Source organism: Coenobita brevimanus, chromosome 84 (genome assembly GCF_032717465.1).
Source record: "Coenobita brevimanus isolate Jiangsu-jjx chromosome 84, ASM3271746v2, whole genome shotgun sequence".
Taxonomy (NCBI): Eukaryota; Metazoa; Arthropoda; class Malacostraca; order Decapoda; family Coenobitidae; genus Coenobita; species Coenobita brevimanus.
In genome coordinates, this window is record NC_137037.1 from 33,128,412 (window position 1) to 33,200,500 (window position 72,089).

Sequence of the window (72,089 nt, forward strand, 5' to 3'; positions counted from 1 at the left end):
TTCACCTTTAGATTCCGTTTCTTATACACTGTCCCAAACTCATCCACCAAGCCTTGCAGCTCCCCTTCGTCTTCACTCAACAACAGTATCATCTGCAAACAACAGTACAGGGAGTTTCCAAACACTACCCTCTCTCACCAGGACCACTCCAACATCCCCTACCCTTCCTTGTACCTCTTTTATTACCTCATCCATGTACAGATTGAACAACCATTGAGACATGACACATCTCTGTTTCAACCCAACCTTCAAAGAGAAATATTCACTCAGTTCATCATCCACACGCACTGCAGCCTTAGCACAATCATACATACTCTTCACAGCATTCAACAACTTCACGTCTATTCCATATATTCTTAATACTTTCCACAATCCTTGTCTATCGACCCTGTCATATGCTTTCTCCAAATCCATGAAAGCCGCATACAGTTTCTTTCCCTTCTCTACAAACTTTTCCACTAAAGATCTAAGAATGAATATCTGATCTACACAACCTCTTCCCTTCCTAAAGCCTCCCTGTTCTTCTCCAACTAATTCCTCTGCGATTTCTCTAACTCTGTCAATAAGTATCCTACCATACACTTTTCCTATTATACTAAGAAGACAAATGCCCTTTTTCCTTTGTACAAGGGAATAATTATACCTGACTTCCAATCCTCCGGGACTTTACCTTCCTCCCAGGCCAATCTGTACATCTTCCACATCCATTCTACTACTATCTCTCCCCCATGTTTCAGCATTTCACCATGCACTTCATCAATTCCTGGGGCTGTCCCCAATTTAACTTTCTTCATTGCTTCTACATCTTCTATCCTACTGATTTCTTCCTGTCTTCTCACCTCCCTCCTTCTCCCAGCCATTCCCCCGCCACTTATACTCGCATTACTTCCATCCTCTATGTTCAACAATTCCTTAAAGTGTTCTCTCCATCTGCTCACTTTTTCTCCCTTTTCCACTAGTAATCTACCATTTTTATCTTTCACTCCCCTGCTAACTTCACTTCCACCCTGTCTTACTCTCTTCACTTCTTTCCAGAACATTTTCTTACAGTCCCTCCACTTTACACTCAAATTCCTTCCAAATTCCTCATCCACTCACTTCTTACTCTCTCTTACTAATCTTTTCACCTCCCTCTTTCTTTCTACACATAACTCTCTCTTCAGCCCCTCAACTTCTTCCACGCCCTTTCTCATCCATTCATTGTCTGCTTTCTTCTTATGTGCCACAGCCTGTCTCACCTCTTCATTCCACCACGCTGTTCCTTGCACCCGCCCCCGTCTTCTCTTCATCTCACACACCACATCTATTCAAATTAACTGTTCAAATTACATCATTGTATAAATACATCTGCCTGATATACTCTGTATAATAATCATATATTTTTTTTAATAGGAGCATTTTGGTAAACATAATACCGTAGTAACCATGGTATTTCTATACTTTATTTTTAATTGCATCCATTTCTCACTCTTTCCCCATATTCAAAATGTAAAATTGTCAATAACACTACCAACTCGCTGTATACACCTTCCACTCTGTATTTAGCTGATGTAATAATTTGATTTAACTTTCCTCTCTCACCATTTATACCTTAGATACTGTGAGCACATTCATTTCCATTTACTTTCACCAGGATAACTTTACTTGCATTAGAAACTATAAACAATATTATAATTCCAAATCATATATCAATTACTTATTATACACATATGCCTGTATTTACATGTATTGTATCATCCATTATTGTTCATGATATTCTGTAATAGATTCTGATTAGGGGCCCTAATTACATCGCTTTCCTGTTACTTTCTATCATTGCCTTGCCCAGTTATCTTCCGCCCTTTGATGTAGCTGGGCTTCTCATCTACATTATTCTCATCTATATATCTCATTGCGTCAGGACACAAATTTTAATCAGCCAGGAAAAATTGTTATGGAATATTCAGAACTTTCTCAACTTGGAAACTAGATTGATGTCAGTGCCCTGTGTAAGTATACTGGTGTACGTGACACAAATCGCTTACTCATGTCGCGACACTACCTCTGGAAATGATGACTTAGCGTCTAATAGTTTCGGCTCACACGAGCGGCCAGCCGTTTGGGCAGTTCAATAAACACTACGTCACCATTGAGGATCATTAGAATAATATTCTATAGATTTGCTTCTGTGATTTGTTTTTAGCCTAACGCTGCCTCGAGGCCCACGTGCATGAGCAATGCATGCTATTTACTGGCGAAATAACCATTTAATAAGCAAAACAGGTCTTATGCCTATAAAATGGTGGAGTGGTCCAAAAAATCCAATTTCCACTTTGACATATTCCCGCGACTATGCCTCTTATAGTTGACATTTTCCAGTGACTAATGCCCATCAGACAGTGACCATCAGACTTAGACCAAATCTGTTTGAAGAAGTTAGGATAAGTAATGGACAAAAGGACTAGATTTTGAAAAAAATAAAATAAAAGTTAAAGTGTGAGGTAACAAAACAAGGTCGAAGTTCGCCTGTGTGTGCCTTTGTGTGAAGCAGATATATAACTTTTGCAACACTGATATAAACTGAACCAACTTTGTCAAAAGAATGAGATTCAGCGAAGGAGTTGACCCACTTTTAAAATTATGACTGGCCAGAGATTACTGTTACATGGCAAGGACAACATACAGCGTTTATATTAGTACTAGATGAAGCTTGGTGCAAATTTTCAGGGTAAGGCATGGATAAAAGGCTTCTACTAAGAAAGCAATCAGGCAAAGTTCAAGGTTACAAGGCAATGTTAATTTTTTTTTTTTTTTATGCGAGGAAGAAGGAACCAAAGGCCATGAGCCCGCAGTAACAGTTCCCTCCAAGAGAAAAACAAAATACAATATAGAGCCAAATTCAAGATCCGATCATTTTGAGATGCCTGGACACATTGCGTTTGAAAGACTGGAGATCATAGGCAGCAGGAAATACAGACAGAGGGAGACAGTTCCAGAGCTGACCTGTTGCATAAATGAAAGACCGGGAGTAACGGTTTACTCTTGCATTAGAGAGTTTGACAGAAAAGGGATAAGAGTTTGCTGCCAGACGGGTGCTACGCGCCCGTCGTAGAGGTGGAGGAATGCAAGCAGACAGTTCAGAGGAGCAGTGACCATTAAAGTAGCGATAGAAAAGAGATAAAGATGCAACAGTGCCGCGAAGAGACAGAGGTTGAAGGGAGTCAGTAAGAGGAGGAGAGTTAATGAGACGAAAAGCCTTTGACTCCACCCTATTGAGAAGAGCTGTATGTGGGGAGCCTTCCCACACATGAGAGTTGTACTCCACACAGGGGCGGATAAAACCCCTGTATAGAGTCAACAATTGTGCAGGGGTAAAGAAAGAGCGGAGTCGGCTTAGCACACCCAATCTCTTGGAAGCAGATTTACAAGAGATGTAATATGATCTTTCCAAGATAAGTCCTGAGTAATTGAAACCCCAAGCATGTTCAAGGATGATGCAGGATTAAGCTGAATATTATTAAACATTAGTGGGTATACCTGTGGAAGATTTTGTCGGGTTGATAGGTGTAAGAACTGAGTCTTAGATGCATTAAAGACAATCATATTATTTTTACCCCAGTCAGAGATACGAGCCAAGTCAGTCATTAGGTGTGCCATAGCCTCATCCCTTGTTTGTTGAAGTAACTGTTGACATGGGCGTTGTGGGAACCGAATGGAAAGGTGAAGGGTGGAGTCATCAGCGTATGAGTGGATAGGGTTAGATGTACAGCTTAGAAGATCATTGATGAATAAAAGGAAGAGAGTTGGTGATAGGACAGAGCCCTGAGGAACACCACTGTTGATAGATCTAGGAGAAGAACGATGGCCGTCTACAACAGCGGCTATAGAACGACCAGAAAGGAAGCTAGCGATGAAGGCACAGATAGAAGGATAGAAACCATAGGAGGGCAGTTTGGAAATTAAAGATTTATGCCAGACTCGATCGAAAGCCTTTGAGATGTCAAGTGCAATGGCAAAGCTTTCGCCAAAGTTCCGAAAGGAGGATGACCAGGAGTCTGAAAGGTAGGAGAGAAGATCGCCAGTGGAGCGTCCCTGACGGAACCCATACTGACGATCGGAAAGAAGGTTGTGATAGGAAAGATGCCTTAAAATTTTTCTATTAAGAATTGACTCGAAAACTTTTGAAATACAGGACGTTGAAGCAATTGGACGATAGTTGGAGGGTTGGGAGTGGTCACCCTTCTTTGGGACTGGCTGAGTGAGAGCAAACTTCCAGCAATAAGGAAAGGTACAAGTTGACAGTAACTCAAATGTTTTAGATCTGAGTTAGACATAACCTGGTGGAACGAAAAGTGAGAACAATAAGTAACAATCCAAGGCCACCAGGAAAGATTAACGCAGACAGATTTGATGTGATATGAACGAACTTTGGTAAAAGAGTTGAAGATTAGGCAACAAGGAAGTGATTCGGAATTAAGAACAGTCATTAGGAGGTCATGATCACAGAGGAAAGCGAAATATCAGTCGCTTGAATGAACTGCAGGTCACGGGTGTTGGACTCGCCGAGTGCTTGTTCTTATTACCTTTCACTCTTACACCAGCGGCAGAACATGGTCGCATTTGCCTCTGCGGTCTTTGCTAGTAGTGTCTGAGACTAACGACTTTAACAGATATTATTTATAATGAACTGAAATTATGGATACAACCGAGCTTATGACTATAAACACTTTTTTTTTTTTTTTAATACCAGAAATACTGGATGATGACCTATTTATGATTCTGAGGAAAGACTTACAGTGCAGCAGCTCCAAAGTGTTTATGAAAATGTAGAAGCAACTGAAAAAGTCTCAACTTATTCAATGCAGTCACTCAGCTCATAAAGTACTTGCATTTTTTTTAATTTCGTTCAGTTAATGAATAATAATTTCTAACTTTGTGATGGTATTTTGAGTTTTGTTTAACCCGCCCCATCCCGTCAACATATGGGTACATTGCAACATTTTGCATTTGCCAGTCCCGGTGACGTACTGGTACGTCGTGCAATTGCAAGGTCCCTAATTTGCACAATTTTCAATTTTTACGCTTTTTTTTTGTATGTATACACGGGACACCTTTCTCTATTCCTCTACAAGATGCCAAGCAGGGACAATGCCTTACACTGCATAACTTCCCCCCTCCCCCACTCATGCCATTGTCTCAGCAATTCACCTGTTACCAGTGACCTGGCCAGTAAAGATTCAGGGCCAGAGTGATTCCCCAATCGATGACAATGTGGAGGAGAATGCTTATAATGCCTATATTACTGTTTGAAAACCAATATACTCTCGTACTACATACAAATTCGTACCAAGTAAATAAATAAATACCGTTTATGAGTGGTGTGAAATAGTTACCCTCCCACAGAACTAGTTTTCTTTGGTGCCAGCCTGTTAGAAAACCCAGTCAGGTAAGGAGGTACTGGTACCTGGATCGAGTATTTTAAACCTCAGGTGAGCGATTTCTCTATGAATTTTCGATGTTTCTCACCAAAAGCGGAGGTTTTAGTCAAAATTTTTTTTTTCGAAAATACCTTGGGATTGGGGGGTGTCAGAGGTGCGAAATAGCTTGGGACGTGACTCTTCAAAAATGCCTAGGCATAATTCTGAGCTCTCTTCAGCGGCACCTATTGTGTATCTCAGATTTGGAACATTAATACTCTGTTTCTTAGAGATAGACAGAGATGGAAATATATCTATATCTGTCTATCTATCTATCCATATATATATATATATATATATATATATATATATATATATATATATATATATATATAAATCATCATCATCATCAACCATTGCAAGTCCACCAGTAAACAAAGACTGTCACCATTCTCCACGAATTACTTGACTGAGGTAATCTCTGCCATGTTTTTCTTGCACATTTCTCATCTCATTTCTCCATCTGTTTGCCCTTTTTCTGCTACCCTTACTATCTCTTGGAGCTCACTCAGTCAGCCTCATGCTCCATCAGATATGCCATATTCTCGCTACAGGACCTGTCCACCTATTTATGATTCTGAGGAAAGACTTACAGTGCAGCAGCTCCAAAGTGTTTATGAAAATGTAGAAGCAACTGAAAAAGTCTCGAATTTTTCCCTGCAGTTACTCAGCTCACAAAGTACTTGCATTTTTTTTTTTTTAATGACGTTCAGTTAATGAATAATAGTTTCTTACTTTGTGATGGTATTTTGAGTTTTTTTTAATAACTCTTCAAAAATGCCTAGGCATAATTCTGATCTTTCTTCAATGGCACCTATTGTGTATCTCAGATTTGGAACATTAATACTCTGTTTCTTAGAGACAGACAAATAGAGATGGAAATATATCTATATCTGTCTGTCTATCTATCCGTATATATATATATATATATATATATATATATATATATATATATATATATATATATATATATATATATATATATATATATATAGATATATAAATTTATATATATTTATTATCATCATCATCAACCACTGCAAGTCCACCAGTAAACAAAGACTGTCACCATTCTCCACAAATTACTTGACTGAGATCATCTCTGCCATGTTTTCCTTGCAAACTTCTCCATCTTATTTCTCCATCTGTCTGCCCTTTTTCTGTTACCCTTACTATCTTTTGGAGCTCACTCAGTCAGCCTCTTGCTATATCAGATATGCCATAATCTTGCTACAGGACCTGTCCACCTCCATTTCTTTTCTGTTATGCTTCTATAATGTCTTCTGCTTTCACACCCAAGTTGATCTTTTCGTGTCTCTTAAAGGTATTCCCAACACTGATCTTTCCATTGCCCTTTGAAAATGGATTAGTTGATTTTCTATCGATTTTGTCAGTTTCCAGGCCTCACAACAGTACATCATAGCAGGAATTATACATTTCTTCAGTACTTCTTGTTTCATACATATTCGCATACAGACGGCCTTCGGCAGCCAAGGGTGGAGGCTTCCTTTGGTGGCCTCCGCTTAAAGTCGTCAATTCCTATTTTTAGTCAATAGGTAACAGAAATTTTAATTACCCATGCCGTGAGCGAGACGGAGCTAGGAGTTTTCCCTTATTACTATCCTGTTGGGACATCCATTGAGAAGAGAGAGAGAGAAAGAGAGAGAGAGAGAGAGAAAGAGAGAGAGAGAGAGAGAGAGAGAGAGAGAGAGAGAGAGAGAGAGAGAGAGAGAGAGGCATGATAGTAGTGTTTGCTGTTATACTATCTTATACTATAACATCATAGTATACGATTTTAGGAGTATTAGGAGAGTAGAAGGAGATGTGAGAAAGTGATAGTACAACAAACACGCCACTCTTCTCTCTTCTGTCATCCTGGTAATTTCAATGCCGAACCAAGGACAATTCAATCCCCTCCAGTAAAGGAAATACTAATTGTGAAGCAAAGGGACAGAATGAGTCATAACTCGGAAACTGGTGGCCCAGTTGGACTGGAAATTGTTTACGTTTAAGCATTTTAATGGTACTTTACTCTAACAAAAATTGCGCTACGTTGCGCAGTTTTTGTTGTGTTGCGGTAACAAACAAACAAAAATACAGAAACCAGATCATTACTGATTGGCAAGCTGCTTTTAGTAGGTCTCTATCGAAAACTTTTCATCCAATTGTCTATCTATCTATCTATCTATCTATTGCCAGACGCCTCAATCCCGTTTGGGGTGGCCACAAACAAATCGCCTCCAAGTCGCCCTGTCCCCCGCCATTTCACTCCCCTGCTCCCAACTCACACCCCGCTCTCTCATATACCTCTCCACCCCATCTCTCCATCTCATCCTCGGCTTCCCCCTCCCTCTTTCCCCCTCCACCTCACTCACATACACTCTCTTCGTCAGTCTTTCACCCTCCATCGTCTCCACATGGCCAAACCACCTCAGTGTGTTCCTCATAACGCTTCCTATCACATCCACATCAACACCACAACGCTCCTTTATATCCTCATTCGTCAGCCTGTCTCTCCATGTGACTCCACAGGCTCCTCTTAAATAACTCATTTCCACGGCTCTCACTCTTGACTTGTGTCCTTCCAACAACGTCCAAGCTTCACTTCCGTACGTTAGAGTTGGTATCACAATACTGTCATGTAGTAACTTTTTCACTTCCATGCTCACTTCCCTGTTTCTTATCACTGCTTTCAAAGAACCAGCAACATTTCTTCCCTGCTGTACCCTTTCAAGCACTTCACCCTCCAAACCTCCATCTTTACTCATCACACTACCCAAGTACTTAAACATACTCACATTTTCCAATTCCTCACCATCCAACCTCGCTGTACATTCACTGACTTCACCTCTCTCAAAGACCATCACTTTACTCTTCCCTACATTCACCTTTAGATTCCGTTTCTTACACATTCTCTCAAACTCATCCACCAAGCCTTGCAGCTCCCCTTCGTCTTCACTCAACAACACAGTATCATCTGCAAACAACAGTGCAGGGAGTTTCCAAACACTATCCTCTCTCACCGGGGCCACTCCAACATCCACTACCCTACCTTGTACCTCTTTTATTACCCCATCCATGTACAGATTGAACAACCATTGAGACATGACACATCCCTGTTTCAACCCAACTTTCAAAGAGAAAAATTCAATTAGTTCACCATCCACACACACTGCAGCCTTCGCACCATCGTACATACTCTTCACAGCATTCAACAACTTCCCATCTACTCCATATATTCTTAACACTTTCCACAATCCTAGTCTATGCACCCTGTCATATGCTTTCTCCAAATCCATGAAAGCCGCATACAACTTCTTTCCCTTCTCTAGAAACTTTTCCACTAAAGATCTGAGAATGAATATCTGATCTACACAACCTCTTCCCTTCCTAAAGCCTCCCTGTTCTTCTCCAACTAATTTCTCTGTTCTTTCTCTAACTCTGTCAATAAGTATCCTACCATACACTTTTCCTATTATACTAAGAAGACAAATGCCCCTATGATTACCACACACTTCTTTTTCCCCTTTTCCTTTGTACAAGGGAATAATTATACCTGACTTCCAATCCTCCGGGACTCTACCTTCCTCCCAGGCCAATCTGCACATCTTCCACATCCATTCTACTACTATCTCTCCCCCATGCTTCAGCATTTCACCACACACTCCATCAATTCCTGGGGCTTTCCCTGATTTAACTTTCTTCATTGCTTCCACAACTTCTATCCTACTGATTTCTTCCTGTCCTCTCACCTCCCTCCTTCTCCCAGCCATTCCCCAGCCACTTATACTCGCATTACTTCCATCCTCTACGTTCAACAATTCCTTAAAGTGTTCTCTCCATCTGCTCACTTTTTCTCCCTTCTCCACTAGTAATCTACCATTTTTATCTTTCACTCCCCTGCTAACTTCACTTCCACCCTGTCTTACTCTTTTCACCTCTTTCCAGAACATTTTCTTACAGTCCCTCCACTTTACACTCAAATTCCTTCCAAATTCCTCATCCATTCTCTTCTTACTCTCTTTTACTAATCTTTTCACCTCTCTCTTTCTTTCTACATATAACTCTCTCTTCCGCCTCTCAACTTCTTCCACGCCCCTATTTCTCATCCATTCATTGTATGCTTTCTTCTTTTGTGCCACAGCCCGTTTCACCTCTTCAGTCCACCACGCTGTTCCTTGCACCCCCCTCCGTCTTCTCTTCCTTCCACACACCACATCACATGCTGCACATATTTCTTCTGTAAATATTCTACACACACCTTCCACGTCCCCCATCTGCTCCAATTCATATTTGCCCAATCATTCCTCCACTTCTCTCTTATACTCTGCCTTTTTCTCATCCTCTTGTAACCTTTCCACTCTCCTTGCAACTACTCCTTCCTCTCGTCTTTCCCTTCTTCTATTCCTCCATCTTACTTGAACTTTAATTCTGGCCACCACCAAGTAGTGGTCAGCAAGTCCACTCCCCCAACCTCTATAAACTCTTGCATCCAATATACATCTTCGCATCCTTTCATCCACACACACATAATCAATCATTGCCTTCCTTTCACTCAGTTCACCACCCACCCTTCTCATCACTCGCCATGTATACCTGTGGATCATTTTATGCCTGAAGAGGGTATTGGCTATCACCAACCCCCTCCCAGCACAAATGTCCACTAATGCACTCCCATTCTCATCTACCTCAGCAGGCACACCCCACTCACCAACTATTCCATCCACCTTCACATTCCCAACTTTACCATTCATATCACCAATCAAAAACACTCTCTCATTCCTTCCAAACTTTTCCATGCACACTTCTACATTTGTCCAGAACTCTTCTCTCACTCTTCTAGCACGATCTTGCGTTAGCGCATACACACACACACAATCGCCCACATTTGTATTCCAACTTTCAACTTTACCCACACAATCCTTGATCCAACTGATCCATACTATCTTATGCTCCTCTTCCATCTTTTACTCACAACTATACATACTCCTTCCTTTGCCCTCTCATTCTCACCTACTCCTGCACATATACCCCATCCATACTCCCATTCTTTCACACTTTCTCCTCCCCATTTTGTTTCAGTTATTCCATATACATCCACTTTCGCATCCTCAAGCACCTGGACAATCTCTCTCTCTTTCACCTCATCATTTGCTCCCCTTTCATTCCAAGTTCCAATTGCAATGTCCTTTGTCCGGTCCTTGGTCGTCAACGTTTGGTCAGTCCTTGTCCGAGGCTTCTTGTTTGTTTTTTTAGTTAGTTGTTTTCCGGGGAGGGGCACTAACCCTCCGCCAACCCTTTTAGTCGCCTTTTACAACAAGCAGGGATACTGGGGGAGTATTCTTGAAAAAAAAACCCTACCCCCAGGGGGTACTTTGCTCTAACAAAAATTGCGCTACGTTGCGCAGTTTTTGTTGTGTTGCGGTAACAAACAAACAAAAATACAGAAATCGGATCATTACTGATTGGCAAGCTGCTTTTAGTAGGTCTCTATCGAAAACTTTTCATCCAATTGTAATGCGTCTTTTTATTTCTCTATTATGGTCTTTCGATAATTTTAGAATTTTTCCCAAATAATTGTACTCCTCGACCTCCTCAAGAATTTCCTTTCTTGTTCTCTTGATGCTCATTGGTTTATTTGGATTAAACATTGGTGTTACTAGTGATAGTGTTTGGAAACTCCCTGTACTGTTGTTTGCAGATGATACTGTGTTGTTGAGTGAAGACGAAGGGGAGCTGCAAGGCTTGGTGGATGACTTTGAGAGAGTGTGTAAGAAACAGAATCTAAAGGTGAATGTAGGGAAGAGTAAAGTGATGGTCTTTGAGAGACGTGAAGTTAGTGAATGTACAGCGAGGTTGGATGGTGAGGAATTGGAAAATGTGAGTACGTTTAAGTATTTGGGTAGTGTGATGAGTAAGGATGGAGGTTTGGAGGGTGAAGTGCTTGAAAGGGTACAGCAGGGAAGAAAGGTTGCTGGTTCTTTCAAAACAGTGATAAGAAACAGGGAAGTGAGCATGGAAGTGAAAAAGTTACTACATGACAGTATTGTGATACCAACTCTAACGTACGGAAGTGAAGCTTGGACATTGTTGGAAGGACTCAAGTCAAGAGTGAGAGCAGTGGAAATGAGTTATTTAAGAGGAGCCTGTGGAGTCACGTGGAGAGACAGGCTGACGAATGAGGATATGAAGGAGCGTTGTGGTGTGGATGTGGTTGTGATAGGAAGCGTTAGGAGGAACACACTGTGGTGGTTTGGCCATGTGGAGAGGATGGAGGATGAAAGACTGACGAAGAGAGTGTATGTGAGTGAGGTGGAGGGGGGAAGAGAGAGGGGGAGGCCGAGGATGAGATGGAGGGATGGGGTGGAGAGGTATATGAGAGAGGGGTGTGTGAGTTGGGAGCAGGGGAGTGAAATGGCGGAGGACAGGGCGACTTGGAGGCGATTTGTTTGTGGCCACCCCAAACGGGATTGAGGCGTCTGGCAATAGATAGATAGATAGTTACTCTGGGGCATATTTTGCCCTACTTTGAGACTTTCTCTGTTCGGGTCATTTATCATTTCTTGCAATGTCTCTGCTGTTCTGGTATTACGACAGTGTCATCTGGAAATCTTAAATGGTTTAGCTTTTCTCCATATCTGTTTACTCCTTTGTCCTAGTCTGGCTTTCTGAAAATATTTTCCAGGCATGCTGTAAATAATATTGGTGAAATTGTATCTCCCTGACGGACGCCCTTCTCAATCTTAATTTTTTCCGAATCTTTATGTAATTTAACTATAGCAGTTCCCTCTTTATATATGCTTTTGAGCACTTTTAAATTGGTGTCATTTATTTCTTCTGCTCGCAATGATTTTATAATTATTATGTGCTCCACTGAGTCGAAGGCCTTTTCATATTCAGCAAAACCTAAGAACAGTGGTTTATTATATTTTGCAGTTCTCTCAGTTAGCTGATTCACTGTGTGTAGATGAGAAATAGTCAGATATCTGCTTCGGAATCCTGCCTGTTTACGAGGATGGTTTTCTTTCTGTTCAAAAGGCCTTTGGTGAAGAGTTTGGAAATAACTGATAATCAGCTCTTTTGAGTCACCTTTTCTGTAAAGTAAAATAACTTTTGCATTACACCATGTTTTGGAAAATTTCTGATTTTTTATACACTGAGTAAATAAGTCGGAGACTCTGTTTTGTACTTTTACTCCTGCAGCCAACAGTAAATGTGCTACTGCTCCATCTTTTCGTGGGGCCATCCCTCTTTTCATAATTTTATGAGAATTGTTTACTTCGTCTGGTGTTACCTCAGGTCTTTCACTTGCGTCAGTTGAAAAGTTAGTTATTGGTACTAATGCCGTTGGTGTTTAAAGTTCTTTGTAAAATTCTTCAGCTCTCTTCACCATCTTATCTCTGAATTTAATGACTTCACAGTGTATGTCTTTCAGTGATTTAATTAGTTGATTCCTTGTGCCAATTCACTTCGGACTTGTTTCAGACATTTTTTCTTTTTTTTCATGGTTTGATTGGTCTAATCCGTGTTTCCCCTTTTTCTTCTCTCTCTCTCTCTCTCTCTCTCTCTCTCTCTCTCTCTCTCTCTCTCTCTCTCTCTTATGATCTTATTCAATTTCGCTCGTTCTATTTCATCTTTCTTTGTTTTGACTTTCATTTCACTTCTTCTTTTCATGAGGTCGGGCGTCTTTTCCGATTATTCATGTTGCTTTTGGCTCTATTAGCTTTCCCCACTACCTATGCTGATTCTCTTACCATTCTTGTTAGTCTATCATTCAACTCATCAGTGTCACACTCGGCATTATTTAGTACCTGAAATCTGTTCATTATTCCTAACTGAAAGGCTGTTTTGTTTTCCATTACATCTATTGGACATATCTTTTTATTTTTAATTATTTTTCTTTCACATCTAAATTGAATCTGGCTATGCAATCGACCCTTCCATGGTCACTTCCTATATTTACCTAGTTGATAACCGTGACACTGATGATCGTGTTATTCTTATCCGCTATAATGAAGTTGATTTCATTCTTTCTGTCTCCATATGGACTTCTCCAGGTCCATTTTCTCCCTATTCTTTTGTGAAAGAATGTGGTGGTTATTCTTATGTTATATGTTTCAGCAAAATTTACCACCATCTCCCCTCTTTCATTTCTTTCTCCAACTCTAAATTTTCCCAGACATGCTTCTCCATTTTTTGATTTCCCAACTTTTTCATTGAATTCTTCCATGAGTATGGTATATGTGGTCTTTTCCTCTTCCATAATCTGGGAGATGTCGTCATAGAATGTTTCTACTTCTTCATTTGAGCATCGAGAAGTCCGTGAATAAACTTGTATCACCTTCAGGATGTATTTTCTGCATTGTCTGATTAAAATCAATGCTGAGTTGCCAGATACACTGCTGCGTTTAACAATGTTGTGTGCAAGATATCTGCTAATTAGAAATCCTAAGCCACTAACTCTTTCATTTTGCCTTCCTCTCTAGTAAAATTGGTGGTTGCTGTCCTAGAGCTGAATTACTTTTTCTTCTTTTCTGTGGATCTCAATCAAACCTACAATATCCCAAATTATGCTTTCTAATTTAGTCATTAAGTTATAAAGTTTGTAGTTTTCTGTGGGGCTTCTTACATTGTACGTTTAGATCTTCATGGATTTCAGTTCGTTAAATGTCCTAGTCTCTACTTTGCCGAGAGAATGCCTACTCACTTTCTGTGGCACACTGCCTGTAAGCACAGGAGGCAGTACAGTTGGACCTTTAGTAGATGATGATCCAGCAGGAAAGCTCGGCAGATCATTGGCAATAGAATTCATGTTTTGCTGGGAGGATTGTGGCAAATAATCCCTGCCACATAGTTTCCGGTGAGATGAAAGTTTTGTGCCACCTTATTCAGCATATTCAGTGCAGCCCTGTATATCTAAAGGGTGTCCCATGGTAGGCACCATCTAAGACGGTACCTCGTGTATCTACAAGGCCTTCCCCTATCCACCACCCTGGGATGTGCCAGGTAGCAGTGGGATCCTGCCCCTGGATATATATATATATATATATATATATATATATATATATTACAAAGGTTGGCGCCAGCAAGGGCATGCGGCCAGAAAACTTTGCCCCCACTACCTAGTAGCGGACTTCTGGGAGGAGGCACGACAGGGGTTCCACCGGCATAGATTATGGGTCTAGGGTGAGATGGGGCTCGGGCCTGTGCTAGAGGGTACAGGGCACTGCAGTTCCCGGGCTGCCGCTTCCACCCAATAGAGAGGGGCCCGAATCTGGGAGTAGCATCTCAGGAGGCTGACCTATCAGTGGGTGTATAATGGCAAGACAGTTGCAGTGCCAAGGCGTGCTTGGAGGGTGTCCCTGCAGCTGTCCGAGGCCACTACCACAGCCACTGGTAAGCTGGTGGGCTGGTGGTCCCAGATCCATTGCCTGGACCTGGGACTGTGCAGTGAGTGGGGCCTGTTGTATGTCTACCCCCCTTTAATAATACTGACTGTGCCAAAATACAAGAATAAGTTTCAAAGCAAGCCTGAGTACAGTAAATCACCCATGTGGATGAGGGTGGGTTCATGGAATGTGGGAAGTTTGAGGGGAAGAACGAGGGAAGTCGTTGAGGCATTCGGTAGGAGGTGGATGGATGTGGCGTATTTGGAGGAAGTCCGGTCCAGGGGTGGATTAGCCAGAAAGATTGTTGGGAAGGTCTGTTACTATAAGTTGTTTTGGCAGGGGGGGACAGATGGATATGGGGGTGTTGATGTGATGGTTGCAGAGAAATGGGTGGAATATGTTATGAATGTTATGAGAGTCAGCGATAGGATATTGGTAGTGAAAATTCTGTTCGGTAGAAAGATAACTGCAATTATATCGGCATATGCTCCACAGCCAGGATTGGATGAAGTAGAGAATGATAGATTTTGGGATGATTTCACACGTGTAGTAGGTGGTATACGGGATGATGAGATAGTGGTTTTGGGAGGGGACTTAAATGGTCATATAGGTGATGCAGCACAAGATTATGAAGGAGTACATGGGGGATGTGCGCATGGTATAAGGAATGCGGAAGGGGAAAGGATACTCGAGTTTGGGGAGGCAACGGACATGATTGTGTGTAACACATATTTTAGGAAGAGAGAGAGTAAGGTAATTACGTGTGAGTCTGGGGGTAATAGCAGTCAGATAGATAATTTTCTGGTTAGGAGGGCTGATAGGAGGTTAGTGAGGGATGTTAAAGTTGCAGAAGGTAAGGAGTGTGTGCTGCAACACAAACTATTGATTTGTGATATGGTGCTTAAAGAACAAGTGATAAAAAAGAGGACTTATGTATCTAGGAGGAAAATATGGAAGCTGGAAAACCAAGTAGTAAGAGATGCCTTCTATAGCGAGATAACGAGAGTGGTGGCTGAACAGGGAGCTGTAGACAGAGGCGTCAATGTACAGTACAAAGCCCTCAAGAACAATCTTTTCAGAGTTACTGATGTACAGTAATATGCGGTTGGACAAGAGGACCACCAAGACATAAAGTAACTTGGTGGTGGGATGAGGGTGTAGAAGCTGCAGTTAAGGAGAAAAGAAGGCTTTTCCGGGAATGGAAGAAGGGTGGTAGCAAGGAGGAATACTTGGCTGCCAAGCATAGGACTAGAAGAGAGGTATACAGGGCGAAGTCTGAGTCGCAGAGACTTTTACTTGATAACCTAAATCATGGGGAAAGGAAGAATATGATATTTAAGGTGGCAAATCAGATGAAGAGGGATAATCGGGATATTGTAGGTAAGCAGTGTGTGAAGAATGATGAAGGAAGGGTAGTGGTGAACAGTGAGGATATTAAAGATGAATGGAGAGAGCATTATAACCGGTTGTTGAATGAGGAGTTTGGGACAGGGAAGGTTTGGAACCAGCAGATCCAGTGTTTGGCCCTTGGCCTTTGATTGATGCTGCTACTATGAGTGAGGCAATAGGCAGGATGCAGATGGAGGCAGCAGGTGTGTCTGGGTTGACTGCCGAAATATTGAAGGCCTCAGGAGATATAGGGGTGAGGTTTGTCACTGACCTGATAAATATGATCATTTATGAGTGTGTTGTCCCTGATGACTGGCTGAAGAGTGTAACTGTAAATGTGTATAAAGGGAAGGGTGATGCCCTGGAAAGAGGAAATTATAGAGGTATAAAGCTTTTTGATCAGAAAATGAAGGTAATGGAGACAGTTTTAGATGGTATGATTAGAGAAAGAGTGAATATTCATGAGATGCAGTTTGGGTTTATGCCAGGTAGGGGGACCACTGATGCCATATGCATTGTTCGACAGCTTCGGGAAAAGTATATTGGTAAGAAAAGGAATCTGTATTTTGTTTTTGTTGATTTGGAAAAGGCCTTTGACAGAGTCCCTAGAGAGGTGGTGAAATGGGCAATGAGAAAGCTTGCCTTGGAGGAGTGGCTGGTAAGGTGGTTATGGCTATGTATGTGGGTGCTCGCACCCAGGTAAGAGTGAATGGTGATCCGTGAACGCTGGTATGCATCAGGGGTCAGTTTTGAGTCCATGTTGTTTATCATGGTACTTGTAGCCCTCTCACGTGACTTCAGAAACGGACTTCCGTGGGAGATGTTGTATGCTGATGATTTGGTGTTGATTGCAGAGAATGAAAGGGAGGCAGAGGAAAAGTTTAGGAAGTCGAGAGATGGTGTGGGACACAAGGGCTTCAGGGTAAATGCAGATAAAACAAAAGTGATGATATCTACAGTAGGATTAGTGGTGGTACTCTCAAAGACGAGGGAGAGTGGTTATGTGCAGTTTGCCATAAGGGTTTGGGAAGTAATTCCATCTTGTGCTGTGTGTGTGATAAATGGGTGCACAAGAGATGTAGTGGTATCTGAGGTAGACTGTGACATAATGCTGATTTTATGTGCATCGTGTCGAAGAGAGCAGGTTGAGATTGTCAGGCATGAAAGGATTAAACTTGCTAATGGATCTCTTGAATAAGTGGAAGAGTTTTGTTATTTGGGAAACATGTTGTGTGCTGGAGGTGGGGCTGGAGCTAGCTCTCTGGCTAGGGTGAGAAGTGGTTGGAAGAAGTTAAGGGAGCTGTAGCCTCTCCTGACATTGAGAGGACTCTCCCTACGTGCTAAGGGGTCTTTGTATGCAGCATGTGTTAGGAGTGTAATAGTGTATGGTAGTGAGACCTGGGCAGTAAAGGAGGAGGATATTCACAGACTCAGACGTACAGTAATGACAGTGATTAGGTGGATGTATAGTGCGCCCTACATGCAATGTCTCGGGTGGCTGGGTTTACAATGGAAGAGTTGAGAGGTAGGATGAGACTGAGTGCATTGGTGTTGTGATGAGGAGAGGTAGATTGAGATGGTTTGAGCATGTGGAGAGGATGGGGGATGATAACTGGGTGAGGAAGGTGAGAAGTGTTACTATTGGGGATGGGGTTATGAGGCGTAGACCGAGAATGACATGGGATGAGGTCATTGTGACCTCAGGGTTAAAGGACTGAACAGAGATGCTGCAATAGATCGTGCAGCATGGAGAGCCGCCATTAGGTGACCAAGGCCGACGCATGCAAGCATGTTGGAGCCTTCAAAAACGAAACGAATATATATATATATATATATATATATATATATATATATATATCATCATCATCATCCAATCCTGCATTGCCCCATGAAGAGCGTAGGAGCTCGGGGCTAGGCAGTTGGTCCCAACATTTAAGATGAGAGTGACCAGCCTCACTCATCCCTGGGTGGCATTACATGAGCAATCAACCCCAACCATCCCTTGGATATAAACCATCACTGGCTCAATCCGATTGGAGCGCAATAATTACCCACTAAAGCACCAGGTGCCAAAATTTGGTTATATAGTTACCATCCAGCGTAGTAAATGGTTTCCTGGTGCACAGGAAACCATTTGGCTTGTCTCTCAGTGTAGAGTCACCCACAGGCTGAAGGAAGTGGAAAGAATGAAGGAAAGAAAGACAGAAGAGGGAGCGTAAAGTCACTCGTAGACAGAAGGACAAGGAAAGAATGAAGGAAAGAAAGACAGAAGAGAATGGAAGGAAAGAAGGATGGAGAGGAAAGGGCTGACACCCGAGAGCAACACTACATCGAGTGAGTGGATGGTGAGCGCCCCTACCTACCACAAATATATATATATATATATATATATATATATATATATATATATATATATATATATATATATTTATTTATTTAATGCAAGATAGAAGGAACCAAAGGCCAGGAGCCCACAAATCATTCCAAGAAAAAACAAAAACAATACAAAGGAGAGCCTAATTCAAGATCCGTTCCTTTCTAGATGCCTGGCCACACTGTGTGTGAAAGACTGGAGATCATAGGAAGTAGGAAATACAGACAGAGGGAGACAGTTCCAGAGCTGACCTGTTGTATAAATGAAGGACTGAGAGTAACGGTTAACTCTTGCATTAGAGAGTTGGACAGAAAAGGGATGAGAGTTTGTTGCTAGACGGGTGCTATGCACCTGTCATAGAGGTGGAGGGATCCAAGCAGTCAGTTCAGAGGAGCAGTGACTATTGAAGTAGCAATAGAAAAGAGATAAAGATGCAACAGTGCGGTGAAGAGACAGAGGTTGAAAGGAGCCAGTAATAGGAGCAGAGTTGATGAGACGAAAAGCCTTTCACTCCACCCTAATGAGAAGAGCTGTATGTGGGGAGCCTTCCCACACATGAGAGTTGTACTCTAAGCAGGGGCGAATAAAACCCGTGTATAAAGTCAACAACTGTGGAGCGGTAAAGAAGGTACGAAGTCGGTTTAGCACACCTAATCTCTTGGAAGGAGATTGTACAAGAAATACAATATGATCTTTCCAATGTAAGTCCCAAGTGAATGAAACCCCAAGTATGTTCAAGGATGATGCAGGACTGAGCTGGATATTATTAACCATAGATTAGCAAGGTCAGGATTTTTACATGAGTGGCAAGGTGGTAACTGATTTGGTACCAACTTTGGAAAATGACAATAAATATGAAAATGATAGAGATTTTAATTACAAAATTTTTTCAAGATAATGCAATGTATTTGCAAGAGTTGTAACCTAGAACTACTGAAAAACAAAGAAAAATATATTTTTTATGAAATAAATAATGGGCAACTATGTAACAGCAGTGGGGGCGTCAGACTCATCCCGGGGCATCGTTACACGTCCACCTTCGTCTCCTCCACTTCCCCCCTCCCATATTGAATGTTTCTTTGTTTACCTTCTTTTGTATAACACTGTTTTAGCTGCAAAATAACACACATAACTACATAATTATATTGACTAGTAAGCGTATGCAGCCTCGACCTCATGTGTGTGGCAAGGTGGTACTGAAATTTGGACCAAGAGGCATAAAACCAAAATTTTACGCGGGAGCAAAACCTACCCACCATGCACGACCACAGCACACCTTGAACTGAGAATACTGGGGAGAGCGGTCACAGACACCCACAGGCGTCAGCGTGGTAAAGTTGAATAGGCCTATGGAACTGACTTTGGCGCCACCTTGCTAATCTAGGGTTAAACATTAGTGGATACTCCTGTGGACGATTGTGTCGGGTTGTTAACCCCTAGGGTACCCAATTCTCCAGCCTCGACTGTCCCCCAGGACGCAAAAACAGGCCAATTTTTCGACTTCCTCAAAGGTAAAAAATTTTATGCCCGATTTATAGAGCTTGAATTTACACACCTGAAAACGCAAACTCCACCCTCCTAGACCCAATAGTTACCGAGCTATGGTCCATCAAAGTTTATAATAGTTATCCTTCGCGGCCCCAGCGAGAAAGAAAGTACGCCGCTCGCACCTGTTTTCTTCGCAACAATACATACAAAATCACCAAAATCAATTTTTTGTGCTTAGAAAAAAATAAAATAGTAACAAACCCCCTAAATAAATATGATAAATAAAAATTATCCTTCCCTCCTCTCCTCATACCTCCAATCCCCTCCCTCCCCTTCCCTTCCCTTCCCTTCCCCTCTCGTCCCCTTTGCTCTTCCCCCTTCCCTCCATGCCGAGCTGTCAAATCTAGCAAGGGAAATAGGTCATGAACCCCCCAATAAAAATATGATAAATAGTAAAAATTATCCTCCCCTTCTCTCCCCTCTTCAAACCTCCAGTCCCCTCCATCCCCTTCCGTTCCCTCCCCTCCTCTCTCCTCTCCTTCCCTCCCCTCCCCTCGCCTAACCTCCCCTTCCCCCTCCCCTCCCCTCCGAGCTGTCAAATCTAGTTTTCGTTTCGTTTCGTTTCGTTTTGAAGGCTCCAACATGCTTCCACGTGTCGGCATAAAATAAAATGTCTTTTCCAAGTGGGTTTCGACTAAAGACAGCTAAAGTAATTGTGGTGTGGATATCTGTATGCAGACACCAATAAATTACAGGTAATGATTAAAAAACACATGCCATAAAGCTTAAAAAATACGCAAAATATTCGAGGCCGGGGAGGTGCTAGGGGGTGCGGGTAGGGGGTGGGGGTGGGGGGAGCTGATAAGGCCAGGAGGGGGTGGATGGGGATTGAGGGATGGGAGGAGACCACCACAAGACACAAAGGAAGGGCCAAAGTGGAGTACAGGGACATGGAGGAAGGGTAAGGGGGAAATACCCTCCCCCCAGTTGACTGGGGAGGAGGACATGGGGGGGGATCCACATGGGAGGGGGGGATGCATGAGGAGGGGGTGGGAGGGGTTATTGTGGTGGTAAGAACGGTGGGAGGTAGGGTAGTAACAAGGTAGTGGAGTAGAAGGACGTGGCGAGAGGGAGGTGGGGGGTACACCCCCCACCGCCTGGTTACGGGCCTGGTTCCCCCCTCCGGTGTGTCCAACACCTAGTTCTGATTGGATAGAAGCCATCTACGTCACAGCTGGGGTGAAGCCAGCTGCCGCCAGTTTTTTGTGGATGTTGTACAATCGGTGTTGCTCGTCCTCTTAAGAAATTGCGCAAAAAGTCTGATCGATGAGATTAGCACTTAAGGGGTTAAGTGTAAAAACTGAGTTTTTGATGCATTAAAAACAAGATTATTTTTACCCCAGTCAGAGATACAAGCCAAGCCAGACATTAGGTGTACCATAGCCTCATCCCTTGTTTGTTGAAGTAACTGCTGAGATGGAGGTTGCAGGAACCGAATGGAAAGGTGAAGGGTGGAATCATGAGCGTACGAGTGGATAGGGTTAGATGTACAGCTTAAAAAGTCATTGATGAATAAAAAGAAGAGAGTTGGTGATAGGTCAGAGCCCTGAGGAACACCACTGTTGATAGATCTAGAACGATGGCCATCTACAACAGCGGCTATAGAACAACCAGAAAGGAAGCTATAGATGAAGGCACAGATAGAAGGATAGAAACCAAAAGAGGGCAGTTTGGAAATTAACCCCTACACCGCGGGCTTGTTTACCAATGACTTGCGTGTCCCGCGGGGTTATTTGGGCTCCGACAGACTCTCAAAAAATATTTGCCAAAAATCAGTTATTAGTCCTAGAATAATAAAATTACATATGATTATGGCACATACCTTCAGCTTTCTCCTGGAATGATTGTTGAGCCTTCGTCCGTTACCGTAGGACTTGTGGAGACCTCTGAAGTAGGGTAACGAAGTCTCCACTTTACACTTCCCGACAACCCGTAATATGCTTACCACAGCCAGATACAAACACTATAAACACTATTCTACAATTTTCAAGTAGTTTGGGATCCATACTAAAAAAAAAAACACTGTGAAAGCAATGGAAATTACGAGCGCGTCTGATCGTCGCACTGGCACTAGTTCGCTCTTGGTACTCTGTCATTTATTATTCATAAAACCCCTCACACTTTATATTTCTATTACTATATAACACTTATATATATCTACAGTCTTTATCCATAAGTTTCCTTCAGTAGTATTAGTTTATTGTCACTGTAGGGATTCAATTTCTTTCAGTAAAATACGTAGCATTCACTTTCTCGTCCTGTATACTAGCATTGAGAGTGAATGTCACTTTCATCTTCACTCTCATAACTCATAGCATTCAGACATGCTAGAGTGAAACTTTCACTTTCATTACTCCTAGGGTATATACTCGTATTCTTATAATACTACTCATATACATTTCTATTTACGTTCTCTATTTTATTTACGTTATTTACATTTCTATTTTATTTACACTGTGTTATGCACTGTCACTTGAAGTAACTTATAAAACTATTTTCCATTTTTCACGTATATTTACATTCATTACTTTCACTTGCTGTTTACACATTATTTACGCATTATTTACAATTCCACTTGCACTGTTTTACTCAATAGAAAGATCGTAGTCACTCTTTTATCAATTGTCAGCCCTTTACCTCTTTCCACACAAGGTTTAGTAGGGGGTAAAGGTCACAGGGCCCTTTGCATGGGGGTGAAAAAGTCCTTGAAGTCAGCAAGAAGAAACATACGTACCCTCACTTCGGAAGATGACAGTAAACTGATAACGGAGGGCTGGGGTGGAGGCCTACTTAGGGGATATTCAGAGCTACCAATGTTAGCTCTTGAAACAGCTATGTCTAGCACTGAAATGATTGGCAGGAAATCTAGACAATGCATTATAAATTAGGTAGTTCCAGGTGAATGTAAATCTCACTTAGGCTTCTCCCTTCCCTCCTTACATGTATATTTATTACGAAAATAGATTATACGGCATATTTCAAGGGGAAAAAATCAGCGAAAATTAGCGAACGAGTGCACGTGAGGTGTTGTCAGGTGATAATTAGCCAATTCCAGGTGTATGGCACTCTCACTTACCTTATTTCTTTCTTGTATATATTATTTGGTATAAGAATAGGACATAGGGCTTATTTCAATGGATGAAATCAGTGAAAAATTCCAGGGAAGATTTACTTAGCGTAGCACGGCCGGGGAGGCGAGAGGATAGGGTAATGGAGGGGGGGGTAGGGAGGGGAGTCAAGAACGGGGAGAAATGGCTAAATTGTCAACAATGGATGGCAGTACAGATGAGATTAGGAGTGCTGACTAGTGTTGGACATTGGCAGTACTGATAGATGATACAAGCCCCCACTTGGAAGCCCGGGTTAATTCAAAATAACACAGAATCACAAAAGCGACGCCCCGCGGTATGATCCCTTGCTCCCAAGCATCACGAAAGTGACGCCCCGCGGTTAAGGGGTTAAAGATTTATGCCAGACTCGACTGAAAGCCTTTGAGATGTCAAGTGCAATGCCAAAGCTTTTGCCAAAGTCCCAAATGGAGGATGACCAGGAGTCTGAAAGGTAGGTGAGAAGATCGCCAGTGGAGTGTCCCTGACGGAACACATACTATGATCAGAAAGAATGTTGTGACAGAAAAGGTGCTTTAAAATTTTTCTGTTAACCCTTTAACCGCGGGTGTCATTCCAGAATGACGTTGCAAAAACTGGACCAAACCGCGGGTGTCATTCTCGAATGTTTGTGAATATTTTGAATACCCCGCGTTTTTTCCGTGCTCTAATTGTTTCAAGGGAGAGTAGCTATTAAGTTCTTTCACTCCAGCCGACCCCCACCTCCCTCTTCCCCCCCCTGGGGCCCCACCTCCCACCCCCTGGGCCCCCCACCCCACCCCTGACCAAGCGCGCATCAGTATCTGTCCAGCTGTGTGAGTGACAACACATGTTGATGTGGCAGTGAAGTGCAGGCAATTACAGTGCCTTTTACCTGTCTCAGTGAACACAGAGTGAGTGTTTATCGTATGTGCAGTGTTCATATATGTTTATAGTATTATTATCAGAATGTGATTGGCATTTGGTAATGGTGTGTGAGCGAAAAATAGTGATTACAACACCGCTGATGTGGCAGTGAAGTGCAGGCAATTACAGTGCCTTTTACCTGCCTCAGTGAAAACAGAGTGGGTGTTTATCGTATGTGCAGTGTTCATATATGTTTATAGTATTATTATCAGAATGAGGTTGGCATTTGGTAATGGTGTGTGAGCGAAAAATAGTGATTACAACACCGCTGATGTGGCAGTGAAGTGCAGGTAATTACAGTGCCTTTTACCTGCCTCAGTGAACACAGAGTGGGTGTTTATCGTATGTGCAGTGTTCATATATGTTTATAGTATTATTATCAGAATGAGGTTGGCATTTGGTAATGGTGTATGAGCGAAGGTAATGATGTGTGAGCGAAAAATAGTGATTTTACACCCCTCACTTCTAACGGCACTGCCCGTCCTGTGAAAGTCAACGAAGTCATGAAACCTACATCAATGGAAAGCTGAAGGTTAGTACTTTCTAATGGTACCTTATTTTTTTCTCTAGCTTTATTCTGTGCAGAGTTATTAAGGTTAAAAGGTTTGTTTACATTTGGCTGAAACCCCCGCGGGAGAGGACAGTCAGACCAAAACAATACCCGCGGTTAAAGGGTTAAGAATTGACTAAAAAACTTTTGAGACACAGGATGTTAAAGCAATTGGATGATAGTTAGAGGGTTGGGAATGGTCACCCGTCCTTGGGACTGGCTAAATGAGAGCAAATTTCCAGCAAGAAGGAAAGGTACAAGTTGACAGACAGAGGCGGATGGCGGAAAAATTTATGGTCCCCCCCCCCCGGGGACTCTGAGGCCTGATTTACTGATGCCATTTTTCTTTTTTAAATTTTGAAAAGGAAGTGTAGTGTGTACTGTGCACGTAATTTGGTGTTGACAGCTAGAGAAACTTGTGCTGGAGAGCATGCTGGCCTACTCTCTGTGTTACTGAAGCACTGAAAAAGTTCAACAAAGGGGGATGGTCAGGAACTAGTCCCGAGGGCTAATGAAATGGGAGCTCCAGCTCTCCCTGTCATCAGCTTTCCATCCACCTTGGGAATACTGCCCAGATCGACTGGTGCTACAGTCTACTTCACATATATATATATATATATATATATATATATATATATATATACTGTGGAGAGAGAGAGAGAGAGAGAGAGAGACAGACAGACAGAGGGGGGGCAGAAAGAGAGATAGACGAAAAGAGACAGACAGACAGATAAACAAAAGATCAACAGAAAGACATTTGAGATCTCTGTGTAAATAAAAAAGGCGAATGGCATAACCGTATAGGATGAGAATCGTATTTGAGAGACAAAAAGCAAAGAGAAAATAACGTATGTGATGGCAATAAATATTAGACAGAATATCTACTGTGAAGGCAGTATGTGCAGAGAATGAGACCCATACAACAGAAAGAATGAAAGAGACATGAAAATTACATTTGGAAGGAAACACCAAGAAAGTCTCATTTTTAACCCCTCCGCCCATGATGACGTGTTTGTCGTCATATGGGTGTGGCTGCGACTATACTCGATGACACACTTGTCGTCATTTAAGCATAAAAAGCTTCATCAGAGAAAAAGCTTTTGTCCAATCGGCATCATTTTTCGAGGCATCATAGTTTCCACACTTCTCGTCAAAAGTGATGACTTAGCAACCTTGGGGCCCATGAAATGCGGCAGGCCAGACAGGTTGATTAGTACCAGGACTGTTGAGGGAGAAGGTAGTGCACAGCGGGCCCTTTAAATTGTACTCTATTTTCCCCCGTCCTGGCTGCACATCATATTCCACTATACCAATAATGTTTGCGTTTACTTTTTGTGCACTATTGTGATTAGATTGGTGTTTGCAATAGGGAACTAGGTTTTTGTGAATCATTCCTGGCCATTATCAGCCGTTGGCCCAACGAAGATTGTGCTAGGCCTACCCTGTTTTTCACCGTGTCCCAACAATTACACTCCCTCTACCCTGCACCCAATGTGAGTATTCAACCACTGAACAATAGTGACAGTGAATCAGGCGACTATAGTGTGCAATAGCTAGTGAGGAAGGACATAGTGAAACGTTGAGCAGGGAGAGGTGAGAAACTGCCTAACGACAAGGCGTTGTCTTGAATGGAATATTTGCCAAGGTGTTGATGAAGTTCTTGTTTTATGCTGATATATGGTGGATAGTGTTATTGTGCAACAGACAGGAGTCTAGTGCAACGAGTGTACATGATAAAACATTGGCTAGGGCAGGAGTCACATACGCCTTACAGCCACGGCACGTCGATGTCAGGAGGGGATAAAATAGAGGAGGGTTATAGGGATATTTGATTTTATCATATTGTTATATTTATTCTGTATGCTTTTTTTTTTGTGAAATAAAGCATGAGTGTTATAGTGATATGTTTATCGTATGCTTCTGCGGATGAACATTAACGCTGCACCATGTGCTTGTCAGAAGATATCATCGTGATACCTTATTGTAGGTATCACAGATGTGACATACAGTGCATGTTCATGTATTGTGGTGAAATATACTGTATTTCTCATAAAATGATGGATTTGGTTATGTGTAATGTGAAATAAAAGTGTGAACACTGCAGCATCTTCAGGTAAGGGGAAACATCATCTGCTACACCTTAGTGTACAGGTAATGGCCATGTACTTTTAGTGGTGTAATAATACTGTGTATCTCATATATTGATATATTTGGTTATGTTCTAGGTGAACGACAGTAAAAAACTGACAGAATTGCTCATAAGAACGAGTGCATATTGTATATCTGAGTTAGCACAAAGGTAGCGACATGCAAGGTGAGGTTAGGAGCACGTGCATTTAAATTTTATTGGGGAAATATACTGTGTATCTGATATATTGATAGATTTGGTTATTATTTGAAAAGAAAGTGAAAGACTGAACCACATGCTCATAAGAAAGAGAACGTCTCGTACACCTGAGTTAGCACAAAGGTAGCAAAATGCAATGTGAGATACATAATTGTAGATGGCATATTATACTATGTACCTCATAAAGTGAGAGATTTGATCATGCATTATGTGAAAAAAAGTAAAAGTGGACCATGTGATCGTCTGAAAATCATCATCTGCTACACCTTACCACCCAGGTAGAGGTCCCGTAATTGACACACACACACACACACACACACACACACACACACACACACACACTCACACAGTACAAAACTCCTCACCTCCCAACCGAGCTGGTCCTGCAGGAAGATCATCACCACTGGGTAAGTACATGAAAATCTTTATTTATCTACTTACCTCTATTTATGTCAGTATATTTACACATACATATATACTGTTATTTACCTCAACACAAATGACAGAGAAATAAGTACAGCTTCAGTTTCAGTTGCTAGCAACAGGTTTAGTGTTCATGTGTAGTTTCTGAGAGGACTAGAAACAAAACAGAAGTAATTATATAAAACAGTCATTGGTATAAAACCAAAGAAAGCATAGTTAGCAAGCATAAAAATGTTAGCGCTCTATGGGAATATAACATAAGTGAGCGCAGCTGATGGCAGTTCAGTGCACAGGAAAATACATCATAGTTTTTTGCATTTTTCTCGAAAACTATGAGGCCTAGGATCACCGTTTTGGCTCAAATGAAAGCCAATGAAATTCTGCATAGGATAATAAAATAAAAACATAACAGTGGCGAGAAAAGTTTTTCACTAGAGCTCCCCGAATAAAAAAATTTGTCTGTCGGAAATGGGTTTTACTTTTATGCTTATTACTCGAACATCATAACTCTTATCAAACTGGGACCTCCGGCATTCGAAAGCTAATAAAATTCTCTTTCGAATGATGGAATAACATGTAGAGATTGATCAGTAAACATTCGACTTCTGATGTTGGGAAGTGAGATCTGAGATCCCTAATGTTTATTCTGAGGGCCCTAACATATGTATAATGTATTTTTGTGTGTGCGTGTATTTTTTTTTTGCTTACTGTGTAGAACAAACATCGACTAATAGGAATATGTGGGTTTTGTGGCAAGATAATTATGTTTGGGTGGTGAAAATAAGCCAAGAATATACATTTTTGGAGTGCACAGCAACCAGGGGGGAGGGGAGAAAAGCCGATGTGTCATGGCACAGAAAACTTATTAGCTTATCTGCACAGGAAAGGGTTAAGTGCTAAATGACGCTGTCAGAAGAGATGAGGAAGAAATGGGTCATGGCAAGTGAGGACATTCTGTCTAGAAAGAAAAATTATATTCCATCAAAGATCTGAAGAGGAAAATAACGATAACAACAAAAATAATAATAATAATAATAATAATAACAGTATGATGATGAAGGAGAAGTGGAAAAAGAAAAAAAAAGAAGAAAAATCATGCTATGCAGTGAAGAAAAGCATCATTAACAATATTTCATACATAGTGGATGCATAAATAGCAGAGAGTGTTCACAGCGTTCTATTGGGTTTACAAAAATGAACTGCATTTATATTGATTAATGTTGCTGAGAGATTTGATTAGATGGAGAGATTGTAGATGTATCATAGAGAATGGCTTCCCCTCTATCACCAGTGGAGTGTAACGTGAGCTGTTGCTTAGTAAAATGGTGCATCATCAAGTAGAAGGAATAGGCAGGTCTCTCTCTTTCTCAAGTTCCCCCATTGTGTATTGTAAGCATGGTGAGTTACAGAGCATTTTTGGGTTACGGAGTTTATTGTACACAGTGATATCGAAGTGTGATTGACAGCATAATGCAGCATGACAAACTTCCTAGCTGACCACATCTTCTGCCTTCTGCCCTGGATACTCTTGGGCTCTCCCTAACCCCTTCTGACCTGAAGGGAATCTCTCCGACATTATATACAGCTCGGAGGGGATGTGCGTGTGTGATGCAGCGTCTGGTATATTTCCATTCACGTGGACTAACCGACTAGAGCTGGTTACCTCACGTGTTTGAATACATCACGAAATTCTTGGTCGTCTGGACTACAAGAGATTGTTTGAGATACATCATGTGTTAAGACATTCTTGATGATCTGGGACAAGAGTGTGGATATACATCATGTGGATTGCCATTCCTAGTAAGAAGCTGTGTATGTCTCCACCAGACACTAACTACCACAGATTGTGATATGCAATATATATTGGTGCCTCTAATGCCTACATATCGCCAGGTCACGCAAAGCTGTCGTACCAACGACAGTAAATATATTACAGTCAACATGTAAACTAATTAGGTGAAATACATAATACTGTAAAAGTAACAATTGTGGTAATACTGTAACATAATTGCAGTCATTGTGGTAATAAAATTGTATATATATATATATATATATATATATATATATATATATATATATATATATATATATATATATATATATATACACACACACACACACGAGCAATATCACAATAATACAATGGCAAGTCTACAGTAGTCAATTATATATAAGAGAAAGGCTTGGTATCTATCTATCTTTCTATCTATATACAACCCGTAATTTGTTCTTTAATAATAATTTACATATGCAATATTTACAATATTTACTCAGTTTGTCTCACTTGTACAGAACAGTTCTTAAACACCGATTCCAGGTTAGCAGTCCTTGTTTGCATTCAGTACATGGCCAAAAGTAATTTAGCAATTATGATGGAGAAAATTACAAAGATGACTGAAACTGGGCTGTATACATAATATGGGTTCAATATAATCCTACTGTATTCTTCCCAAGGTAGTATTGTCTGATTTATTAGCTGCATGGTTTTAAACTTGGGTCAAGTCAACTAAATGTGTGCACTTATGCTTAAGTTCATCCTAGGTAATGGCTGGAAGTACTTATGTGTTTGGCTGAGAAAAGCATAATGGTTTCCAGTGGGCAAAGTGGATACTGTAGGTGTCAGAACTGCACAGTAATCTGGTGAGATGTATAAACCAGTTGCTGATGTATGGGCAAGTCACAAATATTGATGTTTTTTGAGTGAAGAAGAAAAACTGCGAATGTCCAATGCGTTGATGGTGGATGAGTTTATCTGGTGCAAATGTTAAGTTGCAATGATGAGGGATGTCGTGATTCTTTATGATAGCCATTTCACATGGGACACTCTTAGCAGGCTGAAACGAGAAGATGTGCGCAGGACAAAGGTAAAATGCATGTAGTGATATGGACATTTGTTTTCAATTGTTTCGCCAGTGAACAAGACAGCTTTCTGTTTCTTGGAGACCATGATGACTACTGTTTTGATTTTGATGGTGACTAATGAGTCATCTTTAATTTAGAAGGAAAAGGGTATATTTGACAGACTGTTTAAAAATCATCTGTAACGAATGGTACCCAAATTACTGTTGATGGTGGTGTTAGTGGTGCTTCCGAGTATGGATAATATAACATCAGATTTCTTTCACCAAACAAGGGCTTCAAACAACGTTTATGTATTCCTTAACTAATTATTTGACGGAGATTGCTAATGGGTAGTAAATTTATGGTGATCCTTCCATTACCAGCATTACCAGTTCCTTTCAAGAAGGACTGATAATGAGCTCAAGTACTGGCTAACTGTAGTATTATTATGTCAGTATGTTCCATGATCACTGAGAGGTGTTGGAAGAGTGTATTATTTCCTTCTTGTGTATTTACTTCCTCTACAATTCCTACAGTTGACTTTTCTGCCTTTCTTAGGTTTTTAACAATCATCAGCATTAATGTGTTCCGGGTATTAGCCAACTTTTGTTGATATGAGAGAATTTGTGCAGTTTTGTTAAATTTGTATTTATTTCCTCCAGATCATTTTCTTTAGCCAATCCAAAAATGTTGCCATAATTACGTCACTTAGGTCGAACAAACCACGTTTGTTACGCGTATTTGTGTATGTGTTACTCCCACCTGATGGGATGTCCTGGATCATGGTGAATATTACAGTATGTGCTTAGCCTGTTCTAGCTTCCAGTCAGTTAACTTAATGAATTCAGCCTCTTCCTGTGTGGGGTGATGATGTGAGGAAGGGCGTGTTAATACCACTTCCAGAGTTCTAAGTGGTACTGATAATATTTTTTGTAACATTATTGGTAGGTCTTCCACTACGTCTAAACTAATTTCGGTACTCATTATGTCCTGCACAATTGCCGTTGATGCTGCTGGGGCGATCAGGCACAAATGTCTGCTTACATGTTGAGGGTGTAAGTGAGGTGATCCTCTTGATATCAACAGGAACATGATCCATGGAATAATTCGCCTCAACTTTACCAACAGAAAGAACAAATGTATTAGATGGCTAATCCACTGTTTTTTGCAAGTTATGTTAAGGGTGATGATAGTGATGATGAACACTACAGTTATCTTGACTGTTTAAACCTATTACCTATCTATACGAGTGGTGCAAAGAAACACGAGTCTGAGACAGAAGTTTATCCCTGACTAGTTTTGCACAAAGGCTTCTTCAGAGAAATGAACAAGCCTCTGTGCGAAACTAGTCAGGAATAAACTTCTCCCTCACACTCGTGTTTCTTTATACCACCCATATATATGTCATAATATCTCAACGTATTACCTATAAAAGGAGTCTAAATCGATTCCTAGTCAAGTAAATGCTTTGTTATGGTGAGAGCTTATTGGTTGCACCTATGTTTCTCTGGCATGCGACGGAAATTTATTTCAATATGTGTTTATTGCTTCCGGCTTATTTTCACCGTGTGTACTAGGCGTTTCGGTTGTATCCGGTGTTTATAATTGCAAGCTAAATTTTTTGAGACCCTTAGTAAATAATCAGTGTTTGTTTTTCTTTGTTACTCGATAGTGACTTAATCACTACCTTATTGGCTGTTTTCTTAATAGTTCTGTATGGGTTTTCAAATTTCGGTGACAGTTTATTGTCTTTAGTATGAATGATGCCATAGACAATATCACCTATGCTGATGTTTGATTCGCTTGCCTTCTTATTAAATGATTCCGTCATTTCTTCCTTGGACATCGTTAACTGTTTCTTTGTGTGTATTTCTTGAAATTCACTTAAGTGAAGTCTACGATAGTCATCATAATTGTACACTGGAATGTGTTCGCCTTCCAGCATCTCGTACGGGACATGTTTGTCTGATCCTTAAATGATGAAACGAGGTGTGTCTCCTATAGATTTGTAAATCGCACAATTAATTGATGCTTCAACTCTGGGGATTCAGTCATCCCACTTTACATAATTTTCAATGAGAATGTGCTGTAGTACATCTAATATATATATATATATATATATATATATATATATATATATATATATATATATATATATATATATATATATATATATATATATATATACATATATATATATATATATATATATATATATATATATATATATATATATATATATATATATATATATATTTTTTCCACCAATCCATTGGAAGCTGGATGGTATGCCAAGACATTAACCTTCTTTATATTGTATTGTTTACGTATTTCTTGCAAAATTTCGGAGTTAAATTCACCACAATTGTCACTTATTAGCACCTTTGTCGTGATGAACCTACAGATAACATGATCAATGATTACCCGTGTGACTGTTTCTGTTGTTTTGTCCGTAACCGGAACCAAGATCACGTATCGTGCGAAATGATCAGTAGCAACAAAAAAGATATTGACTGTAATTGGTAGTTAAGGGTAAGTTAAGTAAATCAACCGTGATAATGTCCCACAATTGGTTAGGTACAGGATATTTCCTTATAGGTGCAGGTGCTAACATGTAACGTTTGTGTTTTGCACATGACTCACATTTGCCTACGTGATTATGTATGTCTTTGCATAACATTGGCCGATAATATGGCATTGGGGCCTGCCTGACTGTCCTATCCTTGTCAGGATGCCCTGCATGTGGACTATCGTGTATTATCCCTAAAATGTGAGGTATCATTGTACTAGGAGTAACTAATTGCCTGATATTTTTTCTACGATTCGGTTGTCCTGGATTTACCCTATATAAGGTATTGTTTTCCATTGTGAATTGTTTCAGTGGTACATGTAACTTAGGTAATGGTACATCATTGCCTGACTTGAGATGATATATTACTTTAGACCATACTGGATCCTGAGATTTTTTTATTAGTAGGGATTATTTCACTATCGTTGGAGGGTGATTCCCGTGGACTTCTTGTAGAGACACTGGCTGATGGCTTTCACGATAAGGATCCGCCGCCAAATTTATTTTACCTTTTATTTAGTGAATATTTACATTGCAATTCTGGATTTTACACTTCCATCGTGTTCTCCTCCCAGAGAGGAGTTTTTCTTGGAACATGACTAAGAGAGGCTTATGGTCTGTGTATAGGTGAATTTTGTATCCATATACTGTACAAGGTCACGAGATTTCTGTAGAGCAAATATTACTGCTAGGACTTCTAAGTCTAGTGTACAATGTTTTTTCTCTGCTCTTTTCATTTCTCTACTGGCAAATGCAATGGGCTGGTATTTCCATCGTATATCCTCTTGCATCAATACAGCACCTAAGCCTCTGAGGGAGGCATCTGTGCAAATTATAAATGGTTTTGTTAAATTAGAATAGGCCAAGCAAGGTGCACATATAAGTTTATCTTTAAATTCATTAGATGCTATTTTTTTTTTCCTCTCCCAGCTGAATTACAGCTTGTTTTTTCAGCAGGAGGAATTATATGAGAGAATTTTTGTATGAATGTAATATCCTGTCAGTCCTAAAAACTCTCTTGCATCATCCACATTTGTGGGTTCAGGGAAATCCTTTACTGCCTGAATTTTCTTTTCTGAGGTGTGGATACCTTCTGAATCGAGTCTGTGGCCCTATATTTTAATTTCCAGACAGCTTAATGTTTAAACAAACATTGGCTAACTTGTGTAGGAACTGGTCTAATTTCTGATGATGTTCATCTGTTGTGTGTTGTGGTTATGATGTTATCCAGATACATGAAAATACCAACACCTAACATTCCTGATAAAACACTATTAATTATTCATTGGAATATGCCTGAAGCTGTCCATAATCCCATCGGCATTCTTTTTTACTGATAATGCCCACTATTTGTTGAGAAAACAGTGTATTTGCGTGAATCTTCATCTAGCTGTATTTGGTAATAGCCACTAAGTAACTCGATTGTAGAAAAGACCATATTTTCTGGTCCAGTGTTGTGTAAGACATCACTTAACGATGGCGTGGGAAAATGATCTGGAATGGTTTCCTGATTAAGTTGGCAATATTCAAAACTGCCCACATTTCCATGTTTTGTTTAGGTACAAAGAAGATTGGTGTGTTCCTTGGGGATACTGAAGGTTCAGTGATCTCCAGACGTAATATTTCATCCACATACTGCCTTGCTAGTACACGTTGTGACTGTGCAACTCTTTTTCTGGCGCAGAGACTGGTTGTGTATCCTGTTTTACGTTGATATGGTGTTGTATTAGATTTGTAAACCCTAAGTTTTCACCAGGTAATGTAACAGTCAGTTGTAGTAAGTGTAAAATATCATTTTCCACACCGGAATTCTCTGTGCAAATTAAATGCTCACTGATGTACTCCTTGGCTGATGAGTTTACTCTGCTCGATGCTCAAGTTACTATCACTTTCATATAAGAGCTGGGCAAATTTCTAAGTTCCATATACAAGTTCCTTTCTTAATCTCCACATCTCCATTCATGGTGTTAGCTAAAATGTTATTAGTCTCATCCTTGTCATTTATCCAACATAGGGCACTTTATATCAAAGGGCCATTTATTTTGATAGTCTATTCAAATACAATGAGATTATAATTTCTCAATTTACTCTTAATCGTAACGTGCATGAATGATTTAGGTGGTAAATATATATTAAAATTAATGCTTGCTGGGTGAGTGAGCGAGTCACGATTGGTGTGTAGGTCAGTGGGTGAGAGGTTGTAAGCCCGTTGGTGAAGGGTGGTGAAGTCCCGTTTTCTTTGAGAGACTGTATGTTAGACTCTACCTTCTTTGTGATGTGTGTAATTGGTCATGTGACTCTAGTTTCTCTATAATTCTTGGTTGTGGTATCAGATCAAACTTCCTCTATGAATTCACTGTTGTAGTTAATTCCATTGAAATGGGGCATCAATATTATATTTTGTGTCCTCATTGCATTTAGTCCAAGCAGCATATTTCCTCTAATTGATAATTTTTCTACTATGTAAAATGTGGTGGCGAATGATTTTGTGGTCTCTGAATTTCATGGTTAACTCAATAAGATCAATAACTGGTATTTCTCTACCATCTACTGTGTATAAAGTCTGAATTTTCCAAAAAAGTCCCTTTTCTTCTATTTTGAAATATTCTTTCTAACTCATCTTGCGTTATTAGATTCACTGGTGAGCCTGAATCCAAAATAATGACATCTCTTCGTCTTCACTTACAGCAGACATCAAAATGCTTTCATTTCCCAAAATACTTCCTATGTTTACTACTTATTTATTTGGTTGTTTTATGTGTTATCATCTTTTGTGCTGGTATGACCTTCCCCCGATCTATAGATAGATAGTCCTAGCTCCTTCGTACATACTCCTCACAGCACTCAACAATTTCTCCTCCACTCCATATATTCTTAATACCTTCCACATACTTTGCCTATCTGTTCTGCCATAAGCTTTCCCCAAATCCATGAAGGCAGCATACACTTTCTTTCCCTTCTCTAGATTCGTCTCCACTAAACATCTTGGAACAAATATCTGATCTACACACCCTATTCCCTTCCTAAATCCTCCTTGTTCTTCTCCAGCTAGCTCCACTCTTATATGCCTAACCCTATCAAAGAGTATTCTACCATATATTTTTCCAGTCACACTAAGAAGGCAAATACCCCTATGGTTACCACGTACTTCTCTCTCCCCTTTTCCTTTGTATAAAGGAACAATTATACCTGATTTCCAGTCCTCTGAAACCCTTCTCTCTTCCCAAGCCAGTCTACACAACTTCCATATCCACTCCATAAAAATCTCTTCCCCATACTTCAGCATTTCACCACACACTTCATCAATTCCTGGGGCCTTTCCCATCTTGATCTTCTTCATTGCCTCCACTACTTCCGCCCTACAGATCTCTTTCCTCCCTCCTCTTATCTCCTCTTCTCCCAGCCATTCCCCAACCACTTATACTCGCACTGCTATCACTCTCAACATTCAACAAATCCTCGAAGTGCTTCTTCCATCTCCTCAATTTCTCTCTCTTCTCCACCAACAATCTACTTTTCCCATCTTTCACTTCCCTACTATTTCCCCTTTCACACTGTCTTACTTTCTTTACCTCGTTCCAAAACAATTTCTTACTTTCCCTCTATTTTACAGTCAGATTCCTCCCAAACTCTTCGTCCACTTTCTTCTTACTCTCCTTCACCAATATATATATATATATATATATATATATATATATATATATATATATATATATATATATATATATATATATATATATATATATATATATATATATATATATATATATAAATAATCCCTCCAATATCCTGACGCCCACTATCCGGACATCCCCACTAACCGGACATAATCATCCCGGAGATCCAATATTCCTAAAATGGTCCGAAAACCACAAAAAATTTGAAAAAAAAAAATCCTGCCCATAATTTGAATTTGGCGCGTGGGGCACGGGACAACTTTGTTGTGGCGCGTCATTCCTCTGACGTCCGCTAGAGCGCCCCTGCATCCTCCCCACTTTCCGTCTGTCTCTTGCCACGAGAGAACGCTTGTCGTCATGGCTGCCCATGTGCTCGCTTTTGTGGTGGTGCCTTACCTGCTGCAGGCACTCCTGCTCTCTCGTGCCTCTCCTTCGTGTGTGTGATGATGGCCCCACCGCCTGAGAAGAGGAAGAGAGTGGTATTGACTCTGGAGAAGAAGTGGGAGATACTGGAGAAAGTAGATGCGGGATGGTCTTCTTCACGCATCCTCCATAAGTTTAACCTGGCCCGATCTACTTTGTTTGATATTAAGAGATCCCGAGACAAACTCATGGAGTACACGGCTGACTTCTCGTCGAATAGCAAACGCAACGTGGAGAGGAAGGTGATGTTTACTCCCAAGTTTGCTGAAGTCAACTGCTCCATGTTGATTTGGTATCGACAGCAACGTGCTGCTGGTGTGATGGTACGTGGTACGGATCTGAAGGCTGCTGCTGAGAAGTTCGCAAGGCTTCACGATGCCCTAGACTTCAAGGCATCCGAGGGTTGGCTCTTCGCGTTTAAGTTACGGCATGGCCTTACCAACTGTAAGTCTCATGGCGAAGCTTTGGACGCTAACGAGGATGGAGTTGACGAGTTTCAGCACAAGATGAAGGGCTTGATCGACAGGGAGGGCCTCACTCTCGGTCAAGTCTACAATGCTGATGAAAATGGTTTATTCTATCGCTCTTTGCCAATGAACTCCAGCCGAGGAGACAGAGAAGCGTGTACCTGGCCACAAGCTCTCCAAGCAATGGATATCTGCTTTGTGTTGTGCCAATGCTAACGGCATGCACTGGCTTAAGCCCATTATTGTTGGCCGTGCAAAGCAGCTCGGTGTCTTTGTGGGGTGATGGATGTCCTTCCTGTCATCTGGTACCATTCTTTGAAGGCATGGTTCACAGTCCAGATCTTCATTTCGTCAAGGAGGTCATACATTACCAGACGGAGAAACTGGGAATCCCACGCGACCAGGTAAAGGCCCTCCTTCTCCTCGACAATGCACTTGCCCACCCGTGCAACAAGGACTTGGTGGCTGAGAATGGCCACATTAGGTGCATGTTTCTGCCACCTAATACTACTGCTCTCATCCAACCAATGGACCAAGGAGTGCTTGTGGCAATGAAGCACCTATACCGCTGGAAGTTCCTGGACGAGGTGATGGTTGTTCTTGAGGACAAGGATGAGCGCAGGGAGGGATGGGACACGCGAGGCCAGCGGACTTTGGAAAACCTTCGCCGCTACAACATCAAGTCTGCAATCTACAACTGGACCTGTGCATGGAAGGAAATCCCTGTCAAGACTCTAGAAAATGGTTGGTCTCGTCTGCTTCTCAGAACGGATGCGGTTTCGACGTGGATGACTTCCATGCACGTCTATGTACGCATGGCGATGATGTTGATGTGGACGAAGTGCATGAGTGGTTGGATGACGACGAGGGCGATCCTGGGTATCAGACCCTGTCTGATATCGAGATCGCATCTTCAGTTGCAGGTGTCAGTACCCAGCTTGAAGATTCCAATGAGGACGGCGACAATGATGCGGACTCCTCTCAGCATGACATAACTCCAGCCATCCCCAAGCTGAGCACACTCCGGGAACACCTAGAGTTCGTTCTGAGCTACCTGGAACACCCGGACTGTGACAGGGAGATGGGGCCCTTTGGACTTGTGGAGGAAGTGCGTGCTTTCAGGCAGCACATCGTAAATTGTCAGAATTGTTGTTCCTTGTGTCAATCAACGATTGACAGCTTTTTCAGGCCCGTGACCCCCGCTATGCCAAGCCCTGGCTCCACTCCATTGCCTCCCCAAGACAGGGCCTCATGCTCCGAGCCACAGCCCAGCACATCAGCCACGGTGGAGCCACAGCTCGACGTGAGTTTGTGTCTATCTTCAGCGTCATCTGCAGTGGGTATGCCATCACCACGACCCAGCGATGTACCCCTAGGTCACCTCCCTGTGCTACTCTCAGATGCCAAGAACTTCTCCACTAGACCACATGGGAATTTACAGTGTTGTGCAGTGAAAAAAAAACAGTGCATTGTGTTAAGGATCTAGAGTTGTAAGTGAAAAGACAAAAATTTAATGGACTGTAACTGTGACATAAATTAACTTGAGTGTTTTTTGTTTAGAAAATGGTTTTAAGAGTGGAAAGACTTAAAGTGCAGAGTGCAACACTTATTTCATTAAGGTACAATGGAGCGCAAGTAAGACAAGAGTGTGCAGTGTGAAGAGAATGGACTTCTGAGTGCGAATGACTAAGTTCAGTGCAAGACTTCATGAACAGTGTACTGCAAGTGCTTCAGGAAATCCTTCTTACTGTCAGAGTCTGAGAGGAGGCGGTTATTCATCGAGATGGCCATGGACTTGCTGTAAGTAGGCAGAATGTTTCATACTGTACTCTACTGTATTTTCCATACTATACTTACCTCAAACACCTCATTTCACTCTTTCATGTCCCTTATTGGTGTGAATATGCTGTATCTTAGGTGATATGCATGTGCAGTAGGGAGGTGTTTTTCTGAGTTAGGCTAGGTTAGGGTCCATAACTACCAGTCCAGGAGCCAAGGACTTGTAAGTACCCAGAATGTTTAATCTGCTCCGTCCCGGAGACGTGAATTCACGTCCTCACATGATGTGCACTCATATCCTGGAGACGTAAATTAACGCGGCAACATTGCAAGGTCCCTAATTTGCACAATTTTCAATTTTCGTGAGTGATTTTTGGCACGTATACACGGGACACCTTCCTCTACAAGATGCCAGGCAGGGACAATGCCTTACCCAGCATGACCTCCTCCCCCCCCCTGCATGACCATTTCTCAGTAATTCACCTGTTATCAGTGACATGGCCAGTAAAGCCATGTCATGGTATGGTACGAAATTCAGGGCCAGAGTGATTTCCCAATCAATGACAATGTGGAGGACAAATATTATAGGAAGAAACAGTCAGAAATGATGATCAGGTAACGTGGCAATTAAAGGTCAGGAATGGTGATGAGTAAGTGAGTGAAACAATGCTTATAATCCCTATATTACCGTTTGAAAACCAATATACCCTCGTACTACATATAAATTCGTACCAAATAAAAAAATAAATACCGTTTATGAGTGGTGTAGAATAGTTATCCTCCCATAGAACTCGTTTTCTTTGCAGCCAGCCTGATAGAAAACCCTGTAAGGTAAGGAGGTACTCCTACCTGGATCAAGTATTTTAAACCTCAGGTGAGCGATTTCTCTATGAATTTTCGATGTTTCTCACCAAAAGCGGATGTTTGAGCCCCCCCCCAAAAAAGGTCCAAAAATGTTGGGACTGGGGCGTATCACTGACCAGAAAACGTCGGGATGGGGCTTGTTAATATTGTATGAACCTACCTCAAAAACCTCATTTTATGCTTCTTTTGCATTTATTTCAGTCTTTTATGTCCCTTATTGGTGTGATTTGGGTCTTAAATAGGTGCTATGCATGTCCAGAGGGAGTTGTATAAGTGTTTTTCTGAGTTTGGTCCATAAATACAAGTCCAGAAGGCTGGGGCCCAATATCCAGACAGGACCACTATCCGGACATGCCTATGGCTCTATTATGTCGGATATTGGAGGGATTATATATATATATATATATATATATATATATATATATATATATATATATATATAAAATAGTTCCTCATGCAAAGAAGAAGGAACCAAAGGCCAGGAGCATGCAAATAGTTCCCTCTAAGAAAAAAAAAAATAAAGCTAAAAGAGAGCCCAATTCAAGATCTGGTCAATTTGAGATGTCTAGACACACTGAGTTTGAAAGACCACAGATCATAGGCACTAGAAAATGCAGACAGAACGAGACAGCTCCAGAGCTGACCTGTTGCATACATGAGGGACTGGGAGTAGCAGTTAACTTTTGCATTATAGAGATGCACAGAAGAGAGATGAGAGTTTGTTGTCTGAATGGTTCTACACGCTTGCTGTACAGTAGTGATGGAGGGATGCAAACAGACAGGTCAGATGGGCAGAACAGTGAACATTTAACCCGTTCGTACACGATGACGCATTTGTCGTCATTAGGGTCTGGCTGCGACGATACACATTGACGCTTTTGGCATCATTAAAGCATAAAAACTTTTGTCAGAGGAAAAGTTTTCAGCCGATTGGCATCATTTTTGGAGGCGTCATAGCTTCCCTGCTCCTCGTCAAAATTAATGAGTTGGCAACTGTGGGTCCCGATACCAGCAAGAGAGCGGACATGTTATTCAGTACCAAATGAGCTGTGAGTGGGGAAGGTACTGCGTGGGTCTGTCCCTTTAAATTTCCACTTTTACCCTTGTCCCACCCGTGCAACATATTTTACTATACCAGTAGTGCTTGTGTATAGTGTTTGGGCACTGTTGTGATTAGATTTGGTGTTTGCAATAGGAAATTTGGTGTTTGTAAAGCAATCCTGGTCATTATCAGTCGTTGTCACAATGAAGATTGTGCTACTGTTTCTAATCAACTACACTGCCTCTACGCTGCACCAAATGAAAGTATTCAGCTATAAAAATAGTGGCATTGAATCATGTGAATATAGTGTGCATATCTAGTGTACAAAGAATTGGTGAAATATGTGCAGTAGGTTAGAGGATGGCAGGAAACTGCCCTACAGTCATGACATGGCATGGGTACACCATAGTTTTTTGCATTCTTCTCGAAAACTATGAGGCCTAGGATCACCGACGTGGGCTCAAATGAAACCCAATGAAATTTTGCATAAGTTGATCAAATAAAAACATAACAGTGGCGAGAAAAGTTTTTCGCTAGAGCTCCCCGAATAAAGAAAATCTGTTGTCCATTGGAAATGGGTTTTATTTTTTCGCACATTACTCGAACACCATACATCGTATCAAGCTGAGACCTCTGGCATTCGGTAGCTAATAAAATTCTCTTTCCAGTGATGTATAACATGTAGAGATTGATTAGTAAACATTCAACTTATGATGTTGGGAAGTGAGATGTATGCACCTGAATGTTTATTCACGCCGCCTTAACGTACATATAGTGTGCTTTATTGTGTGTGTGTTTTTTTTGCATATCGTGTAGAACAAACATCGACAAATAGGAATATGTGGGTTTTGTGGCAAAATGAATACGTTTGGGTGGTGAAAATAAGCAAAGAACACACACTTTTGGAGCACGCGGTTGGTGGGGGGGAGGGGAGAAAAGCCAGCGTGTCATGTCCCAGAAAACTTATTAACTTATCCACATACGAAAGGGTTAAGTAGCTTAACCCCTTAACGGTGGGGCGTCACTTTCGTGATGCTTGAGAGCAAGGGATCATACCGCGGGGCGTCGCTTTTGTGATTCTGTGTTATTTTGAATTCACCCGGGCTTCCAAGTGGGGGCTTGTATCATCTATCAGTACTGCCAATGTCCAACACTAGTCAGCACTCCTAATCTCATCTGTACTCCCATCCATTGTTGACAATTTAGCCATTTCTCCCCGTTCTTGACTCCCCTCCCTACCCCCCCTCCATTACCCTATCCTCTCGCCTGCCCAGCCGTGCTACGCTAAGTAAATCTTCCCTGGAATTTTTCACTAATTTCATCCATTGAAATAAGCCCAATGTAATATTCTTATACCAAATAATATATACAAGAAAGAAATAAGGTAAGTGAGAGTGCCATACACCTGGAATTGGCTAATTATCACCTGACAACACCTCACGTGCACTCGTTCGCTAATTTTCGCTGTTTTTTTCCCCTTGAAATATGCCGTATAATCTATTTTCGTAATAAATATTCATATAAGGAGGGAAGGGAGAAGCCTAAGTGATATTCACATTCACCTGGAACTACCTAATTTATAATGTATTGTCTAGATTTCCTGCCAATCATTTCAGTGCTAGACATAGCTGTTTCAAGAGCTAACATTGGTAGCTCTGAATATCCCCTAAGTAGGCCTCCACCCCGGCCCTCCGTTATCAGTTTACTCTCATCTTCCGAAGTGAGGGTACGTATGTTTCTTCTTGCTGACTTCAAGGACTTTTTCACCCCCATGCAAAGGGCCCTGTGACCTTTACCCCCTACTAAACCTCGTGTGGAAAGAGGTAAAGGGCTGACAATTGATAAAAGAGTGACTACGATCTTTCTATTGAGTAAAACAGTGCAAGTGGAATTGTAAATAATGTGTAAATAATGTGTAAACAGCAAGTGAGAGTAATGAATGTAAATATACGTGAACAATGGAAAATAATTTTATAAGTTACTTCAAGTGACAGTGCATAACACAGTGTAAATAAAATAGAAATGTAAATAACGTAAATAAAATAGAGAACGTAAATAGAAATGTAAATGAGTAGTATTATAAGAATATGAGTATATACCCTAGGAGTAATGAAAGTGAAAGTTTCACTCTAGCATGTCTGAATGCTATGAGTTATGAGAGTGAAGATGAAAGTGACATTCACTCTCAATGCTAGTATACAGGACGAGAAAGTGAATGCTACGTATTTTCCTGAAAGATATTGAATCCCTACAGTGACAATAAACTAATACTACTGAAGGAAACTTATGGATAAAGACTGTAGATATATATATAAGTGTTATATAGTAATAGAAATATAAAGTGTGAGGGGTTTTATGAATAATAAATGACAGAGTACCAAGAGCGAACTAGTGCCAGTGCGACGATCAGACGCGCTCGTAATTTCCATTGCTTTCACAGTGTTTTTTTTTTTTTAGTATGGATCCCAAACTACTTGAAAATTGTAGAATAGTGTTTATAGTGTTTGTATCTGGCTGTGGTAATCATATTACGGGTTGTCGGGAAGTGTAAAGTGGAGACTTCGTTACCCTACTTCAGAGGTCTCCACAAGTCCCACGGTAACAGACGAAGGATCAACAATCATTCCAGGAGAAAGCTGAAGGTATGTGCCGTAAGCATATGTAATCTTATTATTCTAATGCTAATAACTGATTTTTGGCAAATATTTTTTGAGAGTCTGTCGGAGCCCAAATAACCCCGCGGGACACGCAAGTCATTTGTACACAAGCCCCCTGTGTAGGGGTTAAAAAAAAAAAGATAAAGAAGAGAGTTAATGAGACAAAAATCCTTTGACTCCACCATATTCAGAAGAGCTGTTGTATGTGGGGAACCTCCCCAAACATAAGAGTTGTACTCTGCACAGAGGCGAACAAAGCCCGTCAATAAAGTGGACAACAGTGCAGGAATAAAGAAGGCACAGAGTCGGCTTAGCACAACTAATCTCTTGGAAGTTGATTTTACAAGAGCGGTAATATGAGCTTTCTAATATAAATCCTGAAAGAATTAAACCGCAAATATGTTTAATGATGATTCAGAATCCTGCGGAAGATTTTGTCGGGTTGATGGATGTAAGAACTGAGTTTTTGATGCATTAAAAACAAGATTACTTTTTCCCAATAAGAGATATAACCCAAATCAGATATTGTGTTCCATAGCCGTATTTCTAGACTGTTCAAGTGAATGCTCAGATGGACGCTGTGGGAAGCGAATGGAAGAGTCTAGGGTGGAGTCACCAGCATATGGGTGGATAGGGTTAGATATACAGCTTAGGTCATTGATGAATTGAAGGAAGTGAACTGGTGATAGGACAGAACTCTGAAGCACACAACTATTCATTGCTATAGGAGAAGAACGGTGGACTTCCACAACAGCAGCTATAGGACGACCAAAAAGGAACCTAAAGATGAAGATACAGAGAGAAGGATAGAAACAGTAAGAGCGCGGTTTGGAAATAAAAAGATTTATGCCAGACTTGCTCGAAAGCCTTTGAGATGTCAAGTGCAATGGCAAAACTTTGACCATAATCCCGAAAGAATGATGGCTAGGAGTCTGAAAGGTACGTAAGAAAATCGCCAGTGGGGCATCATTGACGGAACCCATATTGACGATCAGAAAGAAAGTTGTGAAAGGAAATATATATATTTTTTTTCTTAAAAATACTCAAAAAGTTTTGAAATACATTATGTTAAAGAAATTCTGCGACAGATAGGGGGATGAGAATGGTCACCCTTCTTTGGGACAGGCTGAATGAATGCAAACTTCAAGCAAGAAGGAAAAGTACATGTTGACAGACAAACACGAAATAGTTTACCTAGGCAAGGTGTTAGCACAGAAATAGTTATAAATATATATATATATATATATATATATATATATATATATATATATATACATATATATATATATATGTACACAGTGCTGGGGAGGTGTGCAAACACTTGCGCATAATGCAATTCACACCGTTGCGTTCTGGTGAATATTGTTTGCGCATTGCGCACCACACAAGACCATGCGCAATATTGCGCTTTCGCACCTGCCTTGCGCACGTGTCCCTGGGATTGCGCAGTGTGCAATCCAAGGGACACGTGGTCTTGTGAGCTTCCCGTATGTCTGGACAAGGGATAGGAGAGACTCAAGCGGGTCGCAAGGGTTCTGCTGGGAGGAGGCGGGAGGGACAGGTGTCATAAAGACTTTGTAGTTACTTGTAGAGAAGTATATTTTAGACTTGTGGTCGAGCGGCTTTTATATCTTGTAGTAGTTTCCCCACCAGATGTCATGTAGTGACGGGAGAGGTAAAGAATAGTATGGGACTATTTTTATTTGTCTTGGAAATATTAAACAGGTATAAGAGTATAAGTCCCGGGTAAATACCTCCCTGTCTCGCTATCTCTCTCTCTTTCTGTTCTAAGGCTAATCTCCGTCTCGACCTCTCTCTAGGGTCGCTTGTCTCCTTCTAAACTCTCTTTCCTAAAATCTGGTGTAGCAGGGGTTCCTCATGGTTACCAGATCTTTCTCACGAGAGGACTGCTGACAGCTAACTGCATCATCTCCTTACTGGCCGCTGTCGTCAGCTTTCCTCCGTGTAAGCATGTTTAGCGCTGCTCGATTCTCGCAGACACAACACCTTCTCATCATTTGACTTCCTGCTTCTATCTGTCTCTCTATCTATCTATTTATCTATCTATCTATTATGTAGTCCTATACAGGGGGTAGTAGCATTTCTTAAAATGCTTCAACAGAGATAATTTGTTTTAATATTTTTTTAATTCATTATTATTTGTCAATAATAATAAATTAAAAGTACATTATTATTAAGAGTAGCATATGCAATTCCTTACAAAAATCATTAAAACCTATTATTTAAATCAAATATCCACAGGCTAATTATTTATTAGGCTGTGGATATTTAAGTAGTATGTTTTAATGCCTTTTGTAAGGAATTACATATGCTGTTGTATATTTATGTTGAATTATTATATAAAACGTCTTGCAAAAATGCAGATAAAAGTAAAACTGGCAACATCACAGCCTTTGTTTCCCTGTCCCTCTGCTTTGCAGCCCACTCACTGCTCTGTTTGAACTTCCATGAGTGAAAAGTTACTACATGACAGTATTGTGATACCAGCTCTAATGTATGGAAGTGAAGCTTGGACCTTGTTGGAGGGACAGAAGTCAAGAGTGATAGCTGTGGAAATAAATGAGTTATTTAAGAGGAGCCTGTGGAGTTACATGAAGATACAGGCTGACAAGTGGGGAAGTGAAGGATCATTATGGTGTGGATGTGGATGTGATAGGAAGCGTTAGGAGAAACACATTGAGGTGGTTTGGTCATATGGAGAGGATGGAGAGTGAGAGACTGATGAGGAGAGTGTATGTGAGTGAGATGGAAGAGGGGGAGAGGGAGGGGGAGGCCAAGGATGAGATGGAGGGATGGAGTGGAGAAGTATATGGGAGAGGGGTGTGTGAGCAAGGAGCAGGGCAGTGAAATGCCGGGAGACAGGATGACATGGAGGCAATTTGTTGCTCTTTTGTGGCCAATGGCCACCCCTTACGGGATTAAGGCGTCCGGCAATAGATAGATAGATAGATAGAATAATAATAAATAAAAGTAAGTATGCTTATTTATTTTAATATCTCAATATTTTACGGTAATTCCCACAAATATATGCAAATGGTTTGCGCAAGCACTTAGCGACATTGTGCAAGCTAAATATTAGATTGAACACTTGCCCAAATTGCAAATAATAGAAAATAATAATATTGAATAAAAGTAAGTATGCTACTTTATTTAAATATCTCAATATTTTACAGTAATTCCCACAAATATATGTAAATGGTTTGCGCTTGCACTTTGGTACATTGTGCAAGCTAAATATTTGTCAGATTGCGCACTTGTGCAAGGTAGTGAACTGTGGATTGCGCATTGCGCTTGTGCAAGGTCCTTCTACGTTTGCGCTGCCCACCACTGTATGTATATATATATATATATATATATATATATATATATATATATATATAGAGTGTATATGTATGTATGTATGTATAATTGAGAATTTAAAAAATTGGCTTCTTTGACGGTCTGAGAAGGTAATATATTTAATTCTCTCTCTCTCTCTCTCTCTCTCTCTCTCTCTCTCTCTCTCTCTCTCTATTATACTGTGTGTGTGTGTATATATATATATATATATATATATATATATTATACTAGCACTTTATCCGGCATGCCGGGCCAAAAAAGCAAACACTCTGATCCTATCTGTTCTACTTCAGTCATTCTTTCTAGGCCAGAAATATCATGTACCTCTTATGCTTTTGAAGAGGGATTATAAAAGGTCTCGGAACTTTATTTCAGCTTTCGCAGACCACCGCATAGTATGTGTGCACACTTGATTACTGGTGACCTCAAATGACCTCTGCCCAGTGACATCAAATGGCCTCGGAGGTCATCCTCACATGGTTTATATCCAAACTTGAGGTCAGATGATTCTCCATGCCAAAAATTGCGCTGCAGGAGTACCCGGCGTTGCCCAGGCCATAAAGGCGAACACCCTACCAGTGACCTCAAATGATCCAGATCTGAATTTTGACCTACCTATAACCATCACTGGATCGCCCTGATTCAGAGGATATATGGATCTGCGGGTCTCTGGCCCTTGGTTTGGGCGTGATTGAAGGACAAACAAACAATATATATATATATATATATATATATATATATATATATATATATATATATATATATATATATACATATATATATACATACATATATATATATATATATATATATATATATATATATATATATATATATATATATATATATATATATATATATATTACTACCTTAGGCATTATGTCTCAGTTTATTATTGACGTCTCTCCACTAACCCTTTCAGTATCATTGCTACTACCAGATAGACGAGATAGTATGTGGGAAAATATGGAACCAACAAAGTATCAGAATAAACATGAGAAGGAGGAAACAATGAAAGATAAATGAACTAAATGCTTGGGCAATTTCAGAAAATGAACTGATAATGACATTAATTTGTCAGAGAGAGAGAGAGAGAGAGAGAGAGAGAGAGAGAATATGAACGTGGAAATGCTAAAGGAAAACGCAGAGTGAATAGGGATAAATAAAGACTACATAGATATTTATGTAGAATTAATTTATGAACTTCTCTGACGACCGAAAATATTATTACTTCGTAGGGTTTAGCAGTGGAAGCCATTATCATTACACCCGTGCTCGTGTTGTAAGTGCAGGAATTGTTTTGTGCGGTCACGAGGTATCACGTGATGACTGATGTGTTCTAGTTCCTTCACGGCATGATATACCATACAATCCCTGTCACGCCATAGTTTGAAGAGCACGCCCATAATTATGGTGTTCAGTGGCCTTTGCCATCTCATTACAGTCAGCTGAGTGCATTTCATGCAGCGTCATTCACGCGCATGCCACTGTAGCTAGAATTTGCAATGTGCATGTTGTCAGATTTTTCACCCACCTGCCTGCGACGCGCCGCCTCTACTCTCGATAAGCCTCTCCCAGCAAGGCATCCAAGCAATGAGCTTAGCAAGAGCGTCATACGGCGTGAATTGGATGTACCAGTCTCTCCTCTGACTAGCGATAAATTGTCATCTTCAGAGGAGAACTACCATGGGAAGTACATGCCACCAATATTTCTATCTCCCATAATGTGATATTGACAATCCTCCAGAACACTTCCCTATGCATCTACCATCAGGAGAATCGGGTGAAAGGTCGGAAGATGAGATAACAAGTGAGGATTCTGGAAAGAATGGTGAAAGTCGCGTGTAGATGATATGTGAGACAGGTAGTTACGCCTGCAAGTGACACTCAGGCTTTCCTGTCCCACCAGCACCACCACAATCACCCCAGCCAGGTATGTCAAGGGCTATATCTCCACTATCTCGTCCTTCTTCTGTGCCATAAGAACAAGGGGCGCCACAAACACCACCATCAGGCATGCGACGTTGGTACTTTCCACGCCCAAGCCAGGCACAATTGCAGACAGATGACACTCGAGGCCACCCGCTCCACCATCTAGCCATGCTGGGATGAACATCTCACCTGGCAACAATCGTGTAGCCGAGTCCTGGATCTACATTCAGGGGTTCAGTTTGCTGTCGGTTCAAAACATACTTCTCTACATTTCTAAACCAGATTGGTTTTCGCTATATTACCAGTATATATCATAATAAGCTAGAAATATAAGATGCATATGTGCATTATGGCATATTATATAAAACATGAACCCAGACGGTATTATGGTGTAATTCTTAAAAGTAAACTGCCAAGGAAGAAACGCTGCTACGTCTCCTAGGCCAATGGGAATATTGCTATATTTTGGAGTGAATTTTGCCTAGTAGCAAGTCGCTGTGGAGTATCTTTACAGTGTCAGGGGAAAATTTGTACACTGCTTGTGATAGATAATAGAAAAGGACTCCTCACACCTAAGTTCGTCCCCCTCCCCTACCTGTAGCAGTGCATTCCCAAGAAGGTTTTTTTTTTTTTTTTTTTTTTACATGATTAAGAAGGAACCAAAGGCAACGAGCCTGCATAACTATTCCTTCCAAGAGAAAAACAAAATATAAGAGAGAGCCAAATTCAAGATCCTATCATTTCCAGATGCCTGGACACACTGCATTTGAAAAACTGGAGATCATAGGAAGTAGGAAATACAGACAGAGGGAGACAGTTCCAGAGTTGACCTGTTGCATAAATGAAGGACTGGGAGTAACAGTTAACTCTTGCATTAGAGAGTTGGACAGAAAAGGGATGAGAGTTTGCTGCTAGACGGGTGCTACGCGCCCGTCGTAGGGGTGCGGGAATGCATGCAGACAGTTCAGAGGAGCAGTGACCATTGAAGTAGCGACAGAAAAGAGATAAAGATGCAACAGTGCGGCGAAGAGACAAAGGTTGAAGGGGGTCAGTAAGAGGAGGAGAGTTAATGAGGTGAAAAGCCTTTGACTCCACTCTATTGAGAAGAGCTTTATGTGGGGAGCCTCCCCACACATGAGAGTTGTACTCTACACAGGGGCGGATAAAGCCCCTGTATAGAGTCAACAATTGTGCAGGGGTAAAGAAGGAACGGAGTCGGCTTAGCACACGCAATCTCTTGGAAGCAGATTTTACAAGAGATGTAATATGAACTTTCCAAGACAATTCCCGAGTAAATGAAACCCTAAGCATGTTCAAGGATGATGCAGGATTAAGCTGAATATTATCAAACATTAGTGGGTATACCTGTGGAAGATTTTGTCGGGTTGATAGGTGCAAAAACTGAGTCTTTGATGCATTAAAAATAACAAGATTATTTTTACCCCAGTTTGAGATATGAGCCAAGTCAGACATTAGGTGTGCCATAACCTCATCCCTTGTTTGTTAAAGTAACTCCTGAGACGGACGTTGTGAGAATCGAATGGAAAGGTGAAGGGTGGAGTCATCAGCGTATGAGTGGATAGGGTTAGATGTACAACTTAGAAGGTCATTGATGAATAAAAGGAAGAGAGTTGATGATAGGACAGAGCCCTGAGGAACACCACTGTTAATAGATCTAGGAGAAGAACGATGGCCGTCTACAACAGCGGCTATAGAACGACCAGAAAGGAAGCTAAAGATGAAGGCACAGATAGAAGGATAGAAACCGTAAGAGGACAGTTTGGAAATTAAAGATTTATGCCAGACTCGATCGAAAGCCTTAGAGATGTCAAGTGCAATGGCAAAGCTTTCGCCAAAGTCCCGAAAGGAGGATGACCAGGAGTCTGAAAGGTAGGTGAGAAGATCGCCAGTGGAGCGTCCCTGACAGAACCCATACTGACGATCAGAAAGAAGGTTGTGATAGGAAAGATGCTCTAAAATTTTTCTATTAAGAACAGACTCGAAAACTTTTGAGATACAGGATGTTAAAGCAATTGGACGATAGTTAGAGAGTTGGGAATGGTCACCCTTCTTTGGGACTGGCTGAATGAGAGCAAACTTCCAGCAAGAAGGAAAGGTACAAGTTGAAAGACAAAGGCAAAAGAGTTTGCCTAGGCAGGGTGTAAGCACAGAAGCCTTCTGACGTTCCAGCATCACCTCCAGCCACCCTCCTTGCAGCAGCTGATAAGAGCGATAACATTATATTTGATACTTTAGATAAGTATAAGCAATATGCGCATATTAGAATTATCAGGAATGATTAATGAACTCAGCAGTAGCACAGTCTGGCATGACGATAACAGGCCACTCCATATGCCAGTTCTGACGTCTATTACACACATAATTAACCGTAACCTGTGATTTAAATGGGGCATGAGAACAAATTTTTTATATCATTTCACAATACAATGTGTATAGTTCTTTAGAATTATTTCATTTAGACGAGAGTAAGCCAGCCTGAGTCAGACACGTGAAGAGCTAAGTTTCGAAACAGCAGCACGCTGAACCCCTGAGTGCAGATCTACGACGACACTCACTGTTGCCATGTAAGGTGTGCACCAAACCACGACTAGGTTGTGGAGTGGGAGTCCTCGAGTTACCTGTCCGCTGTTGTACTGTACATCAGGCCATGTTTCATTCCCCTCGAGGTCCTTCTGTTTCGCCCTCCTCACCTCCTAGGACTAGAGGCCTATCTCGTGGGCATGCAGACAGCCCATCAGGCCGAAGGGAGGCGGCATCTGCAGCAAGCAGTCGTCAAGCAGTCTCCCACCAAGGCTTGATACCTTTGTGTGTGAGGAGAGTATGGGATTTCATCCTGAGGCTCCTAGCTTTGATGAGTCAGAGGAGGGCATGCAGCCAGAATTCCCGTGCACTAATATATACTGTCTCTATCAAGACTTTTTCCTGGCATTTTTTTCAGTGACTGTGCTTTTGTTATTGCTAGATAAAGTGATTAGTTTTTGCAAATTTTGCTTAATTAGGCTGATACGCCACATGTTAGCAAACACACTAAGATGAAACGCTGGGAGTCAACGACTGTCAGAGTTTTGTCCGTGTGACTTGCATTGACCATCCTCATGCTGCACGTGAACCTGCATGACTGAAAGAATATTGGACAGTGGATAAGCTTACCAGCACACCTGTGTTTAGTAAATGTATGAATCATGACAGATATCTAAAACTCCTGAGGTTCCTGCACTTCGCCCCAAACATGGGGCCTGATCCAAATGCCAGGCTACAGAAAGTTTGCACGATTTTTGATACTGTAAAGAACTCATTCACCAAGTTCTTTCCGCGACTGAAGAAAGTGGAAGTCAGCGAGACAAGGGGACATTAGTGTCACACCGTCACCACTTCAGGATAATTTTTTTTTGTGATCTGTGATTTCTAGATTAGATTTGTGCTAGATTTTGTTCTGCACTTAGCCTCGGAGGTGGAAATCTCCAGCAATGGCACTCACGGCTTCTTTAGTGAATTCATTAAAATCCTCATCGATCTTTATTCCAGAAATGACCACATCTTGTATACGGATAATTTCTACACATCCCTTGCTCCAGTGAAGTATCTCGTTTATCAGAAAATGGGCGCCCGTGGACAGCGAGATCACAGAGGAAGCGTTTTTCCTCTTTACCTTTAATACCCTGAATGAATCACTACTGAAAAAGAATTATGATAAGATGTTGATCCAGTGGCATGACAAAAGGAAGGTCAACATGCTTACCACAATTCAGGGGGGGTGGTGTGGGGCGGAATGCTGCATTCCAGGAAGCCGACCACAAGACCAATCAGCCAATACTCACGCCAGATGCTCTCAGTGATTGTAACGTGAAATTGAGACTTACTGATAAATCTGACATGGAAATTGGTGAAATTGGCTGTCTCTGAAAGTGCTGTAAGTGGTACAAGAAGGCTTTTATTATTATTTTTTTTAATACGTTTTTGACACTGTGCTGAACTCCTTCATGTTCGACAAGCATGTTCCAAATCCACGACACTTCTACGCCAGTTCAAGAAGGAATTGGTTAGGCAAATGCTTGCAGATTTTGGATAAGTTCAGCCCACAGGACACAGGAACACAGTACTAACCAACAGCCTGATCTGTTGCAGTGTTGTGCATATATAACATCACGTCACCGCCTGGTGATTATCTATGAAAATAATCCTGAGAAGATGTATGGGTGGTGCCATCTATGCTGCAGTTCGCAGGCACAGCCAAGGGTACGTAGAGAAACAATGCACCAGTGTTGTGACTGTCAGGTGCCGCTGTGCCAGGTGTATTACTGCTAGGGCCACAGCATCGAGATATATCAGAGTTTGGTATGTGGGGATGTGGAAGGAAAAATATTTTGTTCCCACATTGTGAACAGTGTACGACAGTGACGTTTGTAAATTGTTTACGACAGTTACATCTTAAAATATTGTGATGTGTAAGTAGTAGGTGACGTGAGAGGAAAGTGTGCGACAGTGACGTGTAATTAAAGTGATATGCGAAAATAATGAGTGTGACAGTGACGTGTATATATTTACGACAGTGACGTGCACGTATTTAACGACAGTGACGTGTCTATAGTATTTGTAAATGTTTATTTCAAGAATAATATGACTTACATATAAGTGTATAAGTGATTTTTGCAGTAAGAAGCGTGAATAAAAAAATAAATGACTGTCCATATGTTGTTTTCACAGAGAGAGAGAAAAAAAAAGAAATATATAGAAGAAGTTCCATAAGAGACTATATTCCACTTCGTTACAACCTGGAAAACTGTCTGCTAAAGTAAAGTTCATAAAATAATGGATTAAAAGTTTTAAAAATAGAAAATTGGTCATAAATTGGCCATCTTGGATTTTTTTTTCAGAATTTCGAGAAGACGGGCATTGACCTCCTCTCTGGCCCTACAATCATACAAAATATGAGAAAATTTCAGCTGATGGTTTCTGATATACAGCGTGGAATAGATGAATGGATGAGAGGACTACTGGTGTAATGCCACAAATTTAGTATTCATGTATATGTTTAGAGCTACTGTAATTTCTAAGTTAGATAGTGTAATCTGAATACTAGTCTATAAGACTCCTGTTCTAAGTAGTAGTTCATATGTTAATGATCAATATAGGGACAACTTTATTTTTATATGTATATATCTCTGTATCTATGCATATGTAGTGTAATTGGGAGTGTTGAGCTATGGGAGTTCACCCATCTGGTAGGTAACGAATAACAGATGTGGGCAACATCCACTTGCTTGTGGTGCGTCGTTGCCGGGTGCCAAGTTTAAACCTTAAACAGAATAATAATGGGTATGCAATTCTTTCCGTATCATTGTTGTGAAATGCTTACTAATGAAGCTGCTAGAATCCAAATATGTGAAATTAATAGTCAGAAAAGGCAAAGATAATGTAATTTGTGAGGATCAAGTAGTTCCGCCTGCCTTAGCCGTCACTAGATGGCATAAGCTACCCCAAACTCTGGGCGGGATGGCGGTAAATTCAGTATTTAACTGTAGTAAGGAATGAATACCAAATTTTCCCCAATTCAATCAAAAGTCCTAACGTCATGTGTACTCTACTATATAAAGAGTGAAGAGAATTAAAACCCACCATATCGCAAAAACACAGTCTCATTTGACTAGCAGTAGCATCCCTATGTGCCCAGCTAAGCCGCATTGGCTAACCAGACGTTGCGGGTAACAGACGTTGTTTCAGGTGAGCTGTACACATTCCTCCTTTCTCCCCCCCTTGCTTGTTTTAATTCTTGCTTGTCGTGAACAGTATGAAGTAATGTTGTTAAAAGCTTAACGTAGGCATTGGCTAACCAGACGTTGCGGGTAACAGACGATGTTTCAGTCCAGACACCGTGACTTTGGGGTTGCACGAGGCCATCATGTGATATTGCCCATAGACTTGTTGTACACACACACACTACCCACAAATAGATTTATAACTGAATGTAGTAGCAATTGAATTATGAATCAATCAGGTGAACCTTTTTTTTTTAATAGTAGATAATGTACAGACTTTTGAAAGTTAATGTGATCAGTAACGGAAAAGTGAATTTAACTCATCAACCGTTTTTTTTCTCTTCTTTTATTAATAGGTTAGAAATATTGGGAGTGTTAAAGTGAATTTAGTGGTTGTAAGGATATGTAATTTCGAATTGTTCCTCGAGGCTAAGCAAGCCCGAGTGATTATGAAATATTAGTGAATTGTGTGATGAGTTTAGACTGGCCCAACGTAATAGTACATGAGTGAATATTTTTGGTTCGAGGTTATGCCAGCCCGAAAAGACAGTCCATGTCATTGAATGTCCCAGTCTTGAGGCTATTGACGAGCCCAAGAATAACTGATAATCGAGAATGAAATGTGATGAACTCAGGAGTCATTGTTAAATATTCAAATTGTTTCGCTTGGTAACAGTACTGTATTACTATCACCCAAACTAGTACTTAACTGACAACTCTTTTCATATTATTAAAGGTCATGTAATTAAAAAAAAATGTCTGTTGTTTAACAAGTATAGATTTATTAAAGTAGAGTAAAGTATATGCAATTTTGAAATCCAACCAAGGGAATCTTGTCCTCTCACGCATGACTCACTCCCCTTCCAGTTCAAGATTCCTCCGCTTTTGGAACGACTAACACACGTGGTACTAACTTATTCTCGACTCGGCTAAAAATACAAACGCTACCAAAAATATCCTTTATGGAATTAACCTTTATCATTCAAAGTCGAAGTTACTCCCCTCCCCTTCGTTTTTTTTTCTTTGGTGAATACTTTATCAGTCATTGAGGGGAGACTAAGTTGAGTACCCTTTGTATTATCAACAAGTAAGTTAAACAGAACATACCTGAGAAATAATGATGGGATAAAATGACCATCATTAAACTGGGGAACAACAACGGTGGGAAATCCAATTTCTCATCGTTACACTGCTGAACAACGGTGGGATAAAAATCCGATCGTTACACTGGTGGCAGCGGTGGGATGGCCGTTCCCCAGTTAGTGGCGTTGGTGAGAAAGTGAAGGGAAGTGACTAGCAAAGAGAATGAGAATGTTAAGAGTAGCATTGGTTGGTCACTCCCAAATACCTCCGCAACTCTATATTCAGGACGTGGAGATTAGAATCTTTCGGGCAAGTGGGGGTAAGGTTAGGAATTTCTTTCAGGACCCCCGATTAAGTTCTGCATTGGAGTGGGAATGTGACCTTGTATTTTTTGTGGATTGGAAGGAATGATATTGACCAAAACACTACCCCTCAAGAAATTTTTCACAGAATAAAGACTGTTACCAGGGAGCTAGAGAAACAATGCCGCGCCAGGGTGATTGTTTGCCAATTAGAACCAAGAGTGTACCAGGGAGCAAGTGCCCCTATTTCATCCAAGGACTATAAAACCGTAAAGAACTCTGTCAATCAGAAAATTCACCAACGCTTGCCTAATCAAAACCTGCAATTTAACTGGGCTTACTATAGCTAGATGCTGGAGTACACTGGAGAGGCGCAGTTAGAGAGCGAGTGGACGCAAAATTTATCAAAATTATTGTGGCCTACAGAGACAATGTAAGTGACTAGACCTACTCAAAGGCAATGAAGGTGTTCACAAACAAAATCCACAATTCTTTTACAAACACCAAAAGAGAGAAAGCATTCCAAAATATAATTTTCTGAGTAAGGGTGGAAAAGATAATTAGGGTCACCATGTCTTTGTATGGACAATTATTTGGACAATCGCAGCTGGAAGCTGATCATCTGTCCCAAACAATGAGAGATCATGTAACTACCCAATTAGATGAGGCGGATAAGCAATTCGGTATTGCAAATAGAACGTTGCCTTCACACTTGACCCCTTGTTCGCACACCATGACTTCACGGGTCTCTCTCATAAAACCGCGCGATATTCCAATTTTGGAATTAAATCAGCTTCAAGGGATAGAGGCCACATCTTGCCTCGAAATGTTTTGTGAGGCGGTTGAGCAAGTTGATACCAGAAATGCGATCAGAATCCAAGTTGCCAAAAGTCGAATGGATTCCGAACTGGCCACTTTCATCCATAATTACCAAAAGAAACATTTTGCACTGTCATGGCCCGAACTAAAAAAATTCTTGAGCGCGGAGTTTGCCATTGAACTGAGTGTAGATCGAGCATGGCAAGAGCTAGAAAGTATGACTTATGACTGGGAAGAATCACCCCAGGCATTTGTACATAGATTCATGTGTAAGCACACGGCTCTTGAAATGAGGTTTCCAAAAGAAAAGTTTCCCTCGCGAGATAAACGAATTAAGAAGAAATTATGGTATGGTCTTCTGCTCGAGTCCAGGGAAAAATTGGAAGGTTACCTTGATGACGGATATCCACTCCGTAAATTCATTGACAGGATCGAAAATGAGAGGCAACTTCTCAAAGAGAGGTACACCACCCGAGTTAATGCAATGCCAGATAGAGACAATAAAAGTGAAGTTCCCTCAAATACAAATGTAGTGGATACTCCATCAAGACCATCCCATGATAACAGTCAACCCGAGTCAGACAAGGAAGTGACTGAATTGAAAGCTCAATTCAGGGATTTGAAAACAAATTTAGAACAACTCAACCAAAAACAATCTACTCCTTCTGTAACACCGAGGCGAAAATACTGTAGTTATTGTCTGAAGAGTTCACACACGTTGCAAGAATGTTGGGCAAAACCACCACCAGGCCACTGTTTTGATTGCCGTAGGTTGGGATGTCGTAGAGGCAGTCATGATTGCCCAGGTCGCATAAACCACAGTGCAGCGACGCGGAGCAATAACAGATTTCACCAACCCAGTCCAAATGCGAGGCAGGCCACCAACCAAACAAAGTTCCCCCATCAGTCTATTTGACTAACTGCAGGCATAACATCGCCTACGATAAATGTCAGTGTGAATAATAAAGTAGTGGAAGCCGTAGTTGTTACAGGGAGTGGTTACACCTTACTCAAAGAGGCCACCATGAAGCGGTTAGGGACAGAAATAAACACGAGGAGAAATCCACCGAGATTACAGGGAGTCACAGGAGCGCCGCTCCGTATCCTGGGTATAGTCAAAGTAGAGATCAGAGTGGGAGACGAGAAAGTTCATCAACAGTGGTGTCCAGTCGTCCCGAACACCTACTTGACTACTGAAATGTTGTTGGGATGTGATGTCCTCGGACAATCTCCGTTGATCTGGAATGGTGTGCAACGAGTGCTGATGTGGGGAGGAGCCCCGTACGTCGTAAACTATGTTCCGCGACAGAGAGGAAAAGTTGAGTGAGTCCAGGCCACACCTATCAGGGCCGTCAGGAACCTTCAACATTTGAAACAGATTAATCTCTTAACAGTAGAGAGGCTCGCCCCATATCAAACCAGATTCATAGCCGTGCCAGTCAGTGAGGAGCCTAAAACCACTTTACTGTTCTACCCACAAGCGCGTTTCAGTCATAATAGTCACCCTTACATATTACAAGTGAATTCAGAGGGTTTAGTCTATTTACCCCTCAATAATGGAGCTAAACAAGATAAACTGTTTCGGAAAGGTACCATTCTAGGCTCATATGAAATTACTGACGACCCTCCTGAAAGTACAGTCAGCTCAGTTACCAAAATTCATAATGACCTGATCCCTACCAGTGATCGAACTGATGAAAGCGGAACTCGTGTTCAATGACTCCGAAAGCTAATTGATGAACAGACATGGCCTCACTTAGCTTTAGCTCAACAAGAAGAACTAGCTAACGTAATTCTGCAACACGATCCCCTCTTCATTTTGGAAAAAGGAGAACTAGGAACCATCAGCGGTCCCCCCGTTCACCTTTAAAGTAGCAGACCCACAGCCCAGCCATGGACCGATCTATCGATATCCTGAACAAGCTAAACAGGTGATCGCTGAAATGTTGCAAGACATGGAAGAGAGAGAAATTATTGAAAGATCAACAGCTGCCTGCTTATCTCCTATTGTATTAGTTAACAAACTGGACGGCAGCAAGCGCATGTGTTTAGATTATCGCCACGTAAATCAACATCTAGCCACGGATATCTATCCACTGCCCAGACTAGAAGAATTAGTCGAGCAGGCAGCAGGTCATAATTACTATGTGACTCTTGATATGCGTGAGGCATATTATCAAATCATGTTGGACGAGGAGAGCCGTGATTTAACCACATTCAGTGATGGAGTCACCCTTTACAGATTTAGGCGCTTACCATTCGGACTAAAATGTTCACCAGCCATATTTTCCCAACGAATGCAAGACATTCTTACTCCATTGTTGAAACAAGGCTGGGTAAAGAATTATTTGGACGATTTAATAATTTGGGCTGATGACTTCCCCATGTTGTTGAGTCGCTTACAGCAACTATTCACTTTACTGACACAGAATGGGGTCAAGCTAAATTTAAGCAAATGTACTTTTGGATTAAAAGAAGTGACCTTTCTTGGCCATAAAATCTCAGTGGCCGGGAGTAAACCGGACCCAAAAAACATAGAGGCTATCAACAAAATGAAAAGACCCACAAAAGTCAAAGAAGTCCGGAGATTCCTTGGGATGTGCTGGTTCTACCGAAAACACGTACCTTCGTTCGTGAAAATAGCAGCTCCCCTTACTAACTTAACAAGATCTAGAGTAGTGTTCGAATGGTCAGACGAGTGCCAATCCGCGTTTGTTCAATTGAAGTCGTGTTTAGTGAATGCGCCAGTATTGGTAAGAGCTTGTGTGACTCGACCATTCATTGTAACCACCGATGCGAGCAACACCCATATTGGTGGCGTATTGAGCCAGATACAACCAGACAACTCCAACTTACCTATTGGTTACTTTTCCAAAAATCTCAATCCCTGCGAGACAAAATATTCTGCAACTGACAAAGAAGCATTGGCAGTCATTCTCACATGCCGCAACTTCCACCATTACTTGTGGGGTTCCCACTTTACTATCTTGACAGACCATCAACCGCTTACCAGCATTTTTAAGCAAAAAACAAAATCCCCACGTATGAACTGATGGATTCTCGAGATGCGCGAGTACAACTACAACATGCAATATGTCAAGGGTAAATATAATGTAGTCGCCGATCAGCTTTCTAGACCTGTCAGAGTGATATTCCACCAGTCAGAAACCAACTGGCTTGGATTTAGCCGTGACGAAGTGAGAAATAAGCAGCGAGAAGAACCTATGTGGGATGAGTTAGCTAAGTACTTGCGGAGTGAGAAGCTTTCTACTAAAAGACTACCGAAAGCCATGTTGAGCCAGTTTGCGTTGATTGACGAACTATTATATTTTGCTCAGGAAACAAATGATGGTGGTATCCAATATTGCTTGGTGATTCCTAAGTCATTAACAAAAGAAGCTATAAAACACGCTTATGAAATCTCAGGACATCTAGGTCAAAAGAAAACCATCAAAAAGGCAGAAGAGCTATTCTATTGGCCAAATCTAAAAGTAGATGTATGCAAGTATGTGAAACAGTGTCCCACTTGTCAAAGATTCAAAGGTGATACTGGGTTACAGCAACCTTGGAAAGGTTTCCCGCCTGTAAGTAAACCATTGGAACGTATCGGGATCGACTTGACCAATATGGTTGCTGGAGCTCAGGGCTACCGATATGTCCTTACTGTGATAGATCACTACAGTAGGTTTGTGAAATATTACCCACTCAGAGACAAACATACACAACACATCATACACTGTCTTGGGCAATACTTCACCGACTTTGGGACGCCACGAGGTATCGTCCTGGACAACGGCGGAGAGTTCACGAGTGGAGAATTCAAGAAGATCTGCCGGAGGAACCAGGTGGACTTGTTCTACATCACCCCTTATCATCCCCAGGGAAATTCCACCACCGAAAGGATGCATAGGACTATGAAAAGTATCCTAGCATCCCTCTGCAACGGGCACCCCTTGCGTTGGCCTCAGCTGCTCCAGTTGTGCCAAACCGTCATAAATTAAGCGGTGCACTCGAGCACGGGACAACAGCCCTATTATGCCTTCTTCTCACGCCATCCCCCTCGGCTCATTGGTACCTCATTGCCTTCCGTGGATGCAGAGGAGGACGACCTAGCGATAGCACACACCCTTATTAAAAGAACCCACCAAAAGATGACCAGGCGATACCGGGATGTGGCCAACAGGCGGAGGAGAGCGCAGAAGGTTGGGGTCAATAGCTTGGTGTGGGCGAAAAAAGAAACCATACAGCCGGGTACCTGTAGGAAACTGAATGCCAAATGGGACGGCCCGTATAAAGTGATCGAAGTGTTGCTAGATGGAAGTGTTTGTATCATTGAAAATGTATTTAGTGGCAAGAGAATACAAAGGGCTGCCGAAAAGGTAAAACCATATTACGGTACCAAGGAATGGCTCTTAGAACCGTTGCAACAGGAGCTCGCCCCGGAGCCCAAAGATGAGCTATTACCACCGCGAGTGAGGAATGCCCCTCGGAGGCTCACAGAGGAGTGTTAAACAGAAAAGTAGAGATAAGTGCATGAGACGAATGTTGTGAAACATAACTGCCTGAGGTTGTGTTCCGGGTGGACTCATCCCCGAGGAGAGGGTGTAAAAAGAAAAAAAAGAGAGAAAAGTGTTCCAGTTGGAACCGGGAAGTGCCTTACTTCGAGGGGAGTGATCAATCCCCTCACCTTACAGTTAGCACGGTTTGTGAGGTAGTGGAGTCTTCAGGACAGAATGAGCCCTCACCTTCTTGTGGGCGGAATGCTGGAAACAAAAGAACCGAGTGAATGCGAATGTGAATGGAAGAGTGAAAGGAAGCGCCCCCGTGGTGATCTCTCTCAAGAGACCCTGTCAAGCTCCGGTGAGCGACAAGCTATCCTCCAAAACCTGAGGCTGACTGGGGCATAAATTCCCTCATCACATCAAGTGTAAGGAGTGATCATACCTCCTAATGAAGTGAGTAAGTGACCTTCCGAGGTAGGCATTAGGTGTTTAATGTGGACCGACAGGTGCCACTGATTGTAGGGAAAAAAATGTTCCAATTCAAAGTGTTAATAGCAGTTATAGGGGTAACAACATTCCATCCATGCATATGTCATAGATGATTGACTTGGGTAAAATTTGTCTTCCGAACGTGGGAGCCGTGTAATGCCACAAATTTAGTATTCATGTATATGTTTAGAGGTACTGTAATTTCTAAGTTAAAGTGTAATCTGAATACTAGTCTATAAGGCTCCTGTTCTAAGTAGTAGTTCGTGTGTTAACCCGCGCCGTCCCGGCGACGTGAATTAACGTCCGCACATGATGTGCACTCATGTCCGGCGACGTGAATTAACGTCCGCACATGATGTGCACTCATGTTCCAGCGACGTGAATTAATGCGGCAACATTGCAAGTTGCATAATTTTCACATTTTTCAAAATTTGCACCTGATTTTTGTTTCGCCCGCCTACGCAAGCCTCACCTACTCGCTGCCAGGCGGATAATCCCCTAGACCCAGATTAACCCCACCTGACCCTGTGATCGTCCACTTACCTGTCAGCAGTCACCCAGGTCAGACCTGGTGCGTCGTGGGCTGTCAGACGAGGAGATACAAGTCGCCCTGGATACCTTTACAGGGGATAGTGATTCCCCACTGGACGACCTCACCCTCGAAGTCAATTACATACATGGTGGCGTATTTTCCTGGCTGGGGAAGGAAAAGATATCGCCACGTGGGACTGGGACAGACGTCACATCGCGACTGTTCCACAGGTATGTTCCTTCTATGTGTTCTGTGGCAGGAAGTAGTGGTGTGGGGATGGTTAGGGCAGCACAAAGTGAAAGTGTTGGGGCGGGAGAGCGCAGACAGATTCGTGAAAGCGAGAGTGGTGTAGGGGAGGCAACACGTCCACGTGGTGTTCGTGTTAGGCGTGGTGTGGGTTAGCAGAAAGTGAAAGCACTTGTCTAACATGTAAAGGGGTAATATGTTATATTGGAAGTATTATAAAAGGTGAATAATTAGATTTTGAGTTGAAAAAATAATGACGGTACCTGAAGTCACCTGGTAGCGCTATTGCTATACTCATTCTTTTTGTAAAGCATGTACATCTATAAAAGCAATTATATAACATGGAAAGGGGTAATATGTTATATTGGAAGTATTATAAAAGGTGAATAATTAGATTTCGAGTGACCTGAACTCACGTGGTTAAGCTATTGCTATGCGTAATATGTTATACTGGAAGTATTATAAAAGGTGAATAATTAGATTCGCGTGACCTACCCAGGTCAGAAGAGACACTAGGTACGAGTGTGTGGAGTGCAACGTTGCTCTCTGCCTGCAACCGTGCTTCCGTGAGTATCATAATAACAGGCACTGTTGAAAGTGTGTGTAGTGTGGTAAGGCCTGTACATACGCGATAAAGTGTCGCTCAGTATCATAATAGTGCCATGTTATCTTATGTGATACTAATCATAGGAGGTTGTATAGTTACTGTAAAGTTAGTAAATTGAAAAATAGTCTAAGCTGAAAGTCACAGAACATACAGTCAGTAGGTAAATAAGCGCTAGGAAGAATTCTGTTCATGGTGTAAGAGGAGTGGGAAATTCCCCAAGGGCTCTAAATTTAGCCACTAATTATGGGATAAGCTGTCTCCCAGTGTACCACCATCCCACCTCACTCTCTCTCTCTCTCTCTCTCTCTCTCTCTCTATATATATATATATATATATATATATAAATTAGGATAAGGCTTACTATAAATCGTGTACTACTGTGAAAGCAAATGTCTAACATGGAAAAGGCCAAAATGTAATGTGAGAAGTACTATAAAGGGGGAGAAAATAAATTCAGAGGTGAAAAAATAATGACATGACATGATTTACCTACATAAATTAGCGCAACTTCAATGCTAATTCTTTTCATAAAGCATGTACTTCTGTAAAAGCAATTGTCCAACATGTAAATGGGTAATATGTTATAAGTAATCAAAAAGGTGAAAAAATAGAATCTGAGTTGAAAAAAGCATGAAAGACCAAGTTCTCACTTGGTAAAGAAGCGCTATTCTTATGCTAATTCTTTTCGTAAAGCAAGTACATCTATAAAACTAATTGTATAACATGTAAGTGGGTTATATATTATGTTATAAGTAATCTAAAAGGTGAAAAAATAGAATCGAGTTGAAAAAAGCATGAAATAAAATGATCTCACTTGGTAAATAAGAGCTACTTTTATGCTAATTCTTGTCATAATGCCTCAAAATATGTACAAACAATTATGTAAAGTTGAAAATGATATGATGTTATTGTGGAAGTAATATGGAAGGTGAAAAAATACAACAGCTGATGAAATAATGATGTTTGTTATCCATCGGTGACATAATCGACTGATTTCGCTGGGGTCGCACAATGGTACATACCTTATTTCTCAGCTTTTTCTGTATAAAACCCAATATACTTCTGGTATACATATTTCCAACATATGAATACATGATGAAAAACGTATACTGCATCAGTTCAGAGTACCCGTGCCACCATAGAAAACGTACGGCGAAAAGACTACTCATAGAGCATGGCAGTACCTGTCAAACTTACGTGCTCCAGGTAAGCCATTTCTGGACCCAAGGGACACCTTTCTTTGTGATTTTCCTTAGTTTCTGACCAAAAGCGAATGTTTGAGCAAAAAAAAAAAAAAATGGTCCAAAAAAGCCGGGACTGGGGCGGACCAAAGCTCAGAAAACGTCGGGATTGGGCGGGTTAATGATCGATATAGGGACAACTACATCATGTGTACTCTACTATATAAATAGTGAAGAGAATTAAAACCCAACATATCGCAAAAACACAGTCTCATTTGACTAGCAGTAGCATCCCTATGTGCCCAGCTAAGCCGCATTGGCTAACCAGACATTGCGGGTAACAGACGTTGTTTCAGGTGAGCTGTACACATTCCTCCTTTCTGCCCCCCTTGCTTGTTTCAATTCTTGCTTGTCGTGAACAGTATGAAGTAATGTTGTTAAAAGCTTAACGTAGGCATTGGCTAACCAGACGTTGCGGGTAACAGACGTTGTTTCAGTCCACAGACACCGTGACTTTGGGGTTGCACGAGGCATTCATGTGATATTGCCCATAGACTTGTTGTACACACACACTTACACTACCCACAAATAGATTTATAACTGAATGTAGTAGCAATTGAATTATGAATCACTCAGGTGAACCTTTTTTTTTTATAGTAGATAATGTACAGACTTTTTAAAGTTAATGTGATCAGTAACGGAAAAGCGAATTTACCTCATCAACCGTTTTTTTCTCTTCTTTTATTAATAGGTTAGAAATATTGGGAGTGTTAAAGTGAATTTAGTGGTTGTAAGGATATGTAATTTCGAATTGTTCCTCGAGGCTAAGCAAGCCCGAGTGGTTATGAAATATTAGTGAATTGTGTGATGAGTTTAGACTGGCCCGACGGAATAGTACATGAGTGAATATTTTTGGTTCGAGGCTATGCCAGCCCGAAAAGACAGTCCATGTCATTGAATGTCCCAGTCTTGAGGCTATTGACGAGCCCAGGAATAACTGATAATCGAGAATGAAATGTGATGAACTCAGGAGTCATTGCTAAATATTCAAATTGTTTCGCTTGGTAACAGTACTGTATTCCTATCGCCCAAACTAGTACTTAATTTACAACTCTTTTCATATTATTAAAGGTCATGTAATTAAAAAAAAAAATGTCTGTTGTTTAACAAGTATAGAATTATTAAAGTATATGCAATTTTGATATCCAACCAAGGGAATCTTGTCCTCTCACGCATGACTCACTCCCCTTCCAGTTCAAGATTCCTCCGCTTTGGGAACGACTAACACACGTGGTAATAACTTATTCTCGACTCGGCTAAAAATACAAACGCTACCAAAAATATCCTTTATGCAATTAACCTTTATCATTCAAAGTCGAAGTAACTCCCCCCCCTTCGTTTTTTTTTTTCTTTGGTGAATACTTTATCAGTCATTGAGGGGAGACTAAGTTGAGTACCCTTTGTATTATCAACAAGTAAGTTAAACAGAACAAACCTGATAAATAATGATGGGATAAAATGACCATCATTACACTGGAGAACAACAACGGTGGGAAATCCAATTTCTCATCGTTACACTGCTGAACAACGGTGGGATAAAAATCCGATCGTTACAATGGCGTACGGACGGACGGACATGACCTAACCTAAGATTCCACTTTATGCGCTTATTACAGACTGATTAGCACAGTCTGTAATTAGCGCAGTGTTATTTTAGTGAAGAAGAGGGAAAAATATTTTACGACAGTGATGTGCATATATTTTACGACACTGACGACGGAATCTAACATTTGTAAACATTTGATTTTTAGAAAAGTGGCCCTTGCATTTAGGGAGAGAAGTGATTACGCCAATAATTAGAGTGGACAGAAAATAAGTGAATGTTCATGTTATTTTTTTTAATGTTTAAAATGCCCGCCGTGCCCGCCGCAGGACCTCCCACCTCACCACCCCTCACACCACCACCGAGCCGCCACCCCACCACCACCCCAGGAGGACACACCGGCGAGGTTAGTAGTCCCGGGCAAGAGGGTCATCGGGGCATCCCGACCCTGAGCCCCTATTCCCCGCAAGTGCCCCAACCCCAGGCGTTCAGGCAAACTGAACTACTGTGCGGGCGGGGTAGTGACCGTCAGACCAGGGGTGGGATTGAAAAGAGGTCAGTCCCAGGTAACACCGTATTGACGGTCTTGTTACACCCTCTAGGGCAGGAGGCCCAAGGGCAAGAGGCCCAAGGCTACGGCCTAAAGAGAGAAAGAGAGATAAACACAGGCTACGGCCTGACAGAGTGTGTAAAGGGGAAGGTGACCCCAGGCTCCGGCCTTAACACGCTGAGGAGAGACAGTTGCCTGTGTGCATCCCTCTCCAGTTGCTCTTTGGCTACGGCCAGAACACGGTCCAGGGTAGAGAGACCCTGCTACCGTACGTGTAGCGCTACCCAATTACGGAAGCGGCGTCCCGGGGTCGGTATCTTGCCACAACGGACGGGTGAACCAGTTCATCCGTTAGTCGCTTTCCGTACGGGCAGACACTCGGCTTCGGCCGGGGCACATACCAGGGTGGAGAATTCCCTGACGGTAGGATCTGTCCGTATTGGAGAGAGTGTGGCTCCTGAGCCCCTCACTCCAGCTTGTCTCCTACTGCGGGAGGAACACCACGCCGGTGGTACCTTGCCACGGCGAAAGGGCGACCTCGATCACCCTATAGGTGTCCCCAGTACGCCAGGCAAGTTCACGGCTATAGCCAAGGTGCACAATAGGGGAAGTAGAGCCCCGACTCAGACCTATAGACACACTCAGGGAACCACGAAGAGCTTGAGTCTCCCTTTAGCCTCTTTCCCTTCAGGGAGCCCTTCGTCGCCATCCAGGCTTATAGGCCCGGAGGAGACACTAGAGTGGTGGCAAGGCCCGATAACGGACTTACCGCCCACACCCGGGAGTTCTTTGGCCTTGCCGGAGCCCTGCAGGAGACGCTGCCGCAGCCCAGCCCTGACGGCGCCTCTCCCCCTGAGCACCCGCAGTCCCAGGATGCCCAGGCCCACCACCGCAGTCTACAACGACGGAGATCCAGGCTCCCTCACTCCCCGGAGGCAGAGGAAGCAGGCCCGACTACTCCGGCTGTTCGGCCCTAGTCCCGAGGGCCCCCGATCAGGTCGAGGCCCCCAGACCACAGGGCCTCCCTGCACCCCACCAGCGCGGCCCTAAGAAAGGAGCTGCCCCTCAGGTCGAGGCCCCAGATAAGGGAGCCTCCCTGACAGTAAGTACCAGTGATTTGATAACCCAGGAAACAAGGGTAAGACAGTGACAGTGACAGTGATCCAGAGTACAGTGACAGTGTTTATGTAGAAGATATATTAAACAGTGGCATAACAGAAACTCGTGTAATCAGGGTAAGAAGTGTAAAGTGGTAAATAACTCAGTCCCCCCCCTGCATCAAGGAACCAGGGAGTTTTCTGTGAAACTAGAGGTAGGTGCGCGAGTGAGCCGAAAGGCAAGTGTATGTGTCCCCGCGACTTGGTGACAGTGTCGAGTGTCGCTATCCACACCCTACCTCTATTATAGTAATATCCCCGAAACAGACTCCCTATCGCAGTGATCTAAAGTGAAACGCCCCAGCTTATTATTATCTTGAATTGACATAATAATTAATTCAAGCTAACAACCACAGTGATGTAATATTCCATCCAAGTAACAGTAAAGAATATCCACGACTTCCCTGTGCCACAGTGTTAATATATATGTGATCATTCTGTGCAGTTGAGTGTAATCTTGTATCTCTGTTCTCCCATGTACTAAATATCGTTGTATGCACACTGTAATGAGTAGGACTTAAGCAATAGATGTGATACGGTGTACTGTCTCTTTTTATGCCCTGTTCCTTTGTTAGTGCATTACATCCGGTCAAGTAAAAGGACCCCGTTCCAGTGCTCATGTTTTTACGACGAGAAGTCGCCTTAAAAACACAGCATTACACTGGTGGCAAGCGGTGGTTCTAGATCCGAGTAACGCACAGAGGAACGCAAAAGGGAACTTACAATGGCAGCCAAACCACACATCCAATTGCCGAGGTTCAACCCGGACCAGTGCGACATAGACGTATATTTGGACATGGTCAAACCCCTCCTGGACATAGGGTTCGACTCAGACAGAGAAAAGATCGCAGTCACACTACTTAACCTGGGTAAAATAATCACTAGTGTCGCACCAAAAATCGTCCCAGAACTGTCATGGGACCAATTCTCACAAATAGTGAGACAGGCATTCACGCCATCAATAGGCCGAGTTGTCGCTCTCTCTCAACTCGACGCCCTCACCTACAACGGAAACCTGGATGACACATTCACCCAGGCTAGGTGCCTCGTCAGCGATGCCTATCCTGAGGCACCACCAAATGCCCGGGATATCCATACATTCAATGCTCTATTGAGGATCCTCCCCAGCATAGTCAGGGAGCATTTCTCAATCTACGACCCGTCAGGGGACATGGAAAATGACCTACAACTCGTCCGACATCTGCTCGCCGCCCGCCCCACACCACAGCCACTCCACGCGGTGACACGTTTTCCAACAAGGCAACACCCCCCATCCAAACCTAAGCTGCCGCCTCACCAGCCAACTACTGAGCCGCCCCCCACAGTCCCTAGAGCTTACCCGCAGAAGAAGCGACCAAACCCCAGGGAACAAGGAAACCTCATCACTATTAATCCCTGGGAATTCACGGCTTGCAGTCGCACCTGCCCTCTACACGACATTAGGGAGCAGCTCAAAGCTAGCAGGTGCAGAACCTTTCAACAAGGGCACAAGAAAGTCTCCTCCTTAGACGACAACGCCCAGGAAGATGACGCACCGCCACAAGCTTTCTCGGGAACAGACGACGACGACCAAGAAGACACCACTCCACAACAGATGGATTTTTAGGCTCGCCCCCGCACCTCCCCACAGTGGCGGGGGTCACCTCACAGAACTACAGATCCCCAGTTTACGACAAGATTTGGCTAAACGGGGTCAAGGCACGTCTACTAGTGGATACGGGAGCAGCCAGATCGTGCCTCTACTCCCACTTCTACTCCCGCCACATGGGTGCATTCGGCCCCCTCTTCCCCACCTCAGCCAACCTCGTCGACGCGGGGGACGGCCCCCTGCCTATCCGTGGGGAGACTCGGGCCCTTCAGACCCACACCCATCAGCAAATATCCACTAGCCACCCATTCATCATATTCGACTCAACATGCAGTCAATATGATGGATATTTAGGGCTGGACCTCCTCCAGAAATTACACGCCACCATTGACTGCCATCAATGCCGCCTCCACTTCAGTCCAGCCCACCCCAACCAACCAGCAGTCAAGAAGAAAGAAGAAGAAGAAAAAAAAAACATCGAAGGCACAACAAGAACACCCACCCCCACACACTACCATCAGACACTCACCTGTCCCATACCACAGACACACCTAAACCCAACCCAGCCCCTCACACCACTAGACCCCCATCACCACCACCCACCACTCATCATCTGCATCCCTCCCCATCTTTTCCTGCCACTGTCGCCTCCTCTATCACCATTCCACCACACCATGAAGCTTCAGTAAAACTGAACAAACCTTCCCATACCTCCGTTCTCTTCTCACCATCCATCCCCACCGGACCACTCTCTTTCTGTTTAGTAAGCCCCACCTTCCTCCCCCCACATGCCCAGGAAATCCATATTGCCAACCCCGCTACTACACCACTAACCCTACCAAGAGGACAGCGATACTGAAGAAGCCGAACCATGCCAAACGCCACCCCCAGACCCACCCACTCTCCCTGCCCTACCATCACACCTATCCCCGACCCAAACCAACAGCCTCCAACAACTCCTCCTGGATTTCCAAGACCTATTCTCCTCAGGCCCGACCGACCTTGGCCATACCACCTATCTCAGCCATGAGATACACACGACCGGACCTCCAATTCGCCAACCATCACGATGGAAAAATCCTAAGCAACGAGAGGAAGAAGACCGGCAGGTCCAGGACATGCTAGATGCCGGCGTAATCTCCAACTCTACTAGCCCATGGTCCTCTCCGGTGGTACTCGTAAGAAAAAAAGACAGGACAATGCGTTTCTGTGTTGACTACCGCCGAGTCAATGATGTCACAAAGACGCCACTCCCCTACCACGCATCGACGACTCACTTGACTCGTTACATGGCTCGACATGGTTCTCCACCTTAGACCTGCAGTCAGGTTACTGGCAAGTCCCTGTGCATCCCGACGACAAACACAAAACCACCTTCTCCACATCGAATGGCAAACATTATGAATTCAATGTCCTCCCTTTCGGACTCTGCAATGCCCCTGCCACATTCTCCCGTTTAATGGAGTCCGTCCTTAGTGGTTTAACTTGGGAGACTTGCTTAGCATACCTCGAAGACGTCATTGTTTTTAGTCGTACATGGACCGACCACCTTCACCGCCTCAAGCAAGTGTTTCACTGCATACGCCAAGCAGGACTAAAACTGAAACCAACAAAATGCGTATTGGCGGAGAGATCAGTGTCTTTCCTGGGACATCTCATTAATGCCGAAGGCATCTCACCAGACCCAGATAAGCTTCGAGCCATTGCAGACATCCCACTACCCTGCGACGTGCACGAAGTCAGAGCCTTCCTGGGGTTAACATCGTACTACAGGCGATTCGTCAAAGGATTCGCTGACATCGCAAAACCCCTTCACGAACTAACAAAAAAAGGTGAGCCTTTTGTGTGGACCGAGACAAGAAAAACGGCCTTTACCACCCTCAAATCAAAATTAACCACCGCCCCAGTAGTCGCGTTCCCAGACTACAACCTCCCATTCCGCCTGTATACTGATGTGTCCCTCATCGCCATAGGAGCTGTCCTTGCGCAGGTACAAAATGGGAGAGAACACATTATCACCTGTGCCAGTCGCACCCTGAACACGGCAGAGCGAAACTATGCGGCCACAAAGCGTGAGTGCCTAGGGATCATCTGGTCCCTAGAATATTTCAAGTCCTACATCTCAGGCACCCATGTGGTAGTCATTACGGATCACCAATCCCTACAGTGGCTACGGCAGTCAAACACAAACAATGCCCAACTGATATGCTGGTGAGAAACCCTCAAAGAATATAACTTCGAAATCGCATACCGACCACCACCTACAACCACCCACTCCACCCTCCACCACCGACCCTCTCCACCACCTCAAACGCCGCCTCCACCACCTACACTCAAAACTAGACCTAGCACCTGACAAAACCCACTCCAACCCATACACACCTGGCCAGTCTGTTATGGTTGCAAACCTCCCTACCCCACCGAAGACCTCCCCCCGATTCAACGGACCTTACAAAATTGTGCGAGTACCTAACCCATACCAAGTCACCGTGGATCAACAGGGGCAACACCGCACATATAGAAACCGCCACGTGCGCCCCTTCAACCCACCCG